General features: G+C 60.1%; 3 protein-coding genes across 8 annotated transcripts; 2 read left to right on the plus strand and 1 right to left on the minus strand.

Annotated features, from left to right (window-relative positions):
* The first annotated feature begins 3,475 nt into the window (after nucleotides 1-3,475).
* Nucleotides 3,476-19,705, plus strand: PPP1R9B (protein phosphatase 1 regulatory subunit 9B). Of its 2 annotated transcripts, XM_045889111.3 has the most exons (10): nucleotides 3,477-5,363; nucleotides 9,276-9,408; nucleotides 10,632-10,752; nucleotides 12,581-12,685; nucleotides 13,736-13,871; nucleotides 14,460-14,612; nucleotides 14,706-14,759; nucleotides 17,228-17,457; nucleotides 17,803-17,899; nucleotides 18,100-19,705. In XM_045889111.3, exons 1-10 carry the CDS (start codon nucleotides 3,987-3,989, stop codon nucleotides 18,151-18,153), a joined length of 2,460 nt encoding a protein of 819 aa, XP_045745067.1. In that variant the 5' UTR covers nucleotides 3,477-3,986; the 3' UTR covers nucleotides 18,154-19,705. The 2 variants fall into 2 exon arrangements, with proteins under 2 accessions (XP_064438489.1, XP_045745067.1); XM_064582419.1 differs by lacking the exon at nucleotides 17,228-17,457 and having other exon boundaries at nucleotides 3,476-5,363.
* Nucleotides 19,706-19,859: 154 nt separating this feature from the next.
* Nucleotides 19,860-39,205, plus strand: SAMD14 (sterile alpha motif domain containing 14). Of its 4 annotated transcripts, XM_064582424.1 has the most exons (11): nucleotides 19,860-23,490; nucleotides 27,019-27,073; nucleotides 32,607-32,773; nucleotides 33,253-33,541; nucleotides 34,331-34,418; nucleotides 34,518-34,592; nucleotides 34,703-34,862; nucleotides 35,904-35,987; nucleotides 36,059-36,178; nucleotides 36,263-36,418; nucleotides 37,297-39,205. In XM_064582424.1, exons 1-11 carry the CDS (start codon nucleotides 23,482-23,484, stop codon nucleotides 37,450-37,452), a joined length of 1,359 nt encoding a protein of 452 aa, XP_064438494.1. In that variant the 5' UTR covers nucleotides 19,860-23,481; the 3' UTR covers nucleotides 37,453-39,205. The 4 variants fall into 4 exon arrangements, with proteins under 4 accessions (XP_064438494.1, XP_064438490.1, XP_064438492.1 ...); XM_064582420.1 differs by lacking the exon at nucleotides 35,904-35,987; XM_064582421.1 differs by lacking the exons at nucleotides 19,860-23,490; nucleotides 35,904-35,987 and adding an exon at nucleotides 24,472-26,089.
* Nucleotides 39,206-39,303: 98 nt separating this feature from the next.
* On the minus strand, nucleotides 39,304-56,209 carry PDK2 (pyruvate dehydrogenase kinase 2). 2 transcript variants are annotated; one of them, XM_045889109.3, is made up of 11 exons: nucleotides 55,942-56,209; nucleotides 53,953-54,094; nucleotides 46,325-46,396; nucleotides 45,744-45,928; nucleotides 45,135-45,224; nucleotides 44,846-44,923; nucleotides 42,153-42,232; nucleotides 41,962-42,060; nucleotides 41,692-41,799; nucleotides 40,976-41,089; nucleotides 39,304-40,385 (listed from the first exon to the last, which is right to left on the minus strand). In XM_045889109.3, the coding sequence occupies exons 1-11, from the start codon at nucleotides 56,057-56,059 to the stop codon at nucleotides 40,245-40,247; spliced, it is 1,227 nt and encodes a 408-aa protein (XP_045745065.1). In that variant the 5' UTR covers nucleotides 56,060-56,209; the 3' UTR covers nucleotides 39,304-40,244. The 2 variants fall into 2 exon arrangements, with proteins under 2 accessions (XP_045745065.1, XP_045745066.1); XM_045889110.3 differs by having other exon boundaries at nucleotides 42,153-42,229; nucleotides 55,942-56,208.
* Between the last annotated feature and the right edge of the window lie 2,939 nt (nucleotides 56,210-59,148).

Here is a 59,148-nt window from a genome sequence, read left to right on the forward strand (position 1 = left end):
GTAACAACACATAAGCCTTTCCAGCATCTTCTTACCTGCCCAAGTCCCTGGCCGAGGAGGACAGATGAAGGGGAGTGATTGGGGCAGGGACCACTGGCTCCCCACAAAGCGGTCGAAGGGCAGGGTCCAGGCCAGCTCTGCTGAGATGACTATGGCCACAGAAACACAATGTTCAGAGGCCAAGTCTCAAGGCCCCAGGGCTGGGAAGAGAAGCCAGCCTGGCGCCCAGCCCAGGCCTGAGCCCAGGGCACTGTGGGCTTGGGACTTATCACAGATCTCCCTTCCTTCATCACCCAATACACCTGGTGTTTAAAACTGGCAAGCCTCAAGGAACAGTGTCAGAGGGCCCTCATCAGATCTGGGGGGTAGGTGGGAAAACAGGGAGGGGCTCTATCAGGAGAAGGGTCGAGGGCCTCTAGCCTTTTTAGCAAGGACTGGGAAAGGCATCTCCTTCCCCACACCCCCTACCTTCTGTGTTCCAGCCACTTTCTTCAGTTTATCCTCTCGGGGCAGAGACACCAAGTGACTTTTCAAGGTCACACAGCTAGCAAGTGGTAGAGCCATGATTTGAACTCTGGCAACCTATCTCCTGGGTCAACTTTGGGAACCTCACCTTCTCTTCCAGGGCCAGGTGAGGAAGGACCACCATTTATTATTTTTTTTAACTTTTTAAAAAGATTTTATTTATTTATTTGTCAGAGAGAGAGAGAGCACAAGCGGGGGAAGAGGTAGGCAGAGCAGGCAGAGGGAGAAGCAGGCTCCCCGCTGAGCGAGGAGCCCGATGTGGGACTCCATCCCAGGATGCTGGGATCATGACCTGAGCCAAAGACAGACGCTTAACCGACTGAGCCACCCAGGCGTCCCAAGGACCACCATTTAAAGACCATCAGGCAACTTGGCCATCAAAGCCTTCTCCACAAAGGGCAACAGAAAGGATGGTTAAGTCACTGTGGGTTGCTGAACAGAAGGAGAGGTGAGGATCACAGCCAGAGGAATGAAAATTAGGCTTAAACCTTTCCAGTTGGATGATGACCCTCCCAACCTGCTCTCCTCACCCTCCTAGCAGGTGGGATTTCTGCTCTAGGCAGGCAGGGAGGGGATGAAGGAGATAATACCCCATTCCCCACCCTAGTCTTGCAGGCCAGCCAGCTTGGTGCCTGACCCCAGGGAAGGAGTGATGGTAAAGCACTTATGGCTCCATAAAAGCTTCTTTGGGAATTCTGGCTGGGGTGTCGCTGAGCTAACCAGGAGCCCATGAAATAATAATCCCACTCATTAGCCTCAGCCATCCAAGCTCAGGCGACTCCACCCTCCCGCATCCCAAAGCACTTAAAAGGGTTTCTCCTTTGGAAGTCTCAGGACAAGGGAGATCCAAGCATCCCAGCAATTCCTGTTCACCCCGAGCTGCTGCTGGAGGTGTCTGGGGTCCCAGGGTCACTGGGCCTGACTGCTGGTTCTCAGCTCCTCCCCCCACCCTTAGGAGCTGGCTTTCCCACCTGGCCAGAAGCGTGGGCCCAGACCCTTGGGCTGCGACCAGTTAAGATGACTCACTAAAGGGTGTGGGAGATTCTGGGCAGAACACCCAGGGGCCTGCGCCCTCCTCCAGTCCACACAAGAACTTCTGGGGACAATGCCCAAACTCCCATCCCTCAACTTAGTGAGGTTTCTGTCTCCCCCAAATTCCACAGTGGGGTTGGGGGGCCTGCGGGGAAGGCAGGTTTCAAGCCCCAGACTTTGAACTTGGAAACCCAAGTCCCAAAGCTTGTTCCTGAAAGATCTTCTAAAAAGGGTTAGGAGGGAGGGGAGGTTGAGGATGGCTTCTTCAGTCTGTCCCATCCCAAAGTATAAAATCAGGAAGGGGGAAGTGTCCTGTGCAGCTGGGCAAAGAGGCAGGTGGCCCAGGGAAAGTCTGAGGTCTGGGTTCATTTCCGGTCTCTGCTCAGAGCCCAAATCTTCCCTCTCTCTTAGCCTCGGGATCCAATCCTGTGGTTCCAGGCCCCTCCCCGTCCCAATATTCAGGATTCCCAGGCAGCTTCCCACACCCCATCCCCCACACTCTTTTGCACGTGCTAACCGGCTTATATCCCGCAAAACCCACAGACACCCCTACAGTGGAGTAGTGGGAGGATTCCCTACAACAGCAATTCTAGGCAAGCTGGGGAGAGAGTGGGAGATTGGGATGAAGAGGAAGAGGATGGAAGAGAAGAGGGCGGGGGAGGAGGCAGAGACCGCAGGAAGGCCGAGATGCAGGAAGCAGCTGGGAGTGGGGGGAGGCTTTGTGCCTGAGTTGTTCTCTGGGTCCTAGGTTCCACACTGTTCATCATTTCCTGGGATCTGTGGAGTGAAGCCGCGCATCTGGACCTGTCACGGTCTAGGGGGTGGACCTTAACTCCCAGCCCTGGCAGCTGGGGACGGGTAGGGGGCAGCCCCAGGTTCCCTGCTGTGTATTATATGGGGGTTGGGGAGAGCATCACAACAGCTTTCTGGGTTGCCAGGACAGGGGATGTGTAGGTCACTACCATCTTTCCCCCTGCCTCCCTAACACACACTTGCACAACAGTGGCCAGGAACCTTTAGATCAGAGACCCAAGCTAGAGCTCTCACTGGTGAAACTTTGGCCCCAGGCCTCCAGAATTCCTCCTCCCAAACTCCTTCTTCCTGTTTAAGAGGCAAGAGTGCCCAGGTAGGGGCTTGAAGACAGGGATTCCACCCCCTCCCTGGGTGCAGGGCAGGCTGGCCACAGGACACCCCCTTTCAAACTGCCAAGGGGCAAAGGCCAGCTTTGGGCTGCCGCCTGGGGGATGAGGATCATTTCCTTTCTCTGTTTTCCTTCCTCCTCCACCACAAGGCCAGAAACCCTGGGCTAAACTTTCACACCTTAGAAGATTGCAAAAGGTTCTCCATGAGAAATCGTTAAAATGCAGATTCCTGGGCCGGCCTCTGAGATTCTGCTTCCCAAAGTTTGGAGGAGGGCCCAGAAATCTGAATTTAAAAAATTTTAAAGTGCCCAGCGACTTTGAGGCTGGTCTTGAACCACAATAGGGAACTCCAAGGGCCTTGAAGGCAACGATCCTTTGCCCCGCCCCACTAATCTCCCTTCCCATTTGGGGAGGAGAGGGGCCCACACTGAGACCACTGGGGCTGGATTGCCTCCCCCAGTGTTTGGTGGGGCTGTGCTTTTGTGGGTTGTGAGAAGCCGCAGTCAGAGGTTGGGATGGAAGGGCTGAAGACGACAGGCCAGGACCGGAGGGGTCAGCGTCAGGCAGTCGAGAGGGACGGGCAGGGGAGGGGATACATTCGGGAGGAGGGGAAGGGGAGGGCTCACAGACTCCGGCCCCGGAAATCCGATCCCTTTAGGACCCAGAGGTGCCAGTCCCCCAGCGGCGGCGGCGAGAAGGGCAGCCGCTCGGTCTCGGGCAGCCGCCGCTCGGGCAGAGCCAGAGAAAGACCGAGGCTCGGGGCGCGGGGGGGAGGGAGGGAGGGAGGGTGGCGCGGCGGTGGAGCGGCCCGGGCCGGCGGAGCAGCCATGGGCGCCGGGGTGCCGGGCCCCCCGAGAGCCGAGGCCCCCGGCCGGGGTGGGGGACGCCCGGGCTGCCAGCCCTGCTGACACCGCCTCGGACGATGTGAGCCGGCGCCTCCGCCGCTGCTTCGCGGGCAGGGCGCGCGGTCCCACCGGCCCCGGCCGCCGCCGCTTTTCTAATTTGGGTGGGGGCGACCGTAGCAGGCCGCTCGGGCTCTGAAAGAGGGGCTGGCTGTCTGTGGCAGCTGGATTGGGGGAGGCGACCCACACAGGGCGCTCGGAGATTCCCCCCCCCCTTTTTTAAGCGGGGTTAACTGTTTTTGGCAGCTTGGTTTGGGGGGAGCCTAAAAAAGGCCTTCCGGGGTTTCTTTTCTCGGGGGGAGGGGGCGGTGGTCCCGACTTGGCCAGCCGCCTGTTGGAGGGGGGGAGCGGGAAGCGAGGGGATGCGCCCCCGTCTCCCCCCACCATGATGAAGACGGAGCCGCGGGGGCCCGGGGGTCCCCTCCGGAGCGCCTCCCCGCACCGCAGCGCCTACGAGGCGGGCATCCAGGCGCTGAAGCCGCCCGACGCGCCCGGGCCCGACGAGGCGCCCAAGGCGGCCCACCACAAGAAATATGGCTCCAACGTCCACCGCATCAAAAGTATGTTCCTGCAGATGGGCACGACGGCGGGGCCGCCGGGCGAGGCGGGCGGAGGCGCGGGCCCCACCGAGGCCCCGCGGGCGCCCGAGCGCGGCGTGCGCCTGTCGCTGCCGCGGGCCAGCAGCCTGAACGAGAACGTGGACCACAGCGCCCTGCTCAAGCTGGGCACCAGCGTGTCGGAGCGCGTGAGCCGCTTCGACTCCAAGCCCGCGCCCTCGGCGCAGCCCGCGCCGCCGCCGCACCCGCCGTCCCGGCTGCAGGAGACGCGGAAGCTGTTCGAACGGAGCGTCCCGGCGGCCGCGGGCGGCGACAAGGAGGCCGCGGCGCGGCGGCTGCTGAGGCAGGAGCGCGCCGGCCTGCAGGACCGGAAGCTGGACGTCGTGGTGCGCTTCAACGGCAGCACCGAGGCGCTGGACAAGCTGGACGCCGACGCCGTGTCGCCGACGGTCAGCCAGCTCAGCGCCGTCTTCGAGAAGGCCGACTCGAGGACCGGCCTCCACCGTGGGCCGGGGCTGCCCAGGGCCGCGGCCGCCGGGGCTCCCCAGGTCAACTCGAAGCTGGTCAGTAAGCGGTCCCGGGTGTTCCAGCCGCCGCCGCCGCCGCCGCCCGCCCCGTCGGGGGATGCGCCGGCCGAGAAGGAACGCGGCCCCGGAGGGCAGCAGCCTCCGCAGCACCGAGTGGCCCCTGCCCGGCCGCCCCCCAAGCCCCGGGAGGTGCGCAAGATCAAGCCGGTGGAGGTGGAGGAGAGCGGGGAGTCTGAGGCCGAGGCGGCGCCCGGGGAGGTGATTCAGGCGGAGGTGACGGTCCACGCGGCCCTGGAGAATGGCAGCACCTTGGCAACCACTGCCAGCCCCGCGCCGGAGGAGCAGAAGGCCCAGGCGGCCCCCGAGGAGGCCACGGCGACCGTGGCGGCGCCTGAAAGAGGGGTAGGCAACGGCCGGGCCCCGGACGTGGCCCCGGAGGAGGCGGATGAGTCCAAGAAGGAGGACTTTTCGGAGGCAGACTTGGTGGACGTGAGCGCCTACAGTGGGCTGGGGGAGGACTCTGGGGGAAGTGCCCTGGAGGAGGACGACGAAGAAGACGAGGAGGATGGGGAGCCCCCCTACGAGCCCGAGTCGGGGTGCGTGGAGATTCCGGGGCTCTCGGAGGAAGAGGACCCGGCCCCGAGCCGGAAGATCCATTTCAGCACGGCGCCCATCCAAGTAAGTGAGCCCCCCTCCCCGCCCCCGCGCCGCCCCTGCCACGTGCACGCCGTCGCCCCCGCCTTGCCAGCCGGGTTTGGCAGGCTGAGTCAGCCCCTGCCACCCAGCCCCCTTCCCAGAAGTTACCACCCTGAGGGGGGCGTGGGGGAGTTCCAGCTGTTTGTCAGAGGGGGACGATTTTCAGGCCCCAGACGAGGGCGGCCTGCCCCGACCTGCCCTCAGGTTCCTGTGCCTGCTGCCTCGCCCTGGCTCCGCCGCACCCGCATCCCGGACACCTGCTTCCCCTTCCTCTCTCCCAGGCTCTCTTCCTCCAGAGGCTGCTTGAGGCTGGGGCTTGGGTGGGGGGAAGGTGTGTGTCTGTGTGTGTGTCCTCAGGAGACCCTCCCCACATTGGTCCTTACTCCACCCCGGGGGGGGGGGGAGTGGGGGAGCTTAGAAACACCCCCTGCGTTCCCCCTGTAGAGGAGGGAGGAGCCAAGAACTTCCTAAAACGAAGGTGTAGGGGACCGTAACCCTCCTCCATCCTGTCTGTAGCCCCCACCCCAAGTTTGCAGAAGTGAAAGAGGGAAGCAGGTCTTTGAGGGTGAGCTGAGCTGGGGCCATGTGACTGGCGGTGGGGGAGAGGCCTGGTGCTGGGGCCCTGTTCCCTGGGGTCTGTGCCGGGCCAGCTGGGGAGGTGGAGGTGTTGGGTTCCGCAGGCAGCAGGCGCCTGGCCTGGCCCATGAGGGGGCTGGGCCTTGGGCAGGGCACAGAACAGAGGGGTGGGGCCGGGAAAGCCCCCAGGATGCCCGGCAGCTACCACATGCCTTTGCTCTTGGCTGCTCAGTAGGGCACACTCCCATGGCCTTGGCAAGCTCCAAGCGCTCTTGCCACATTCTCTGGGTGCCCTGAAAGACGGATGGGAGCTGCCCCCTTGGGGGTCTCTTCCCCCATCCCCACCACCACTCTTGGCGATTGGTCCGTGGCTTGTGCCAGCGCCCTGAGATCCTCAGAACAGTGCCAATGTGGGTGGTGGGGACATTCCCGGGAAGAATTAGGAGCCCTAGGTCACCCCTGCTTCCTGCCACCCTCCAATCTTGGCTGGCGCATCCAGCCTAGATGGCCCTTTCTCAGTGCCCCAGGCTCAGCTGTGCCCAGCACCGGGTCCGCTGCAGGAGGGTGTCCAGGCCCCAGACTCTCCTAGGCCTGGACCCTGCCTTTACCTCTCCCCAGCCAAGCCCTCGTCTGTCTGCTCAAAGTTTCCGTAACTGCTCCTGGACACTGAGGCCGCCCACGATTCCTCCCGGCCCTCCTGGAGTATCAGCGGCTGCCCCTCTCCCCCGCCCCCACCCCAGCCAAGGCCTGAAAGATGCTACTCTGCCAGGCCAGCCCTCCCCCTTCTGGGGCTGCGACCTTATAAGTCCTTCCTCCTCCCTCGCTGTCCTGAGGGCTAGGGGATCCTGGACGGGATCCTGGATGGGATCCTGGACGGAATGGAGGATGAGGGCGTTTCTTGGGACCTGAGGAGTCAGGGCCCCCCCCCCGCCCCTCCAAATCACCAGTTCTCTGAGCAGCCTGATCCAGAGATGGAGTTTGTTGGTCTTTCAGTCCTGGGCCTCTGACTGTCTATATTTGACACCTTACCCTGATTTTTGGGTAAAAAATAGCGCATGATTTAGAGCAGTGCTCCCTGGTCCCTGGTGACTCTTGCTCGCACGAGTGCGGGAGCCAGTGGTCCGTGGTGCCGCCTTGGCGTGTCTGACTTTTGACCTCGCTGGGGATTTCCTCCTCCCCACCCTGGACAGTGGGTTCCAGTTTTTCCCCCTCCCTGCCCCCACCCTGCATTGACACTGATTCCCGGGTCTGGTGCCCTGCGGATGACCCAGTTGTTGCCTTTGTGGAGGCTTCTGCTGAGGACAGAGAGCCCAATTCCATGTTGTCACTTGGGGCAGGGGACAGGGCCCAAGCCGCTGATCGGCTGGGCACGTCATGGTGGGCAATGTGAGGGGCGGTCTGGGGCCTCTGAGCCCGAGGGTTTCCTGCAGGGGGCAGGATTTGATCAGCTGAGAAGAGAGGGGAGGGCAAAGCCCGGGGCAGGCTGGGAGGGTGTTTTGGAGGTCACAGTGTGTTCACTGCCTCGCACACACGCATCGGGGCGGGCACCACAAAGACTGAGGGATGAAGGGACCCTGTCCCTTGGAGCAGAAGGTGAGGGGCAGGGGACTCAGATGCAAAAGTGGGCCAAAGCCGATTTGCCAAGCCCAGGGCATGAGTGCAAGGGGGGGGACAGAGTCACAGGTGACCCACCCACCAGGGCCCAGCTGGGTGCAGTCTCATCCTGCCCTGCCACGGGCTGACCCAGGTGACCTTGGCAGCAGACCTGGCATCTTATGCTGTGTGCAGACTGGATGGCGCATCCCTCCAGGGGCTCGGAGGCCAATGGCCAGATGTCAGGAGGGTAGTCCGGCCACTGCCCAACTGACAACGAGCTCTAAGGGCCCGAGCTTGGTTTCTCTAATGTAGTGAAATCGAGGGCAGTGAGTGAAGTGACCACATAGGCCCCTCCCAGCTGCACTTCTAATCCTGTGAAACCCCACTGTGGGAGCGAGGCTCTGGTGGGGGGGAGTGGAGGATGACACTGAGTGAGCCCAGACAAAGGCTGGGACACAAGTCTGCTGCCTGCCAGGGTGCCCATGGGCCTGCTCCTGGAGGAGAGGGGGCCCTGGCAGGGGCCTCGGGGGACACGGAGCTCCATTCCAGCTGCTCAGGCCTCAGGCCCAACTGTCGGATAGAGCTGCTCCCACCCTTTCTCGCCCCTGCTTGGCTCCAAGTGGTGCCAACCTGTCGCTGCAGGCCATGAAGCATGAACGCATCATGGTACCCCAAATGGTGCTCATTAACCTCCCACTGGGGGTACCCCCGCCTGGACCCAAAATTAGGTACTCCCACAGAGCCCCTGCCCTAGCCTCTCTGTTCTCTGGAGGAGGTTTGGAATTCCCCTTCTCACTGAGAGACACAGGAAGGGGACAGCAGAGGGGTAGAGGGGACAACAAGGTAGGGCTGGCCTTAGGGCCCCCATGCAGACTGGGTTCACTGGGGACAAAGTCAGAGAGGCTGCCACCTCCCTGAGCTCCTTGCTTTCACCAGGGTCCTGGGCCTCTGGCCTGGGCCTTCTAGTGCACTGGGGATAAGGGGCACACCTCAGAGCTGCTTCTCGGGAGGGAAACTGAGGCCTGGTCATGCAGGCAAAGCCACGTGGGCCTGGCATTCTCCCCCATCCACCTTCTGCCACCTGAGGGACACCTCAAGTGGAGGGCTGCCCTTTCTCCGTGGGAAGGTGGAGGTGATCTTTTCTGCTTCCCTCCCCCACCCTGGCTTCAACTTCAGGTTCAGGTCAGCTGGGTCCTGGGTGCCCCCGTCTTCTTCTGTTCCTCTCTCTCTCCTCCTCTCTCCCCTGTCCCTGCGTCTCACACCCGCTCCCCCCTCTCTCCCCATCTGGCATCCTCCAGGATCTTCTCCATTCTTACTCCCCTCCTCCTCTGCCCCTCTACTCCTGCTCAGCCTGTTCTTTCCACTCTCCCGCCGTCTGTCTGGCTCTCTGGCTCCCTGTGTTTCTTTCTGCCCCAGTCTGTTGTTGGTCTGTCTCTGACCTGGAGGTCTGGCTTCCTGAGTCGGCTGGTTTCTCGAGGATTGCCCTTCCTTTCTTTCTACAGCAGCCACGCGCACGCCAGTTGGGGCTGTGGGGGAGAATAATGGTGTGGATGGGGCAACTGCGCCCCTTTCTCCGGGGCCCTGCGGGCTCGAGCAGCAGAAGGGCCTGCCGCCCGAGCTGGGGTCACACTGGGGCTGGGGGAGGCCCGGAGCAGTAGAGGAACGCCGGCGGGCGCCGGGCACCAGCCCTGCCCCTGCCTCTGACGAGTGGCCCCTCCGCAGGTGTTCAGTACCTACTCCAACGAGGACTACGACCGGCGCAATGAGGACGTGGACCCCATGGCTGCCTCGGCTGAGTATGAGCTGGAGAAGCGTGTGGAGAGGCTAGAGCTGTTCCCTGTGGAGCTGGAGAAGGGTGAGAGGCCGGGGGCCGGGGCCAGGCCGCAGGGGCGGCGGGGGCGGTGGTGGTGGTCGCCTCTCTGGCGCCAGCTCTGCCCTGGTCCCCTGTCAGTGCCCCCAGCCAAGCGGACTGCAGCAGCCCCCGCCCCCCCTCCCCCGGGCCTGCCGTACCCTGTGCTCCTTCGGGTGCCGGGTCCCCAGGGCCACGCGCTGAAGGAGCCGTCCCAGCTCACTTACACGCTGCAATAGGGGCGGGGCAGGGAACGGGGGGCGCCGCTAGGACAGTACGTGGACTCAGGTCAGTGGGGTCCCCAAGGAAGTTATGCTGGCATTGAGCTCTGAAGATGGGAATTCAGGGGAGCATGTGGGAAAGAGAGGAGAGGCTTGGCTACATTTTGATCACGAGGGCAAGAAGGGTATGCAGGGCCTAATAGACCATGTGGAGGACACTGTTCTCTAAGATGGACAGGAAACCATGGCAAGGCGTGGGAAAGGTATTCTAGAAGGACCACGTGAGGCTGTGCTGGGGGGAGAAGGGTCATAAGTGGATGGAGAGAGATCACAGTGTGGACAAGATGATGGCCATGTGGGAAGTGCATGTACTTGAGAGATCCTTGGGGGGTAGAATCTGCAGGATCTGGTGGTTATTTGGTTCTGGCTGAGACGGTGAGGGGGAGGGAGGAGTCCAGGCGACTCCCAGGCCCCATGAGGGAGTAGCAGACAGGAAGAGGCTGTTTGTGGGGGAAGATAAGAGTTGGGATGTCAGAGACCCATGAGACAGGAGGGGACAGCTGTGGAGAGAAGAGCAGGAGGTCTTGGGTCATGGAGACCCTAAGTATGGATGAGTCTGTGTAGAAAAGAAGACCACCCCCCCCCACGCCTTTCCATCCCTCTGGATCCCTTATCTGTGTGTACAGTAGACTCTGGCCCCCCCAAGACGCCTGGGCCCCCCTCAGCATGCCCTGCTGCTCATCAGTTCTTGTGAGGGGCAAAGGGCAGGGGGTGACCCAGGAGCTTCCCAGTTGGCTTGGCAAAGAGGGGGTAGACAGAACAGTGTCTCTGCCCCAGTTGTGGACCTCCCCTAAGCATGGGGACTGCTGCCTGAGGTCGGGCCGTGCCCTGGGGTGAGGTTGGGGGTCGGGGGGTGTCTCTCACTCTGTCCCCTGCAAGCCCTGGCTGGGACGCCTCACCTCACCCCCACCTCCCAACACCAGCCTGTCCTGATTTTCTGCTCCACAGACTCCGAGGGCCTGGGCATCAGCATCATCGGCATGGGGGCCGGGGCGGACATGGGCCTGGAGAAGCTGGGCATCTTCGTGAAGACGGTGACCGAGGGTGGTGCGGCCCACCGGGACGGCAGGTACCCCCTCCCCCTCCTCCATCAGCCGTCAGCTGCAGGCCAGGCCACCGAGCCAGGATGGGCCCCTGTCTGTGTGGGGTTCAGGTGTTCGTGGAGCCTTACTGTGCCAGGTGCTGGTCCAGGGGGTACAGCAGTGAACAAACCCACTGGGAACCCTGCCCAAATGGTGCTTACGTTCTTTGCGGGGTGGGGAGGGGGCTGCACGGAGGCATTGTATGTCCTGGTTTTTGGGCGTGTGTGGGCTATGGGAGGGAGAGCACAGCCATGGAGTCTGTGTTCCTGGTGGATACATCTGAGCTTTTTTTTTTTTTTTTTTTTTTTTCCCCACTTAGCAAATATCGCTGGCTCTGTGGCAGGGCTGGAGTCAGGCCCTGGGGAGTCAGTGACGGCTTCCCTTGCCCTCGGGAAGCATGTGGTGTGGTGAGGCAGACAGACATCCAAGTGGACACGCAGCAAATGTGGGAAAAGCACAGGGTGGCATGAAGGCATAAAAAGCAGGACTTGCTCTCTCTGGATAGCAGGGAAGGCTTCCTGGAGAAGTGACGTTGGAGCTAAGGCCTGAGGATGAGCCGGACTTAGTTAGGCTGAGGGAGTAGAATGTGCAAAAGGTTCCAGGAAGGGGACTGAAAGCCCGCAGGTATGGCCGGAGCCTAGAGAACAAGGGGGATGCGGGCGTGTGGTGTACCTGGGAGGAGACTGCTCCTTGTGTGAGCGCACGTGTGAGCGTGTGTACCTGTGTTTGGCCTCTGAGGCTGGAGGGGCCAGAAGGTTCAGGAGGGCCTCCTGGAGCCCTGGGCACCCAGCGACCCCTCCGTGGGCCACTCCACTGTGTATGTATCACAGGGGGGATGTGGGAGGGGCTTTGGGGCATCCCCAGCGTTGTTGTAAGTTGGCAGTTGATATCAGGGGAGGCTTGTGGTGGCACCTCCAAACCCAGACCCCCTCCATATGACAGAGATGAGTGGGTGTCCCTGTAGGGACTGGGTGGCTTTGGGGTCATGTTGCTAGAGCTTCTGCCTGCTGTGGCCCAGGTGGCGTGGGGGGTGGACAAAAGGCCGGTGACAACCCGAGCTCTTTCACTTACCCCCCCCCCCCCAGTTTGGACTTCCAGAGCCGTTCCTGTGGTCCCCTGTTGGCTGTTGGCAGCGTGGGGAGTGTGTGCACGTGGGAGAGAGTGCCCACATGCACCAGGGGGTGAGCCGCTCACAATAGGCCATTTCCTCCACTTCCGCAGAGGAGCCCTGACAGAAGGCCTGGAGCGCGCAGGGGGGTGGCAGTGGAGGAAGGAGGTAGCCAGGGGGCCTGCCATCCCCCTCGGCGGGCCAGGCTGGCCCACCCCCATCTCTGTCCTTCTGGGGTGGGGAACCAGGGCTTCTGCTGCCACACCCAGAACATGGTGGGGGCTGCGCCCATCTCGGGGTGCGGCGAGCACAAGAGTATGCCATGGGGGTCTCAGGCATTTGGGAGAAAATCTTCAGACCCGTAAGAGGACCACGTGTCACCTGTGCTTTGGGTGTGCGTGGTGGCCACGAACTCTGTGGGTGTCACACTACTCCGTCGGGTGTGATGGAGGAGGGGACAAGGGTGTGATTATCACACGAAGTGTGCTTGGTCCAGCCTGTCTGTGTCGGATTTGCTTGCCCAGGTCTCACTGCCCAGTGGTGGGTCTGGCTGATCCCTGACCCTCTGGCCCCATGCATTTTATGCAAGTAGACAAAGTACCAGGACCCAGGGGGGACTGAGCCTCAGGTCCTGATGGAGGGAGACCACCGCCACCTCCGCTCCAGTTCCCCTGTGACGGTCCCCTAACCAGTGTGGCCTCTCCCAGGATCCAAGTGAATGATCTCCTGGTGGAGGTGGATGGCACGAGTCTGGTTGGAGTCACCCAGAGCTTTGCGGCCTCCGTGCTCCGGAACACCAAGGGTCGCGTGCGGTAAGGGCCGGCAGGGCCCGGCTGGGTGGGGAGTGGGAATAGACGGGAGGCCTGGCCCTCATCCCGCCTCTCTGCCCGCCTGCCCACACCCAGATAAGGCTCTGGGTGGCCCACCTTATAGAGGAGCCTCCACGGCCTCCCTGCCGGAAGGAATGGCTGTACCCATAGGCCTGCCCCACGCGCTGCCGGCCACCGGCGCTCAGGTTCCAAGGCCCATGGCCTGCAGCGCCTCCAACCTGGCCTCCTTCCCCTGCCTGTCCGTGACTCAGTCACTGAAGAGCCAAGACGTGCATGGAGAATGCCATCCAAATTGGGGTCCCCCCACCAGGCACTTCATCCTTCCCTCCTCACCAGCTGTGTAATCCCGGGAGGACTCCCCTCCCCGGGCCTGTTAATAGAGGGAATTGGGTTAGAGGCTCCTTCTGTCCCTCTCTGGCATAACATTCAGGGACCACTCCCTGCCCTCTCTAAAAGGGGCACTGCCCCCAGGAAAGGGTGGTGGAGAGAAACAGGATGTGGGTGGCCACGGAGAGGAGGGGCTAGTGCCTGGAAGTTCCACTATTTCCTCTCCATCCTAATCTCCACTCACCATCATCCCGCCCCTTCCTGAAGCCTGGGGGCTTGGAGCTCACGGAGACACCCCTCCACAGCCCCACAGCAGGGCAGTGGGGAAGCAGGCTGCTGGGACGGGTCAGCTTCACCATTCCCCTGCCTCGTTTTCTCCCCTGTGGTGGAGGAAGAGCCCCCTGCCCTGGCAGCCCCTGAGCTCCTGTCCCCTGCAACCCAGCAGGGGGTTTGGCTGACATCACCCCTCCCCAAAAACTGGCTGCGAGGGTTAGTGGGCCTTCTGGCTGTCCAGGGAAGGAAACCCAAGAAGGGCCCCCAGCTCCCCCCATTCATTATTAACACTCCACAGCCTCTGGACTCAGCCCTCTCATTTCACCTCCCTTGGGAGGGTCTGAGTGTGGAGAGGGGAGCACCAGCTGGGAGGATAATGGTATCACCCAGGTGGAAGACAGAGGCAGGGGGATGACGCTCGTGCCCCTGCAGGTTTATGATTGGCCGGGAGCGGCCAGGCGAGCAGAGCGAGGTGGCCCAGCTAATTCAGCAGACCCTAGAACAGGAGCGATGGCAGCGAGAGATGATGGAGCAGAGATACGCCCAGTACGGGGAGGATGACGAGGAGGTAGGGACTCCCGGCCTGGCCGGCAGCACCATCGCCCCCTGGTGGCTGGATGGAGCATCACACCCATCCTCTGCCTCGGCGCCTTTCCCAGGCCTCGTGAAGGAGGCCAGGGCACCTTTCCCTATCCTGGGGGCGTCCCCAGACTGAGGGAGGAGATGCAGACCCTTCCTTCAAAGAACCCTTAGTCTGATGGAGGAGTCACACTCTGTCTTCAGAGAGCCTTCCTGCTCCTACAAGGAAAATGCAGTTCCCTCCGAGTCCCTGCTCTGAGACGAAGGCATGGCCTCTACCTTCAGGGGACCTAATCTAAGGAAGGAGGTGGCTCCAGACCTCAGGGGACCCGCAGTGCGAGGGGAAAAGCACAGGCGGTTTCTTCAGGGGTCCCAGTCTCATGGGGGAACTACCAGGCTGTTGGGGGAAGACCTAGACCATGCCACCGGGGTGGCCCCAGTCCCCTGAGGCGTGACCCACAGCCCTGGGTAGCTCCCGGTCTGACACTGACAGGCTGTTGCCAGTCTAAGCCCTGCTCTTCGGGGCTCAGGGGGGCTGAGGTGGGCAGGGTGCACAGCCTCCCTGCTCCCTTCGCAGACAGGAGAATATGCCACCGATGAGGATGAGGAGCTGAGCCCCACGTTCCCGGGTGGCGAGATGGCCATCGAGGTGTTCGAGCTGGCGGAAAACGAGGATGCCTTGTCCCCTGTGGACATGGAGCCCGAGAAGCTGGTGCACAAGTTCAAGGAGGTGGGAAGAGGGGGCCCCTGGGGTGGCGGAGGGCAGAGGCAGGCCATGACCGACTCCAGCCAGAGCTGAGCACCTGCCTCTCTGCCCCCACAGCTCCAGATCAAGCATGCTGTGACTGAGGCAGAGATCCAGCAGCTGAAAAGGAAGGTAAGAATGTGGCACGGGGAGGGGGGGAATGAGGGCTGGGGGGATGACCCCCCCCACTTCTCACCTGCAGACACTGACACTTGTCACCCGCAGGCAGAATCAGAACAAGCTGCTGCTCTGAGGCAGGGGAGCGTAGTGTTAAAAGCTTGAGCTCGGGACCCCTGTGTGCCACCGTCCACTTGCTGCCCTGTGCCTCAGTCCCCTCCCCTGTAGAATGGGATGATAATAGTGCCCACACTGTACGTTCCGTCGTGAGGATTAAATGAGACAAGGCATATAAAATCCTTAGCACAGCACCTGGCTCGTAAAAGGTGCTGAACAAAAAGTCGAGCTATGAGCTACTAGACCGAGTGACACCAGGTCACTCTAGGTGTCGTCACATTGCTCCTGTCCCCCACCTGTCCTCTACAAACAGGCTCAGCAATCGTTGTAAGCTACCCAGGGATACACGCACTGACACATGCCAGCCTGGACCCGGGCCTCCTCACCGGGCTGTCTGGAGTCACCCGCTCCGTGGTGACACGGAGACAGTGGGCCGGGCTTCACGTGACACGATACCCAGGGCAGCAGCCGGATATGTAGCCTCCCGCTACGTTCGTCTGCGGGAGACACACAGGCACAGCCCTCTCCCCGGAAGTGTCACAGGACATGTGCATTCTCGCGCTCCCCGATGGTGACACTCGCGACATACACAGACGCACACGTACTCTGCACCGACACCCCCTCGAGGCCCGTTGGGTGCCAGCGCGCTCGCAGGCGGCCGACATGCAGACTTCACCTTGCCGGTCTGCACCGGGCCCCTGCTGGGCCTGGACGTTCGGTGTCCCAACTGCCACGGGGCTTCCGGTGTGGCGGGGAGAGGTGGCTTGTGGGGGCCGCGCGGCCACGGGACACCCACCTCACATGGAGAGAGGGGAGGTCACAGCTGAGCCTTGGGGAGCAGGCAGGGTTTAGTGACTGAGGCCGAGGAAGGGCGCCCCCCGGGGGCGAGAGGGTCGAGCCTGGAGGAGGCCCGCCGACTGTGGGTCCATTCCTGTGGGCACGGGGTGGGAGGCTGAGCGGGCCTGCAGGGGTGGGGGTGGCGGCTGCGGCTGGCAGGGTCCCCACTCCCCACGAAGGACTCTGGCCTTGGTCCCGCGGCCACAGGGGGACTAGAAGGGGGAAAGGTCACTGCCTACGCGGTGGAAGGACATGCGGGTGGGCAGGCCTCGGAGGCTGGCAAAGCAGCCGTGCTGGTGGTGTCCTGGGGGGGGGGGGGGATGGTGGCCCGGGTTGCCCGGAGTGCAGGCAGAGGGGAGGAGAGGAAGGGCGGGTTGGAGCTCATTTCTGAGGTTGAGATGACAGGCCATGCTCCCGGGTGGATGCAGAGCAGGAAGGGGCCGGGGGCGGGGGGGTGGGGGGGGCACAAGTCAAAGGTCTGTTCAGGCTTTCAATTTGTAGACGCCGGTCGAGTGCCTTCCGAGCGCCCCGCACGGTTCCAGTGCCTGCAGTGCGCAGAGGCGGATTTACTCCCTGCCCTCGCGCGGCTTAGTGTGCACGCTGGTGTGTGTTCCGTCATCAATGGACACGGGGCTCTGCAGGAGAGCGCGGGCTCGCTGAGCTCCTGGAGCAGGGGGGTGCGGCAGCGGCTGCTGCTGGAGGGAATCCCAGGAGACTTCTCTGGGGACGTGATACCCTGAGCAGAGAGCGGAGGGGTGAGCTAGTGGGAAATAATGCGCCAACGGGGGAGGAGGTGGGGACGCTCTCAGCAGAGGGAACGGGGCAAGTCTGAGGGTCTGCAGGAAGGCCCCTGTGGCCGGGGCACAGACAGCAAGTGGCATCTGCAGCCAACGAGGCTGGAGGGGCAGGCAGGGGTGTGAGGCTGAGCGCTGGTGCGGCAGCGAGATCCTGGAAAGGAGGAATAGGTTTGTGCGGGTGGGGTCAGGCCTGGGGCACGCACGGTGCCCGTGAGGAGCGGGGAGACAAGGCGGGCGAGGAGCCAGGATTGTTGACGCCACGGATACAGGGACCGGGCAGCAGGACCAGAGCTGCAGAGGGGACAGAGGGCCATGGTGAGCCTCCCCTGGCCCGCTCTTTCACATCTACCATCTTACTGGAGCCCCGTGAGCTTGGCAAGGCAGGGGTCGGTCTCGTTTCACAGGTGGGAGGACTGAGGCTTAAGCCGGAAGTTGCCTCGCCCCAGGTCACAGAGCGAGTCACTGACCAACCTGGGCCTCTTGCCGGCTAGGAGCGTGGTGCGGTGTGGGGGCCCTGGCTGGGGGCTCCGCGGCTGAGCCCCCACGTCTTCCCTCTCCAGCTTCCAGTTCTCAGGCTCAGCCAACAGGAGTTGGCAGCTGGGGGGGGGGGCGGGGGGAAGTGAACTCCAAATCTGCAGGAGTCACCCGGAGGCCGGCGCTGGCGCCAGGATTGGGGCGCCCCTCGGCTCCCTGCGGCCCCCACCAGTCCATGGCTGCTCCTTCCCCCCTCAGCTGCAGAGCCTAGAGCAGGAGAAGGGGCGGTGGCGGGTGGAGAAGGCCCAGCTGGAGCAGAGCGTGGAGGAGAACAAGGAGCGCATGGAGAAACTGGAGGGCTACTGGGGCGAGGCCCAGAGCCTGTGCCAGGCTGTGGACGAGCACCTGCGGGAGACCCAGGCCCAGTACCAGGCCCTGGAGCGCAAGTACAGCAAGGCCAAACGCCTCATCAAGGACTACCAGCAGAAGTACGTGGTCAGGGGGCTGGGAGTGGGGCTTCCTGGCCCGGGGAGGGCTGAGAGGCCCTTAGCGGCAGCTCTTCCCCTCCCCCCTGCCCCCAAGCTGAGTAGGGAGGCAAGGAGCACAGAAGGTGGAGGGCCCCATGGTGGGGGTACCTGGGCTCAGAATGACTGGCTACTGGAGCCAGCAGTCAGGCCCCAGAGGTTTTGGGAAGAGCTGGGGCCTCCCGACTTAAGGGAGAGGGACAGAGCTGCCCAGGTGGGCCTAAGGACAGGGCTGAGGATCCTGAGACTCCTTGGATGGAAGTCAGACTACACACCCTTACCCACGGTCTGTCCCCTGCTGATCCCTAGGGAGATCGAGTTCCTGAAAAAGGAGACCGCACAGCGCCGAGTTCTGGAAGAGTCAGAGCTGGCTAGGAAGGAGGAGATGGATAAGCTCCTGGACAAGGTAGGCCCGGGATGCCCTGGGGGCCAGTGCCTATAGAGGGGGCAGCAGGTAAGCTCCCCTTCAGTACCTCCTCTGTGGGTCCTGGAGGGAGAGAGGGAGTCATACTGCTGGCTCAGGGTCCTGTCCCCATTAGGGGGTCAGAAGGGGCAGGGCCCACGCCTGGTGTCCAGGCCTGACCCCCTCTCCCTTTTGTTTGCCAGATCTCAGAACTGGAAGGAAACCTGCAAACACTGAGGAATTCCAATTCTACTTAACAGGAATCATTCCTTGACGGGACAATAATTAATCCCCTCCCATTGTCCTCCCTCCCCTGTCCTCAATAATTCACCCCGCCCCCTACCAGCCTGGGGACAGGTGCCCCGACTTCCCCACCCTCCGCCCCGCCTCCCCCAGCTTCAGGGACCAGAGGGCCTGGGCAGACAGAGGTGGCTGGAAGGACGGCCTCCTTCTTGCCCTATGGGGCTGAGGCACAGAGGCCAAGGGATGCCGATGGTTGGCCTGGGTGGTGGATGGACACAAGGACCTGAGGACCATACTGCCAGACTTTATAACCTCCAGCCTTTGTCTCTGGACTGGAATGGGGCTGGGGGCTCTCCCAGCATCTCACCACCTGGAGGCTGCTCCCTGCCCACGGGGCTCCTAGGCGACCCCTGGGCCTCTTGACTTGAGATTCTACCTTCTTGGCCCTTTCCCTGTCCCCCATCATTGTGCTGTCTCTGTTGCATTCTGACCCTCCTGCTGGGAGGGGCTGCCTCCACACCTCCTCCCATCCTGGTCCCCCCATCCAGGAGGGACAGAGTCTACCCCTAAGCCTGGAGGCTGGGCCTGGCCCTGCACTGACTTCTCATGCATCCTTCGGGAAAAGGGGAGAGTCCAGGACACCTGGTCCCCAGCTCCCCCTTTCCTGGGGCAGCAGCCCTCAATTTTTCCTTGTGCCTCCCCACCCCCAGGTGCCAAATAGCCATAACCTCCTCCTGGAACTGTTCTGTGGCCTCTCTGGGCTCCAGGTTTCCTGGCCAAGCCTGGGAATGCCAGGGAAGAGAGGTCAGCTTAGGGGGCCTGGCTACAGAGCCCCTGGTCTTAGGCGAGGGGAACATTTCCCACTGGAGAGCCAGGCCCTGCCCTGCCCAGGGCCACACCTGGAAGCCTTGTACTAACATGGCAAATTCAGCCTCACTCCGCCCACACCCACAATTTTCCAAGGTTTTGACTGGAGGGCAAAATTTTACTACTACTCATCTTTTTGGAGACCAGGGCTGCCCTGCTGGCAGCCTGCTTTCTAAGTGAAATCCGCTCCGTTTCCCCACTGTAACCCCAAATTGGGGCTTGGACCAAGGGAGGTGAGGCCCGCCCCCCCCCCAGGTTCCCTCCCCTTTCAGGATCCATCTCTCATTTTGCCTCTTCCTCCTGTCCCTGCCCCAGACTGGATTTTTGTTCATTTTTTAAAAACAGACAGCCCCCATCACATCGTTTGGGCTTCTCGTCCCCTGTAAATAGACCACGCCATCGATCAGTATTTCTCGCCCCGGCCCCCCCGCCCCCAGAAGTGCCCCTACCCCCTGAAAAAGCTGGCTGTCTCAGTGCCCGCGCCCACGCGCTTCGCCTCCTCCGCCGCCGCAGATGGGGGGGCGGGGCCAGGTGGGCGGGGCCGCGGGGCGCTTCCGGTTTCTCGGGCCGGCACCGCCCCTGCCCCGCCCCCCCGCAGGACTGCGTCTCTGTATATAATATATATATGTATGTATTGTTCCCGGTTTTGTACGGACCATGCCCTCTGTCAGGTCGTCCCCATAAAAGCAGCCCCCAGAGCCTCGCTGCCTGGTTTCTTGATTCGTGGGGGAGGGACAGGGTTGTTGGCCGGTGCCCCGAGGTCCCCTCCTACCGGTGCGGCCTTCACTGTGAGGATCCTTCTCATGGGGATCCTATTTTCCAGCTTCCAGCAAACTCCCTCTTTGCCACCATTTCCCCCATCAGCACCCATGCTTTTTTATCCATTCCTCTTGGGCAGGGTTGGGGTTTCTAGAGAGTTCCTTAGCCCCATCGCATTTCCTTTTTAGGAGGCCTCTGACAGAGTTCAGAGGATGGGTTAGATAAGTGAGGATAAGGCGAACCGCAGGTCCCTTCCCTGAGAAGTCTAACCTCATGGGGATACTCAGCCTGTACTCTCACAAGGCACCCTACCTGAGGTACCTGAAGGATCAAAGGTCTCCTGGGGGTGGGAGGTGACACGTCGGAGCAGTTTTGTGCCTGGGGTCCTAGAAAATTTGAATAGCCCTAGCCCCTTGCTCTGTGCCAGGATGGTTGGGTGCTAACTCACCAGCTCTGATAGAATGGGTCTGGCAGTCCAGATGCCAGGGTTCTAAAGACAAGATTTGGTGAAGTCCCAGAGAGCGGAGAGAGCAGGGGGCAGTAGGACCAAGGCTCAGGCAGTCCCCGACACCAGCCTTGCCTTGCACTGGGTGCTGGTGTGTGCATGTGTGAGAGAACAGAAGCACAAGGCACTCATGCAGGAGAGTGGCCTGGCCCCCAAGGGGATTGTCACATTCTCCTTTGCCTGAAGGAATGAAGTCCCAACATCAGACTCTTTGTGGTCACTCTGATGGGTCGCTGACAGCACCTGAGATGACTGGCCTCTACCAGAACTCCAGGTGGCAGTCAGCACCTGAGACAGCCACTCCCTTGAGGATGGTTTTGTCACACAAGTCTCATGTGAAGCCAAATTCAGGCTTCCCACCCCTTCCTCTCAAAAATCCTAGTTCTACACCGCAGGGCCATAGAGCACCCATCCAGCCTGCCGCCCACTTGCGGGGCACCTGGAAACCTGGGGATAGTGACCATGCCTCTCAAGGCATCTTCCCTGGGTGGATCAACCTTGGGATGCTTCTGGGAAGAAAGATCCAAGTGGCTGAATCCCAAGATCAGAGACCACCAAACCACAAGGCCGCAGGTCATGGCTCCAGAGACAGAAGTCACTGAGGCCCTGCTTGGGAAACCTAGCCAAGAAATTCCAACAAGTGAAGTGGCCCGACCAACCTGGGTGGTTTGACTGGAGCTGTTTCTAGGGTGAGGTCCTGCTGTGCCCCCCCCCCCATCTGTCCTGTGTATTATGTGAGGGGCCTGTACATCGTATATTCCAAAAGGTCGGCCAGGTGGTTCCCAGTGTCTAAGCCTGAGTATTTTGTACGGCGGGGGGGTGGGGGTGTTATGTGTGGCTTTCCTTTGAATTTCTCAGGCCTAAGATGTGACATGACCATGAACTATGTCCACGTTTGGGGCTATGTCAAGTGGCCAGGGGTAGGCCCATGTGAGGCTTGTCACCTCAGCCCTGCCCTGTCACGGGCTCCGTTCTTAGGAGCTTGAGCAGGTTTACCAGAACCCCAGCACTTGCCATAGGAGAGGGAAACCAAATGAAGGGCATTTTCTCAACTCCCGGAGATCAGGCATCACTAAGAACAGGGGGTCCTCCCAGGTCCTATAGCCTAGAAGACACCCTCCCACAGAACCTGTCCCTGCCCCCCAGCCCTGGTGTTACATACCCATGATCTCCCTATTCCCTACAGGGCCTATATAACCAACCCTCCCCATCAGGTCTCACCAGATGCATGAAAACCATGTCCTCTTTCAAGACCCCAGACTTAGCCCTGTAGGATGTCACCCAGAGTCCCCACCACCTCCCCAGATCACCACAATCTGGCCAGCACATGGCTGCCAGCAGATTCTGAAGACACACAGAGACCCCCAAACTCCCACAGATTTCTTAGGATACCTTCAGCCCTCAAAGCTTATTAATTCAGTCTTCACCCACAGCCCCAAAGACCATCCTGGCTCAACATGCCACCTCTCACAGCCTCTGTGACAACAGAGACTTCAGCCAGCCCTTGGGGAACTCTTTCCCCACAGGCTGCACACCTCCCCGCTGAGCTCTGGACCCCTCCATCCAACCTCACCATTTGCTCTTGAACAAACCACTTTCATTCTTTGAAGTCTCTTGTTTTCCCCTCTTAAAATGGGGGTAATAGAAACGACTAGGCTTATTGTGAGAGTGACATTGACAATCAGGGGAAAGTGCTTACTTAGTACAATGCCTGGACCCTGCGCCCTCACTGTATGGTAGCGCATCGTTGATTAGTACAGTCTCCGGGGGCTGGCCTGCCTCAACCTCCAGCTCACCACTCCAAGTGTGATCTCATCCCCGCCCCCCCCCCCCCCCCAATGCCAGCCTCAAGCCAAGGCCTCCTTCTCCCTCAGTGGCCAGCAGTCCCCAGATCTGGTCAATTTCTTCCATTCTGTATCCTGAATAGTGCTCAGCTTGATCTGTGATCTTCATGCCCACTGCCCTCATCACTCATCAGCCTCACCCCTGCCTCGGGCTGCCCTCGCCAATCCACTCTCCACAGAGGAGCCAAAGAGTTCTCCCTAAAGAGCAACTCTGAGCCCCTCACTCCTCTGTTACTTTCCCCAAGGGCTCCCAGGACAGACTGCAAGCCCTCCCTCCACCCCTGCACCTTCGCAGCCTCACTCCTCTTCCTCTCTCGCCCTCCACCCCCCCAGCCCCACTAACACTTCTACCCAGCCCTGGCCTGCGGGGGTAGCCAACAGAGCACCTCCACCTGGAAGGCTCCCGAGTTACCTCCACCCTCACCCACCCCCAGGCCGCTCCGGCGTCCTCCGGTGCGCTGTCTCGGCGCCGCCTTAGTGTCCTCTGGGAACCGGGGCTCGGGGCACCCGGGCTTGTGAGGGCCTCCCCACCCCCGCCCCCGACAACGCCGCGAGCCCCCGACGCCTCGGCCCGGGCGGTTCTGTTCCCCGCGGTGCCCTCAGGCCTTGGCGCACACGATTGCTCGATGGAAGTCCAAAGACTGGATGACTCGGGAGCCCGCACAGACCTCGTAGAGGAGGCGGAAGCCCAGTGGGTCCAGAGGCGGGGCCGCTCCCACCCCCCGGACTTCCGCGGCCAGACTAGTAGCGGCAAGTCGGAATCCCCTCGCCCGGTCGCCGCGCCGGGCCGCCTCCTCCCTCCCCTCCTGCCGCCTCCGCCCCCTCTCCCTCCCTCCCTCCCTCCCGCTCTTTGTCTCCCGGCGCCGGCCTCCCCGCCACGCGCCCCCCGCACCGCCCCTCCCGGGAGACCCCCGCGGACGCGACGCGACGCGTGTCGGCCTGCCCGGCGGGGGGCCTGCGGCCGGCGGGGCCCGGCGGGCGGCGGGGCGGGCGGGGAGGTGGTTCCCTCCCCCTCTCCCTCCTCCGTCGCTCACACGCACACACACAAACACGCGCACACACACGCGCGCACACACGCGTACACGCGCGCGCGCACGGAGCATCCTCCCGTCAGGGCTCTGGTCCAGCCCCGCCCGCGCCTCCCGCTCCCCGCAAACCCTCTCCTTCTCTCCCGCTCCCCCCCACATCCCCTCCGGCTCCCGGACCCTCGGCGCCCGCGCCCGCCCCTCTCCCGGGATGGAGCGGCTCGAGCCCGCCCGCAGCCCCCCGCGGCCGGGGTGACGGCCCCCCGCCCCTCCCCGCCTGGCCCGCGCCCGAGCACCATGGGCCTGGGGGGCTCCCGCGGCGCCGGACGCTGAAGATGATTGATGCTGGAGGTGAGGACCCCGACGTGGACGGGGAAGCAGAGCCGGGGTCACCCGGGCTCGCGGCGGGACCCTGAGTGGGGTCGGATAGGGCCTTTCTTCCCCATTCCTGGGGGGGCGCGCGGAGCTGGGGTGCTGGGCTGCCGGGGGAGGGGGCGGAGATAGGATTTGTGTCCCTAATCCTCTCCCTCCCGGAGAAATTAATTTTAAAAAACTGGTGTGGGGGGGAGGGGGAGAGGGCTTAACTCCTTCCTGCCCGGCGCGGAGTTGGACGGCTGGACCGGAGAGAAACTAGCCGCCCGGCCCGGACTGGGAGTGCGGTAGGTGCCCCGGCCTCCGCGGCGCTGGGAGCGCGGTCCCACTCGCCCGTCGCCGCATCCCGGGCCTAGGGGAGGGGGCCCCGCTTTCTCCAGCTCCCTGCTGCCCCCCTGCCCCCAGCCTCCCCTCCTGGCCTTTCCTTCCCGGTCTTTCCCAGTTGCACTTCTGTCTTGGTCTCTTTCTCCTCTTCCCCGGCCCCTTTCCTCTTGCCTGCCCCGCCGGGCCCGCCCCTCTCCCTACAGCCGCCCCTTGGCTCTCTCCTCGCAGCCCTCCCTGGGGCCTCACTCCCGGCGGGCCGGCCGGCCCGAGGGAGCTCGGCCTCCACCACCGCTTCCCCCGCCCCACTCAGCTCTTTCCTGCTCTTTCTTCCCTCTCCCTGCAGCTCTGTGGACAGTCTCCAACCTGTCGGTCCCTGTTCCTTCTTCCCACTCCCCTCTGGGGCTTGTGCACCCTTTCTCTTTCTCCTTCCCTGGCTCTCAGGAAGCCTCCCTTACTCCCAGAGAAGAGTCAAAGGTCATAGGTGCTACTCCTCTGGGAACTGGAAGCTTTGGGAGGAAGGAGTGGCCTGGTAGGACCAGTGCCCAGACTGGGTCCAGGACAGGTTCATTTCCACCTTGTGGCAGTTCCTGGTTAAATGTGTGCCCATGAGTGTGGGGGGGGGGGGGGAGGGGGGGTTCCAAAGCTCAGTTTTGGTGAGAGGGGCCTGGTGACCTTTTGGATGGCCTGCGTCCCAGAGTTCCCCATGGAACAGTGTAGGATGGGCCGCCCATACACACCCCAGGGAGTTAGTTGTTGAGGGCGGAACAGAAGCCATTTGTGCTGAATCAGGATGGATTAGGCACAGGTGTGAGCTGGAAGGCCCAGCCTACCTCAGAGGATACCTGGAAGAGGACTCTAACCACAAGATGGTCTTCACCCTGGACTGGGACTTTGAATAAAGAACACATGGGATCTCCGTTCTCAGCTAATCTAAGAGAGGAGGCACCACTTCTGACCTCAGGGAGCCTCCATTCTATTGGGAGAGGCCCTTCTTATCTTCAGGGAGCCCCTAATCTGATGAGGAATACCCTTTCTTTTCCTCAGGGAGCTCCCATCTGATGCAGGGGAGATATGACCCATTTAGGGAATCAGTGAAGTATGAAAAACCCCTATTTCCCAGTGGTTGGGGAAGGGTGAATTTAGAAATTGTGTGGACAAATGGGAGGGAGAAGGGCTGTCTAGGACAAAATTCTGGAGGAGGGGGCAGCCTGGTCTTGGTCAGATGAGGCTTTGTGATTGAATGAGGGAAATTCGCTCATTCGTAGGGGCAGTCTCCCTTCCAAGATGGCCCTTCAGGCAGGAAGAGAGGTTCTAGAATTTCTTTGCTACTAGCACCCAGAGTTCAAGAATGGCAAGAGAGTTCTTGGAGGGCCCACGTCCCCTAGCCCCTTCTCATGCCTCATTTCCTGCTTTCAGCCCCAAGCATCCATGGAACTTGGGGTGGAGATGGTTTAGAAGCTTCTCCCAACCCTAGACAGTAGGGCCAGCCCCCCTTCCTCTACTTTTCTCCCTTCTCCCCACAGGATCCTCTCCTCATGCGTACCCTCCAAAACTGCAGATCATCCCCCAGGATAGCGCTGGAGGGCAGGAGACAGGTGGGGGCTGAATTCCCCCTCTTATCTCCTGCACCTCAGTTTTCCCATCTGTAAAGTGGCGATACTAAGAATCTCAAGCCCATGCGGCTCAACCGTGAGATGATGTGTGTGTAATATCAGGAGAGGAATGTTGGAAAAGACTCCAGCAAGCATGAGGCCTAGCCTTCCCATGCCTGTCAAATGCATGTCTAGGCCAGCGCCCTGCCCTGCTCATGGGCACCTGAGTGTTAGCAGTCATTGGAGATCATGTCCCAGCCGTGCGGTGTGCCCCTGCTGCTGAGCTTCCCCCCCTCCCCCGTCCCCTTGGCCAGTATTCCCCTTCCCCTCTAACCCCAGGCTTTGGCTTAGGGCCACTGCCATCCTGCACCTGCTAGGAAGCCTGCCCGAACTGTTTCAGCTGCGTACGTCCCGCTTCCCCACCTGCCTCCCTTCTTGCTTCCCACCAAAAAGCAAAACCAAACCCCTACCCATCACACTTCCTGCCGGAACGTACTTGCATCACAGAGATTTGGCTGTCCACTGTTGTGCTGTGGGTACTCCTCATACCCTTCTGCATCTGTGAGTCTGTCTGGAACTGTGAGAACTGCGAGTTTGTCAAGAACAGGGGCCTTGCTGATGGTGCCAGCTTCCTGAACAGCTCATGTTCGGGAAGGCAGGTGGTGAGCACACCAGTGATGGGGGGTGGAGGGCAGGCAGGACTGGGTGATGGACGGGAAGACAGGTGGGTGGATAGTATGAACTGATGGATGCAGAGATGGGAGGATGGATGGATGGATGGATGGATGGATGGATGGATGGATGGATGGATGGGCAAGTGGGTGGATGGCTAAATAGGTGGGTAGGTAGATGGATGGATGGATGGATGGATGGATGGATGGATGGATGGATGGATGGATGGATGGGCAAGTGGGTGGATGGCTAAATAGGTGGGTAGGTAGATGGATGGATGGATGGATGGATGGATGGATGGATGGATGGATGGGCAAGTGGGTGGATGGCTAAATAGGTGGGTAGGTAGATGGATGGATGCAAGGATGGATGGATGCAAGGACCTGGATTCTGCTCCTGATTTTGCCATTGGCTTGTTATGTGACCTTAAGCCAGTCATTCTCCCCTCTGTTTCTTTATTTGGAAAATGAGAGGATTGGATTTAATAATCTCTCAAGATTTCTCCCAGGGTTGCTGTTGGACAGTTTATGATGATCATTTTGAGGGAATGCTGATGATGGAAAGGCCCCAGACATTGAAGTGTGTGTGTGTGTGTCGGGGGGGAGTTCAGTGAGCCATGTGAATGCACACAGCAAATCAGCTTGGACCAAAATCCCAGGACTCAGCCTCTGTCTACACCCTGGATTTGCTTCTGCCCCTACTCTTTTACTTCTGCCTCCTGCCCCAACTCCCACCGTCTGGGGTATGGTTCAGACAATTTCTTTTCCAAGGGGCTGGAGGAAGAGTTCTAAGGGAAGGTGAGGGGCCAGAAGGCCAGGAGCAGGCAGCCAGGGGTAGCTACCTTGTTTCCCTCCACCAACCTGAACCTCTTATCCATGGTCTCTCTCTCTCTCTCTCTGCCCTCCTCCGTTCTCCTCAGCTCTCTTGCGTCATGGCTTCTTCAAAGCTACGAGAACCTGCGGATGAGGTTTTTGGTAAGTTCTGTTTGCTCTAACTCTAAAGCCACCGGCACTGGGGGGTTCCCCCAGGACTCCGGTGTGTGTCTTTGTGTGGGTGTGTGGGTGTGTGTGTATTGTGGCCTGGCAGCCTGAGTCTCTGTCATGACACTCTGTGCCAATGACAACCACAACGATCAGGGTCTCCATTTAGGAAGCGCTGTCTCACTAGGCTGACACCCCCATCCCACAATGTCGCTTACGCCCCACAATAAGGCCACGAGGTGTGCCCATTGTACGGACAAGGAGCCCAGGGCGCAGAGTGCTGGAGTGACTCGCTTTAAAGATCACGTGGCAGGTCAGTGGCAGAGCTGGGACTAGAAGTCCGGACTGGGCGGCTGTACCCCTGAATCCCAGCCCAGGTGACAGCCATTGCCTCCACATTGCATGGTAACGGCCCTCAGCCTGCAGGGTGTGCGTGGAAATCAAATGCCCAGAACACAGAGCCTCAGTGCCCCCAGGCCCGCCCCAGCTCCGTACACCCCGGGGTGCATGCACACGCCTGCCTGCACCATCATGTACCCCCTGCGGTCTTTCTGTTGGGCGGTGTGGGGAAAGCCCCCCCTGACAGGGCAGAGTGCCCAGCATGCACCGGGGTGGAAGGCTGGTTCCCAGCTGGATTTGGTGGAGGAGTCAGGAAGCAAGGGATGGGGAGGCTCCTGAGGACCATGGAGGGAGAGGGGAAGACAGCAGCCGTCGCCCGAAGCCCGTGGCATGTGCGCAGCCCTCGGGACTCTCTTGTTGGTGTGCCTAGCCTCAAGGGGCTCCCGGCTTCTCCTTGTCTCTCCCTTCCCTCCCCTCCCCTCCTCCCTCTCCCCAGCTCACCCCCTTCTCCCCTGTGCGGCCATATGCCTCTGCAAAGCCAGGAAGTGCTGCCTCCCGGCTCCTGGGAACGCTGTTTTTTCCCAGCCTCCCTGGGGCCCATGGAATGGAGGGTTTGCCTCCGGGACTCCTCCAGCCTCCACTGCCTCTGGGCCTCAGACTCTAGGGTCTCACCATCTGCACCCAGGCCTGGCCTCACGGAAGTGAGCTCCTCCTCTCCTAGGCTTCTGGGCCTCCATTCCCACTCCCAACCCCAATTCTTCCTGTGTTCCTTCTCCTGGACCTGCTGAGGACCTGCTGAGGTAGCTGGCCGCCTTGCCTGCTTCCTGATGTGAAAGGCAATGAAATATTCATGACTCCCCACTGCCCAGGGCTCTGGAGAGAAAGACAGAGCGACAGACCCGCACAGAGATGGAGGGAGGCCAGGGAGCCAAGTAGAGCAGGGACCAGGGGGAAGGCAGGCCCCACCTTGCCTCGAAAATACCTCAGCCCCCTAGGAGTTCCTTTGCTGCCTAGACCCTCCAAGGTAAGCCGCCCCGAAGTCCTGATGTGGCCCAGAGTCAGGAGAAGGGCCCTTCTCCCTGGCCCCGGGGGGCTGGGCACCCGCCGAGGGCTGGAGGTGGAGAGGGTGTTCCACAGCTCCCGGCCCCACCGCCCAGAACAGCGAGAACACTAGTCTGGGAGCCAGGAGGCCTGGATGCTGTCCTTCACTCCCTCTCCACCCCTGGCCAAACCTTTCCTCTCCGAGCCTCAGTTTCCCCACCTGTAAAATGTGGGGTTGGACTCACGAGTCACCCCCATCTCTGCCTCAGAGGCGGTGTGGCAGGCTTGATGGTTACACACTGAGCCTCAGGAGCCAGACTGCCTATAACCCTGGCCCCTCTCTTCGGTGGGCAGATGCCCTGGGGCGGATTAAGGCTGCCCTGGGGATTCCTGGAGTCTCTTCCTCCTAGGGTTGTGGGGAGTTTAAATGAGCTAGTAATTGTGAAGCACTTAGAACGGGTGCCTAGCACAGTGAGAGCTCAGTAAGCATTAGCAATTATTGTTCTGTGGTTCGGTCCTCAATCCTTGCTGCTTGCAGATAATGCTTGGAGATGCTGTGTCCCGTCGTTGGGGAGCCGGGGACGGAGGAGGGCTCCCTCCCTCAGCTCAGCCGCAGGGCCTGGAAACACCAGAAGCAAAGCAGGGGCAGTGAAGGAGCTAGAGGAGCGGTGTCAGGCTGGGGTCCCAAATAGCGGTCCTTTGACAGGACCTCTCCCCTCGCCAAGGCCCCACCGCTGCCCCAGGACATGTGCAACAGGCTCTGTGGCGGTCCACCCTCCCCTGCCCCCGGGGGCCAGGCCAGTCCCCTCCCCTTGCAGGCTCCACTGGCCCACACCATCCCTTCTCCTTAGAAAGCTCCTTCTTGTTCTTCCTACAGCCTTGGCTCTCTCCTCAGCCCGGCTGCCTCATCTAAAAGAGAGCCCCCAGCCCCTGCCCGTCTCTTTCTTCCCCTCCACAAATACCACGGAGCCCCTTCCGTGTGCCAGGCTCTGTGTGAGGCCCCAGGGAGACAGTCCCTGCCCTTGTGGGGCCTGAGTGCCAGGGCGGGGCAAGCAGGGGACCGACCCTGGGGCACACAGGACCCATGATGAGGAACATGTCCTGGGGAGGAGTGCTCCTCAGAGGGGCGCGCGGTATGGATGTGACAGAGTGTGGGCATTAGCACTGCCCTGTGCCTTGAGTCCATCTCTGCCTGGCTGTGCCCTGGCTTGGGGCAGGGCCTGGTGAAGACCTGAGTAAGGCAGCTCAGTCCGAGGGAGAGGAGAGGCCACATTCCAGGGCTGGGAGGAAGGCAAATCAACAGAACGGTGTGTGCGGTTTTTTTGGTCATTAAAATCATATTTACTAAGTACCTACTATGTGCCAGACACCACCCTGGGTTAGAGCAGTGAACAAAATAGAGGAATGTCTGCCCTCATGGAGCTGACATTCTAACGAGTGGAGAGACAATAAACTAAGTAAGTAAAATATACAGCATGCCAGAGAACGACACGTGACGTAGGGAAAAACCAGGTCAGGGTTCTGGGGGGGGAACTGTACATTGAGTGGTCAGTAAGGTCCTCAGGGGTAGAAAGCGTTTAAGCAAAGGCCTGAAGGAGGCAAAGGACAGAACCCTGCAGAGATCTGTGGCAAGAGCCTTGCAGGAAAAGGGAAGAGGAAGTGCAAAGGCCCTGAGGTACAGTGAGGCTTGTGTGACGAAGAGCCAGGAGGCTAGGATGGCCCGAGAGGAGGGAGGAAGAGGGGGAGAAGTAGAAGCTCAGAGAGGTAAGGGGAGCACAGACTGAGTCTGGAAGGCCCCTGGGAGAACTTGGCACTTACTCTGTGTGAGATGGAAGTCCCTGGAGGGTTCTGAGCAGAGCAGTGACAGGGGCTGACATGTTTCATCAGGATCACTCTGGCTGCTGCGGTGTTGAAAATAGACTGTAAGTGGGAAAGGGAGGAAAAGGGAAGACCAGCCAGGAGGCTTTTGTAATAATTGAGGCAGGAGGTGATAGTGATCTAGACCAGGGAGGCTGTGTGTCCCCCTCTCCTCTCTCCTTCCCTGCCTTCCCCTCCTCTCCCCTCCCCTCCCTTCCTCTCCTCTTCTCCCTTGCTCCTCTGCTCTCTGTTCTCTCCCTCTCCGTGTGTAGGCACGGCTGGGTGCGCGTGCACACACACACACACACACAGAGAAACAGCAATTTTATTGTGGGAAGGAGGAGTACAGGGACGGGCCTAATGCATTCCACCGTGCATTCTGCTACTGTCACTCTGTGGTCATTGGGTCGTGGCCAGCCGTCCATCTCTCCCCACTCCTGTTCCCCGGGATTATTTTGAACCGAATCCAAGACATCGTACCACTTCACCATCAATATCTCAGTATGTCTACATACATTTCGAAGGTAGAGCTAATAGGAATTGTGGCTAGATGAGTGTGGAGGGTGGGAGGGAAAGAGAGTCAAGGGTGACTCCAGCGCTTGGCCTGAGCCGCGGGTGACATGGAGCGGCCAGTCACAGCTGGACACGGACGCCGAAGCTGCCCATGGCACATCCAAGGGGAGGGGACCGGGAGGTGGCCGGACTCTTGAGCCAGCGGCTGGGGCTGGGGCTGGGGCTGGGGGTGAACCATAGCTCGGGGCTGTCTGCATTGGGTGGACAATGGGGCCTTTCATAGAGCCGAGGAGCAAAGGGGAAGCCGGCCTGAAGCAAGGTGGTGGGTTCATCCCAATAGATATTTTGGGGACCTGGGTGCCTTTGAGACGGCAAGTTCCCTGATGGGTGCTGAGGTGCCCGGGCTTGGAATTCAGGGAGGGCTCAGGGCTGAACCAATAGGTGATAGTGAAGCCAGGCCAGCAACTGGGGTGGGTGGCTTAAGGGGTATCTGCCCACAAGAATAAGAGGAACAGGCAAGGCAGGGCCGGCATGAGGGGTGAGATGGCAGAACCCCAAGATCACGGGGCGGGGGGAGTGGGGAACAGAGGTCTTAACCCATTCTGAGGTCTGGGAAGAGCCTCTTCTGTATGGAGACCCCAAGCTTGGGGGACTTCATTCCCCGGGGGGAGCAAGGAGGAAGAGAAACTAGGAGCAGCAGGGTTTGTGCACGATCCATTGGGTTTGCCTACTCTTCTTCCATGTCTCCATCCCACTTCAACCCAGCCCCACACCACTGACCCCAGGAGGGGAGAGGCAGGCCGCGCGGGGACTGGGGTTTTCCTGATGCTGCTGCTATGTTCCCGTCAGCAGGGCTGGGTCTGAGGGCAGCCCTGGGCATGGCACAGCAAGCCAGGGTCCCAGCGCGGCCAGTCTCTGGACACACTAGTCCGGCTCAGAGCCAGCCCGGACCGCCGCTAGCTGGTGGCTGCAGGCAAGAGACTGAACCTCTCTGAGCCTTAGCTGGCGCAGCTATAAAATGCGTAAAATGTGCATAATAGCTGTCCCCAGCTCCCTGGGGTGTTTTGAGTAGATGAGGTGCTGTATGAACATTCTGGCACATAGTAGGCGCTTCTTTTTAAAGATTTTATTTTTTTATTTGACAGAGAGAGAGAGACAGCGAGAGCAGGAACACAAGCAGGGGGAGTAGGAGAGGGAGAAGCAGGCTTCCCGCTGAGCAGGGAGCCCGATGCGGGGCTCAATCCCAGGACCCTGGCATCACGACCTGAGCCAAAGGCAGACGCTTAACGACTGAGCCACCCAGGCGCCCTAGTAGGCGCTTCTTAAATGGTAGCTCTTATTACCACGATCGGTCTGGTCTCATCCCCAGCCCTCCTCTCCACAGACCTACCCTCCAGGTGCCTGGAAGGGCCCCCCTCCCCCGCTGCACCACTCCCCTGCGCTTCCCTACTTCCCAGCATTGCATATAGCAGCTCACCAGCCTCCTCTCTTGTAAACTCCCACCCAGACCTTAGACCAGCTGTGGTGCCTCCTCCCCTGACCCATCCAAACAGGACATCCTGTGCTCCTGTGTGCCTGTCAGAGACCCCACCACACTGCTGTGTTTCCCGCCTCTGAGACTGTGAGGGACCCCGTTCTCCATCTCATCTGTACCCCCAGCGCGGGGCACTCAGAAACGTTTGCCGAATGTCTGGGGTGTGAGTGCGGGAGCCCTGAGGTGCTCACAGGCCTGCTGTCCTCACGTGTCTGGTCTCTGCCCCCTTCACCTGGTTCACAGACCTGGACTTGGCTGTGCCAGAGACCGTCAGACTGGACAGCAGTTTACACAAGGCCCGCGCCCAACTACTGGCCAAGGGCCGGAGACACCGGCCCTCCCGCTCCAGGCTTCGGGACAGCGCCAGCTCTGCAGAGGATGGTGAAGGCTCCGACGGGCCCGGAGGCAAGGTTGGGGCAACCCACCCAATCACGCATACCCTACCCACCCTCTCCGCCCCGGACAATCCCCCCAAACCCTTTTCCTGGGAAACCACACTCCCAGACTTCTGCCATAGTCATGCCAACAAGGATTACCTGCATTCACTCTGGCTTGGGTGAAACTTTTAAGGGAGGCATTATTATTCCCATCTTACACGTGGGGAAACTGAGGCTCCGAGAGGTTCAGTAACAAGGTCACCCAGTTAGGAAGTGAGGGACGTGGGATTCAACCCCAGCCTCCGTGGCTGAAGGCCCCCCAACCCCCACCTCTCACTGCCCAGCCACCCCCAGGGGCCCGAGGACAACCCTTCCTTCCAGGTCCCCCAAGGACCCGAGGCCGGGCTCCTCCCTCCGGGGACTCCCTGGCAGTTTGCAGGGTGAAAGCAACTCCCAGCCGCTCGGGGAAGCGGGGAAGAGGGTTGCCAGTGAGCGGCCGGCCCCTCCCCCAGGTGACCGACGGCTGCGGGAGCCCCCTGCACCGGCTGCGCTCGCCTCTGCACTCGGGCCCCGGGTCCCCGGCGGGGGGCTCTTTCTGCCTGGAGCCTCCGGGGTTGCGGCGCAGCCTGGACGAAGACGAGCCCCCGCCCTCGCCGCTCACACGCTACCGGCCCCTGCACAACGCCGCCTCGCACGAGGGCCTGGCCGCCGCGTCCTGCTCGCCGCCGCGCTCCGCGCCCTCCTCGGACAGCTCGCCCAGCTTCGTGCGCCGCCACCCGCGCGCTGAGCCCCACAGCGAAGGTGAGCGGCCGTCGGCACGGCGCCCCCTGCCGGCGAGCGCCGGGACTGCAGCGGTCCCTGCCAGTCAGCCCGCCCCCGAAGGGGAGGGCTGGACCAAGTGCGGCAGGGCCGCTGGGGACGAGGGGACGAGGGGGCGGGGGGGGGGGGGGGGGGGGGACGACACACTGCGGCTCCCGCCGTCGCTTACTGAGCGCTTACTATGTACCAGACACTGTTGGGCACCGGGACTCACAAGTAAGGAAACAGAGGCAGTCTTTGCCTTCACGAGGCTTGCAGTTTTGGGGAGAAACCATCTAATAATTCCTCATAGTTTAAGGGAGAAGTGATCAAATCATCCCTTAATTAAATGTATCGTTACAAGTCGTAATAAGTGCTCTGTGAGAGACGTGCACGGTTGAGTCAGCGGTGGGGGGATACATAGTGGGGGGTAAAGACCTGGTGGGGAGCCTCCGGTAAGGCTTCTCTGAGGAAGTGACACGTGAGCCAAGATTGGAAGGCTGGTTAGAAGTCAGGATAAAATGAACAGTGAGTAGTAGCAGTTCCTACTTTTTCATGGTTTGCATAAAGCTTTCATAAATATTCCATGAAATAGGCAGGTGCTCGTGTGGGTCAGGTGTTATCCCCATATTTGAGATGAGGAAGCTCAGAGAAGTAGAGTGATTTGTCCAAAGTCACACAGCTAGTGACGGGCACCTGAGCCAACTGGCCTGCTTCTAAGTCGAAAGAGGCAGCGGAAGGAGGCAGGCAAGCCACCACACGGGCTACTTCCTTCCCTCTCTTCCCTGAAAGATGACAGCCGGGATGCCAGCCCGCCTGAGCCTGCCAGCCCCACCATCGGCCTGGATAAGAAGACTCGCCGAAAGTTCCTGGACCTGGGGTGAGTGGAGAAAGGGCCAGAAGCAAAGGCTTGGAGCTTTGGGGTGCAGGGTAGCACAGTGGGCAGCACTGCCCCACTCCCCCCTGCCCTCCCTCACAGGGTCACCTTACGCCGAGCGTCCACTAGCAAGAGCCGGAAGGACAAGGGCAGCAACCGCTTGTCCATGGGCAGCAGGTAAGCCGTCCGCACTGTGCCTCAGCCCCCCACGGCTTCTGCCCGGAGTTCCCCTGGGGCCCCGGCCCTCCCCGTGGTGCCCACGCCCATGCTGGCTGCTCTCTCCACAGGGAGTCAGTGGAGGGGTCCGGCAGGTCAGGGGGCTCCCCGTTCCTGCCCTTTTCCTGGTTCACAGACAGCGGCAAGGGCTCGGCGTCCTCTGGCAGCACCACCTCGCCCGCCTGCTCCCCTAAACACGAGGGCTTCAGCCCTAAGAAGTCAGCTTCTCAGGTGAGCCAATGGTCTCCCTGCCCCTGTACTGGCCCCAGACTCAGGTGACATGAGGGGGTGGCACTTCCCCCTGGCTGGCTCTGGGATCCAGGCACTCCTGGAGTCCATTTGTCTATCCATGGAGCCATTTAGTGATTCATTAGTTCATCCATTCTCTGAGTTCATTCATTCACTTGTTCACTCATTCATATTCTGAGTAGTTCCTCCATTGAGTCATTCACTACATTCAACACACCGAATGCTAGTCCCCCCTGCCCCCCGCCGTTATCCACCCAGCCTGAGGCCTCCTCCGTGCACCCTAACTCTTCTGCCTGGCTCCCCATGTCCTGAATCAGCCCCTGGACTACCTGTGTGGTGGGGTGAGGCTTGGAGGGAACTGGGATGAAGGGCGCACAAACTAGCTAGTGCTCAGGAAGTGGGGAGAAGTGGGGGACAGAAGCGGCCATGAGTGTCTGCCCCCGCTCACGCCGCATCCTATACAAGGCTCCAAGTTCTACTTGTGCTTTCCTCTCACAAAGCGCGGGCACGTTTAGCCCAGTTGTCCAGATGAACGAATGAAGGCCCAGAGAGAAGGGACTTGCCACGTGGGTTTGCTGCCAGGCTCCATGCTGGCTCTGTGGTTGTTCCTTATGTGCTACTGGGGCAGAGGAGATCGGAAAGCTGCGAATTCAGGGGAGAAAGAGTTCCATCTGACTTGGGACTTCCTGATTTCCTCTCTCCCTGCACAGACTCCCTCCGTCTCGTCCTTCCCTCGTGCTGGGCCCTGGGATAGCATGGTGAACAGACAGCCCAGGGCCTCTTAGAGCTTATGATCTCTGCCCAGGCACTTAGAAGCCAGACTACTAGAGGCTATGATGGGAGGCACAAAGGGAGGACCCCTGACCTAGGCTCGGGGAATCCTGGTCAGCTGCCTGCAGGAAGGGACACCTAATCTGAGACCTCCGCCATTCCTGCTAACATTCTGCCTCACTTCTAGCCCCACGACCTCCTAGAAGCCTTCCATCCTGATGCCTCCCATGAGTCACCACGTCCTATGTGCCTGCCCAGCTCCTGGTTCACGCACAGGAGGCACTGAGCAACTCCTGGTGCTCAGTTCCCAACTTCAGCTCCATTCAAATGGGAGCAGTGGGTTGGGGAGACTCCCTTGGGCTTGGGGGTGAGCTCTCTCCTCAGCGGCTCGCACCCCTCCTCTCTAGGAATCCACCCTGAGTGATGACTCCACACCCCCTAGCAGCAGCCCCAAGATCCCAAGTGGGCCCCGGCAGGAGACCAAATGCTCCTACCCCTACCACACACTGTCCCAGTCTTCGGATGAGGTAAGCAAGCCCTGCCCTCTGAGTGTTGGGGGTGCAGGCCACGGGCCATGTCTTCCCCCTCACCGTCCTTGGTCTCCACCCCAGTTCCTGGATGAGCCTCTCCCCACTGTCCACCACTGGACCAGCCAGCAGGTGGGCCAGTGGCTACACAGCCTCAGCCTGGAGCAGTATGCCGCCGAGTTCGCCGCGCGGCAGGTGGATGGGCGCCGGCTCCTGCAGCTGGATGGAAGCAAACTGAAGGTGGGTCAGAGGAGGAGAGCTGTGACCCAGCCAGAGCCCAAGGCAACCTTCCAGGATTGGGATTCCCCCCCCCCCCCGATCTTTCATTGCCTCTAAGACCACCACCCTGACCTCTGACCTCTGGACAAGGTCCCCAGCCTGATCTTTGCACTCTAGCATGGGTCCCCCGTCGGACTCGAAACTCGAGCCCCATCCTTCAGTTTGACCTTCAAGCCCCAGCCCAAGTCTCCAGGTTAACATTGAACTAGGACCATCACATCACCTGGCTCTTGATTCTGAGTCTCCTGCTGTCATAGGAAACCAGGCCTCTCCTTAATCATCTTGCCTAATTCTCAGTCTTAGAGGCTGCTGGTAGTCAGGGGAGGTCAGGGCCGGGGGGGGGCGGTGCGGGGGTGCTCGGATCTTTGTGCTGGGAGGTTTCTGACCTGTTCCCCACCCTGCAGTACATTGTTTAGGCAAGAGGTGCTGAGGAGAGGCTCCCAGGAAGTCTGTGGAGTGGGGAGGGGCCTCGGCCACTGTCTAGCAGTGTAACCTTGGGCAAGTCACTCCCTATCTGTGGGCCTCAGGGGGCTGGGCAGGATCGTGCCAAGGCTGAACTCCTGAGTGGAGGAATGGGAGCCGAGGATTGCCGGGGGTGGGGGCAGGGGGCAAAAGGTCTCGTACCCTCCATCAGCATCTTTCCCAAACGCTCCCATTCAGAATTCTGGCCCTGAGTGTTCTGATCCCCGGGCCAGTCTGGGAGGTGGAGGCCACATTTCTGGGAGGACTGGCCGAGCTCCAGGCAGGGTGCACCTGGGGCACAGAGAACCGGGGGCCGGGGTTGGCCAGGGCCCGAGTGCTTCTGGGGCTCTTTCCCTCACCCTTGAATTCCTCCCCAGAGCCTGGGGCTCAGCAACTCGCATGACCGGACGCTAGTGAAGCGGAAGGTAAAGGAGCTGGCAGCAGCCGCTGAGAAGGAGCGCAAGGCCCAGGAGAAGGCCGCACGGCAGCGTGAGAAGCTCCGGCGCAGGGAGCAGGAGGCCAAGAAGAGCTAGGGGATGGCGGGGGGGCAGGCACCGGCTCCCGGGCGCTGCTGGCCGCCGGGCTCGGTGGGCACAGGCCTCAGCGGGCAGGCGGGGCCTGGGCGCCAAGCTTGGGCTGGCCTGGCCCCACACTCTCGGGGGGTACATGCCCTCTCTCACCCTGTCACTGTCTGGACCCAGATCCCCCAGAAAGGGAGACCCCAGGAGAGGGCCCAGGAATAAATCCAGTTTTAAGGACTTGTTTGGCACAGAATTCCTAGGGGAGCTGGCAGGTTATGGGCAGAGGACAGAGAGGCCAGGGCCGAAGCAAGTCTGGGAACCCTGAGGCACCTGGGTCAGTCTGACCCTCTGCCCTCAGGCCACGGCGGTGCTGGCCGGCAGTGAGCTAGGACACCTGCTGGCCTGCCTGCCTTCTAGAGGCTCTGAGATGGGGCCTGGGTCCTAGGGCTTAGAGAGGTAGGAAGCATCTCGGCAGGAGCGGGTGGACAGAGTTGCTGCTCTCCAGCTCCCCAAGGGGGCTGTGTGCTGGGAGAGCTGGCTTCCGCTCCCAAGGGAGGCTGGTAGGCGCTGCAGCAACCTGCACTCAGGGTAGACTCCCAGTCCGCACTCAACGGGAGAGCAGAGAGAGCCGCATGGTTATCCCAGGCGATCTTTGCCAGGACTTCCGGAGCAGGAAGGAATGGTGAAAACGTCCTTCGCCTTCCCCTTCCCTGCCCTGTGGGTCCCAATGGTGAGATGACATCCATACAGGTCTGCCCCTCCTGGGGCCCACTCAAGGCCTGGTCTTTGACCTGCTAACACAGGGCCCGCTTCCTGTTGCTCCCTCGGAGGACAGCAGAGCCCTCTCTGGGGACAGAGCAGACTTGGGAGCTGGGGTGGGGGGGTGACAGAGGACCCCCCCCCACCAATGCCTAGGTGGCACTGAACAGGTGAATCCTCGCCCCAGCCAGGTGGAGAGGCAAAATCTGGCAGTTCCCCTGGAATCTACTGGAAGGGTTCATCAGCCTTCCCCCATCTGCTCGGGTCCCTGTCGGGGCCTCAGCGGGTTCCAGAACCGGCAGACCGTGCAGGCTCTGGTTCGCTGGGCCCCAAGGAAGGGTGCGCCAGGCCCCTGGGTGGGGGTGGGATCTGTCCCAGTAGCCCAGGGATGACATCGATCCTTGTAAGGAGGGAGCGTTCAGGTGCAGCACGGGCCGGCAGCTTCCGGAGGACTGGCCAGTGACCAGTGCGGGCTGGGGGCCCTCTGATTAGAAGTCCCTCTCCACCTCCAGCTGCCTGGAGTGGCGGACAGGACCCAGTGCGTGCCAGCTCCCCTCGTTCCTGCTCGGGGGTTTTGGCTTCAAGGCCACCCCTGCTCTGGCCGCGGCCCCGTCCCTGGGACTCAGCCCTGCATCCCCCGCTGCTGTCCGTGCAGGGAGAGGAGCTCCGCGGAAACGAGACTTGGGGGCCCCCGGCACCATCGGGGCCTGTCGGAGGGGCTGGTGGGGAGGGTGGAAGGCACCCAGGCCTTTGACACTCTCAGGAGCTATGGGGGCACCCACCTGCATGTGAAGGGGGGTGGTACTCAATTATTTCAATAAACACTTATGATGTGCCAGTGACCTCTGTGTGCCCCCACTGGGAGGCTGGGCCCTGAGTGCGGGGGGGCACGTCTGGCCCCAGCAGCCGCCCTATCAGGTGTTCAGGAAGGGATGGTTCTGCCTGGTGGTGTGCTCGTGGAACACCCTGAGTCACGCCCCGGGCTGGGTGTCCCGAGCGCGTCATACGGTAGTCACAAGGCCTGCACTCTGCGTGGTCTGTGCGTGCACATTCCCCCCCCACCCCCCCGCCCCCTCCACCCCGGGAAAGCAGCCAGGCCACGGGCTCATTCAGTCTCCTCTTTATTGTGGATGTCACGGCCATCGTCCCAGCCACTGGGGGGAGCACACAACTTTAACCCCTGTGTGCTGAGGGGAAGGGTGGGGGCTTTCGGGGCTATAAAACTAGCTATGTACATAGAGCCTTCTAGGGAGAAAGCCACCCCAAGCACGTGCGTGTCCAGGCACAGGGGGAGTGGGGGTCTGGAGCTCAGGCGGGACCGTGTGGGGGTGGGGCGGGCAGGTGGCCGTGTGCATGTGAGGACATGCTGGCGAAGGGCTTGGGAGACGCCTGAGGGGCTCTGAGCAGCTTGGCTGGGCAGCCGATCTCCGGGTCCTCCCAGGTTCCTTCACATTAAGGGTGAGCCCTGGGTGAGAACTGCCCCCTCCTAACCTTGACCTTCCAGCTTAGGGTGGAGGGAGAGGCTGCAGGACCAGGTCCCCAACCAGGGAGGGTGCAACCCCCTTCTCTACACAGGGACACGCAGCCCCTTGCTAACGCTGACCCGGGGCCAGGGCCGGGGTGCCTGCACGGGCCGGGGGATAAGGCAAGCAGGGTGTCCACTTGGAAGGCCAGGGCTGTGGAGGGCAGTGAGGGGGACCCTGGACCCCTGGCAGAAAAGTGGCAGCTCTGGTCTCAGAAGGAGGACTGCCATGGAAACATGGCTCTGGGGACTCCCCCCCCCCCCCGTCACGATAGAGACATCCCCCCATCCTTAGGCATCGCCCACCGAGACTGAACAGCAGGGAGACCACCGAGGGGTCTCCGCGGAGACGGAGATTGGCACTTAGACCACAGACTGGTCACCGTGGTGATTTCCATGGAGACAGAAGCTGGTCGTCAGGGGAGAGCCACCCCCCACCTGGCGGGGATGAGGAGGGCCACCGTGGTGGCCAGTCCCGGAGACAGCAGTCTCTCCTCTCCGGTGCAGGGGAGTCCGGCGGCCCTTAGCTGACACGGTACGTGGACGTGTTCTTCGGCTCCGTGCTGGGCACACACCAGTCGCCAGCCTCGTGGATGGTCTGGTAGTGGCGCCAGGCTGACTTGTTGTAGACGGGCAGGCGCTCCACCGAGTCCGTGGACAGGGCCTGGAGAGCACCGGGGTCAGCCTGTCCCACTTCCCCGTGCCTCACCCACTTCTCGCTCAGGCACCCTTTTCCCAGGGTGGGTTGTGGTGGTGTTGGGCCACGGCCCCCACGTCCCACCCTGTGTCTGAGTCGGCCCAGCTAGGTGCCAGACACTGGCTGAGACAACGAACCCCGGCCCAGAAAGACCCATGAAAGGACCTGTCCCTTCTGTGCCTTGCCCCTGCCCATTCCAGAAGGCTACTCACTCAAAGGGTCAGGGAGGTAGAGGGAAGGTGGGCTGTGACCTTGAAGAAGGTCACAAATTCTGGGCCTCAGTCTGGCCCTGGGCTGAATGACAAGTTCTCTGTGGTACCCCCCTTCCTTCTATGTGTAAGAAGTCAAAGGTCCCCAGAACAGGGGTCTTAATCACGGACCAGGGACTTCCTTAAATTGCCTGCCGAGCTGGGAATGTCTGCAGGTTGCGGAACTGTAGCTTTGCTCTGATTCCCAGTCTGGAATGAGGAAAGGAGTGGAGGGGTGGAGACGAAACCTACCAGCAGGCTGACCGGCCCGCACACCCCGCAAGCTGGGCCCTGCGCCAGGACCCTCACCTTGAGATAGATGACAGCGTCGGTCCCAAAGCCCTCCATGGAGAAGAGCTGCAGGTCTCCCTGGAAGTACTTGGCATAGAGGCGGGAGATGGGGAGCCCGTACCCGAAGCCAGCCTACAAGGGGGCAGGAAGGGAGTGTGACCAGGAGGCTGGTGCTGGGCCTCCTGGAGCAAAGGGACCAATGCACTGAGTTGGGGTCGGGCCAGGAGCTTCCCAGAATCCCCCGGGGGTGAGGGCAGTCAGTCCGGTGGGGCCAGAAAGGCGGAGCAGTCCCAGCTGTGGGTGGTAGTCAGCGGGGCTGGCAGAAGAGCTCAGCCCTAGGAGCCGGCGGGTCTGGACAAGCGGGTGTGGATAGGTCACGGGGCTCCTGGGTCTCAAGTTCCCAAACCCAGCCCCCCTGCTCTGCTGGGCATGACAGAGAGGTGCTGATGAGCGAACTTCGTGGGGCGTGAGAGGGAGAGGGAGAATTGAGGAAAGGGGACAGAGAGACACCCGCAGCTCAGGCGGGAGGGCAGCGGCTGCAGGCTCGGGGGGGGGGGGGGGGGTGAGGAGCAGGGGGGCCGGGACTGGGAGAGGTGACTGACACCGCATACAGCCACACAAGAGCGAAGACCATGGGAGGTGAGGTGAAAGATGGGGAGAGGGACAGTTTGATGAGAAGAGGTGAAAAAGGCATCCTTTAGGAGGTGGGGGGCACAGGAGGGAGACCATCTCACCAGCGGGGTCCCTCCAGTGCCGGGCTGGGGAGTGGGCGCTGTGGAGTACATGTAGCTAAAGAGTCGCTCGATCTTCCTCAGGGGAACTCCCCCACCTCGGTCACTCATCTGGGGGAGACAGACATGGCTTCAGGGCTCATGCCCCCTGCCCCCTGACACCCCTGAGCTCTTGGTCGTCCCCATCCCCAGGGTCTTCTCTGAGCCCATCTCCTGGCAGGAGGGAAGTCCCCACACCACTGCTCTCTGGCCCCCAAATCAAGCGTCACATACTTTGATGGACAGATCTTCCTCACCCAAGGCCACCATGACCTTGATAGGTGGGAGGACAAGGCTGGACTCGTGGCTTTCCACGGTTGCACGCATGGCATTCTGTGGAGGGACAGGCGGAAGAGATGAGTAAGAGTGGCCTAGCCCTAACCACCCCCAACGCCGCAGAGGACCATCACCCCCCACCTCCTTACCTTGAAGAGTTCAAAAAGCATGTGGTAGAGGTGGGAGGGGACATAGACCATGTGAATTGGCTGTTTGGAGTTGGATGCTGCTGGGGAAGTCAAGACCAAGGATCAGGAAATTGTCAAGAGGTCACCATTCAGCATTCATTGACTCAGCACCTAGCACCCAGCACTCAACCACCCATTTATCCTCCAACCATCTGCCAGGCCATTCATCTGGCATTTATTCATCCAGCTATTCATTCATTCGGTGTCCATTCAACCATGTGTCCATACAATATCCATCACTATACACATGTCCATCCATTCACCCGTTCACCCGTCCATCCAACAACCACTATATCAACATCCACTAATTCCTCTATCTACCCATCCAGCCATCCGACTGTCCCTCAACTGCACATCTGTTCAAACATCCATCCTTCTTCCCATCTACCAATTCATTCATAGAGTCCAGATCCAGCCTTCCATTTATCCACTGTTTATCTAGCCCCTTCAACCATTCAGAAAGTATCTATCCGGCCTATATTCAGCCTACTAGCATTTGCCTGGACCCCAGAACCCCTGGAGAGCTTTTTAATCCAGTGGGGAGAGGGAAGGGGTGCTGCGCCATGATTCTGATACCAGCACTCTGCCTCTCAAGGATCGCTCTAGCCTGGAGAGCTTGGCGTGAGGGACTGCCTGTCTTCTCCTGGTGCCTGGCACACAGCTTTGTATGCAGTGGGAGCTCGATAAATGTGCAATGGATTCGTGAATGAAGGAATCTCAGGCCCTGTACTGGGCAGTGGGGCATAAAGATGAACAAAATTTGGCCCTACCCTCTTGGAAATTCAAGTCTAGACAAAGGCACAACGGACTTTTACATTGAATGCTGCACCCAGAGCTACGTGCCAGGCCCTGCGCTTGACCCTAGGGATACTGAAGTAACGTGGCCTGTCTCTGTCCTTCTATCTCTGCCTCCAAGAAATTAATTAACTAATTAATTAATTTATTTATTTATTAAAGATTTTATTTATTTGACACAGAGAGAGAGAGAGCACAAGCAGGGGGAGAGGGAGAAGCAGATCCCCCGCTGAGCAGGGAGCCTGATGCGGGGCTCGATCCCAGGACCCTGGGACCATGACCCAAGCCGAAGACAGGCACCCAACCAGCTGAGCCACCCGGGTGCCCCATACCTCTAAGTCATTCAGTCATTACAGAGGTATGCCCCAGGAAGCTGGGTGCCTAAACATTTTTTCTGGGAAGTCCAGGAAGGCTTTTCGGAGGACCTGGACTTGAACTGGGCCTTTCAGATGTGGGCAGCGTGACTTCCACAGGTTTCTGGCGCACAGGCAGGGGGTGGCTGAGGAGCAGGTGGGGGAGAGGAAGGGTAGAGAAACTTCCAGATCTCTGATCCTCCTTTCCCCTATGCCCCTGGTTCATCAGCAGGGCCTGATCTCTCTACCTCCAAGATATTTATCAAATCTACCCCCTCTTTCCATCTCTGCTGCCTTCCCCTCCCCTGGATTCCTGCAGTGACCTCCTAAGTGGCCTTCCCGAGGTCTCGCCTGCCCCCTCCACCCTCTACATATCTTTAGAATGAACGTCAGAAGCTGGCATCACCATTGCTTCGAACCCTTCAGTGGGCTTCCCTGCTGCACACAACATCCCAGCTCCTGTCTGTGGCCCACGGGCCCTGCATGCCTTGGCCTCTGTCTCCAACCCCTCCCTGCCCATCTCCCAGCCCCCTCACTGGTCCTGCTGGTGCCTGACCACCCGCCCCACCCAAAGTAGGACCCCCGCAGCCATCCTCTTGTGTCCATTCTTCCCCTCCTCTTGTCACAGATATCCCCTCCCCTAAAGTTCTAACAGGCTGCTGGCTGCCCAGCTATATAGACTGAATTCCCGGCCTCCCTGGCAGCTAGACCTGGCAGGTGACTTAGGGGAGTGACTGTCCAACCCCTGGGTCCTGCCTCCTCCATCCTCTTCCCCTTCTCCAGCTGGAACTGAGACATGAGGGTGGGGAGCCGGCTTTGCTGTTCCACCCCAGGGCCTAGAAAGAGGGAAACCCCTCTTTTAATTAAGCCACTGTTATCTGGGTTCTGAAAAGGCAGCCAAGCTGATACCCTAGTAAATACACTGCTCCTCCCCATCACTGCCACGTGACCTCATCTTGTTTCCTCCCTGTCACTTGTCACCATCTGAAACTAGCTTGTTGGGGGCGCCTGGGTGGCTCAGTCGTTAAGTGTCTGCCTTCGGCTCAGGTCATGATCCCAGGGTCCCGGGATCGAGCCCCGCATCGGGCTCCCTCCCCGCTCCTCTCCCACTCCCCCTGCTTGTGTTCCCTCTCTTGCTATCTCTGTCAAATAAATAAATATTTTTTAAAAAATGAAATTAGCTTATTGATTATTTGCTCACTGGCTAACAGCCCCCTTCCCCAGCCTCCCCAGCATGAAGAATGTAACCTCCCTGAGAACAGGCACCTTCCTTGGCATGTTCACTGCTTAATAAATCCTTAGCAAATAAATCAGTAATAATACTGCTAATAAGTAGTCAATAATAGCTCTGCTTCTGTCCCATCCATTTTTTTTCCTTTTTCTTTTTTTTCCGGTTCCTTTCCTGACTCCCGATCTCACCTTCCTCTCCAGAGCCCTTAGACAGACAGACACGCGCACGCACGCGTGCGCACACACACACACACACACACACACTTGCTCACTCACTATTGATCTCCTGGATCTCCAAGTCAGGCGAGGCCATGTAATACTTGTCACAGAGGAGCTTGGCCATATCGTAGGCATCTGAGAGAACAGAGGGGCCGCTCAGGGAACGGGGCGGCCCACCCAGCAGGCACTCCTCTTGCTTGGCACCAGCACGGGGCATCGCCAACATTAAGCCCAAGCAGACGAGGCCCCCCACCCACGGGGGGGGGGGGGGCGGGGTACGACACATCCTCAGGCCAGGCAGCTGGGAGGGGGTCTCTGGGGCTCCTCCATGCTGGGGACGACTTACCCTTCACCACGTCGGAGACATTGCAATGGGGGTCGATGCTGCCGATGTGTTTGGGGTGGGCTGGGTTGGCACTGCCGTCAAAAATCAGGGCTGCGGGCGAGAAGGCAGGGCGCCGTTGGGGGGGCCCCCCTCCTGCTCCCAGGACTCTCCAACTCCACCCCTACATCCACCACCGTCCTCCCATTCCCTGGGCCCCTCCGTCCCCGGCTCGGGCCATGTCTGGCCTGTCTGCAGACCTGAAGTACTCCTCTCCGCGGGCCTAGTCCACCACACAGCCCACAGGACATTTCTTCCTTTCGCTACAGCGTTTAGAAATCGTTTTACTGTCCTGCACCTGAACTCATCTGAGCACGAGGAACTCATTTAATTTTCGACTGGTTATAATTTCTCAACAGTCACAGTGAATACTCCGGGACTAAGGAACGCGAAACAACAAACAATTTCTGAATATAACAGACTTGTGACGAATCCACACTGAACGCTTTTGAAGGAGGCGACGCCATTCTGCCTTGTGTCCGCGTTCACAAGGCACTTGCATGCTGCTGCCTTCTGCCCCCACTGGGGAGCCAGGGAGGCGCTCTCGGGCCTGAGCCCCCCAGCCCCGCTCACTGTGCTGGTTGATGAGCATGCGGATGGAGATGCGGCTGAGGTAGAAGCGGTCCAGAAAGTACTGGATGTTCTGGTTGGAGACCGGGTCGTCGCCGTAGGTGTCCTTGTACTCAAGCACGCCCTGGGCCATGGTGGGCACCACGTCGTTGTGGCGGTTCCGGATGGTGACCAGGGCGTCAGTGAACCTGCAGGGCACGGCGGCTGTTGGCCCTCACCCGGTCCCAACCCTGGGGCACCCTCAGACTCTCCCCTGCTTCTGACCTCTTCTCCACGCGTCTTCACTCACAGGACCCTTCCCAACCTGACAGACCCACAGCGCCCTCCCCACCGCTTCCCAAGCCCACCCTGCATCTTCCACCGCCTGCCCGACAGCCGGGGGCACTCCTCAGGGGCAGGAGCTTGGATCCCCCCAATCAGACTCAAGGACACGGAGACCAGGGGCCAATTCCCCCTGAGACTAGATATCCTTGAGGACAGGGATCATTTCTTCCATCCTCCTGGCCATTTCTGCCTCAGGGCTGTGACCCAGTGCCCCTCACCTGCACCTGCCCTCCTGCCCCCCACTGGGGCCCCTCACTCACTGGCTTAGGGTACGATGGTCCTCGGGGTCCTTGTCCAGGAACTCCATGATGTCCAGGAGACTTTGGACATACCTGTGTGCAGTGGAGGGGGGGACATCACCTCAGCTCCAGGCCAGGCCTGGCCCCCTTCCCAACTGACTCAGCTGCCCCCACACCTGCCCCGCCCCTACCGTGGGCAGTGGCACGCAGAGCTGCCCCCACACCGGCCTCACCCCTACCCACACAGCGCTGCCCTGCTTGACAGGCTACACCACACTTTTTCTCAATTCCTTTCATCTGTATGCGAGTCTCCCTGACAACACAGTAAGTTATGCAAGAACATCTCTCATTTGCTGGTCCCCCTCATAGCACCCTGGCTGTGGAATCTAAGAATAGCAGTCTTTGGAAGGCACTGGGGATCGTCCCATCCCTGGGGTCTTCACCAAGAGAGAAGGCTGGGGCCAGTCGCTTAACCTCCCCGAGCGCCCTCACGGAAACCGGTCCTAACGTCTGTGCTGCCACCAGGGTTAACGTTGCCACCCACGGGGCGCGGCTGGCAGGGTGACTGGCCCAGGGCACGTCACAGAGTAGGGGCTCAGCGGGGATTATAGCCGAACACTCTGCGCCCCTGACCAGGGGCCGTGCGCTCTGCCCAGGGAAGTGGATTCTTTTTTTTTTTTAAAGATTTTATTTATTTATTTGAGAGAGAGAGAATGAGAGAGAGCAAGCACACGAGAGGGGGGAGGGTCAGAGGGAGAAGCAGGCTCCCCGCTGAGCAGGGAGCCCGATGCGGGACTCGATCCCGGGACTCCGGGATCATGACCTGAGCCGAAGGCAGTTGCTTAACCAACTGAGCCACCCAGGCGCCCAGGGAAGTGGATTTTAAATGGTGGGTGGGCAGGACACAGGAGCGGGGCAGGCAGGCCAGCTGTGACCGTGCGTGGGGCCGGAGCCCGCGGAGAGCCAGGACAGCTCACTCCACTCCGAAGGCCCAGCAGGAGTGCGTGGCCCACTGCTGCCCCCCATCTGCAGGCCCGGTTGGGAGGCCGATTTCCCCAGGACCTCGGAGAGCTGGGGAGCCAGGGGAGTGCTGGGAAGCCCCGAACTCGGGGCCGCAGGGGGCCAGCCTGTGCGAGGGAGTCAGGCTCACCTGTGGCAGCAGAGCGTGCCCACCTGGAGCCACTGTCCCCCTGCCCTGCAAGCCACGACCCCCACTGCTTCCTGCTACCACGTCCAGCCCACGGGTTGTTCTCCTGGGGAAGGCCACAGAGCCGAGCCTCTCTCTGGTAGAAACACTCGTAGCGAGCAGGAAGGAGGGGCTGCCAAGAGCCCTGGGACAGAGGGCTCTGCGGCCTAACGGTCTCGCTAGAAAAGGCGCCTCCACAGAAGATGCATTCCTATGGACACAGTGCTTTGACCTTGACAGGTAAGAAGGGCAGGCATTAGCCCCATTTCACAGGCTCCTCAACTGAGGCCCGAAGCAGTCATCAGGCCGGGAGGCAGGGTAGTGAAGACTCAGTCCTCCGCACTCTTGCCACCCGGCAGCGCCGGGTCTGCTCAGAATGCCCACCTCCGCGTCCCTGACGGCTCTCTGCCCAGAATACCCTTCCCCCTTCACCTCCCCCCCACTGCTCTTCCCTCTCTCGCTTCAGAGACTAGAGGAGAGGGTGGGGGCGCTGGCTGGGGCGCTGGCTCTGCTGAGTCCCCATCCTGGCTTTTCCACTCAGGGCTGTGCGGCCTGGGTAAGTCGTGGAGCCTCTCTGGGCCTGAGTTTCCTCATCAGGAAAGTGGAGGGTTTCCTAACGCTATCACTGCCTTTCAGTGAAGGTCAAAGGTCATACTAAGCTCCGTGCCCAGCACGCAGTGAGCACTCCAGATGTGCGCCCTTGCTCCGAACGTGGTTTACACATCAGCCACAGCGGAGTGCATCCTCTGAGCCCCACGCGGCACCGACACCCTCCTGCTGGTCGTACTGGGCGTAGGCTCTGAGTCCCGTTTTAATCATGCTCTGGACAGCCGCCACGCTAGGGCTGGCAGGAATGGGGACTTTCCAGCCCTGGTGCTCCCCGCATGTCCTCCTCACCCAGCAGAAGAGACCAGCCTCCCCCCGTCCCCCCCATGCCTGCAGCCCCAGCAGACAGAGAGGCACTCCAAAGGCCGGGCCTCAAGCTCCCTGGAGAGTAGTAACAGGCGGGCTGACTCTGCTACAGAGTGACGGAGTGACGGGGGCCAGAGCCTGCCTGTTGCCGAGTCTACCCGGGGTCTCCCGTCCCCCAGCAGCCTTGAGGAGCATGCCGTACTTCCCCTTGCTGTAGAAACCAGCCCAGGGAAAGCAGGTGATACGGCCCAGGCCCCACGGTCAGGGGCCGCGCTGGGATTCGAACCCATGTCTGTCTGACTCCCAGTCCACACCACATGGCCAACTGCTCACCATCCACCCTGGTCCCAGCAGTGACATGATGGCTGCCGCCAGCTTCAGACAGGGCTCGGCTCTGTGCTTGCCTGCCCCCCTATTTTCGCCTCCGTGATACCCTGTGAGGTGGGTGCTCCCGCTCCCCCATTCTACAGATGAGGCGGTCACCGTGCTGAGCTGGGCTTCTCTCTCACAGGCTGTGTGCCCCCAAATCCCTGCCCCCCTCCCCCATGCCCAGGATAAAGCTTCATGCTCATGACTCTGGGAGGGGATTTGGGGAGAAAACCTGCAAGTGTGCAAGGCTGGGGTAGGTAGAGAGAGGAAGGGGAGGAAACCAGCTGGAGAGTGGGGCCCAGAACCCCTTCCTAAGATGGGGTGGGGAAGCAAGCAGGGAGGGAGGGGGTGGGAGCTAGGAGGCCCTGCCCGCTGGGCCAGGAGGTGAAGGGGCAGGGACAGCGTCCCAGCGCAGGTGTAGGCCCAGTGCCCTAGCTACTGGCCTCATCCCTCCGAGGCTGCCTGCCGCACCCTAGAGAACAGAAGTGGGGCCTGGTCACATGGCCAGTGAAGTAAAGGGTGCCAGGACGGACAGACAATGGGCAGTCCCCCCACAGCACGGGCGTGCAGAGGGCCGCCAGCCTGAGGCCCCCTGCCCGCCTCCCTTGCGGGGCCACTCCTGCTGGGGAGTGGGTCCGCGTGGGCTCTCGGGAGGGAGAGGACAAGATGGGAAGGATCTTCCCAGAGGACCCTGGGCCTGGCTGAAGCCCGCCGAGGCCTGGTAACCCAGATGGCACCCTCAGGCAAGATCTGGTCCTACAGGGAGAGACACTGAGAAAGGAGTGACCCTGGCTCCTGGGCTGCCCCCGCACTGACCGCCAGAGAAAGGACTGGGCTCGGACCTAGGAGGCCCGAAACAGCGGTGCACTGGCCGATCTGGCATTGACTCCCCCCTCCCAGCAGGCCGTGGGGGCCCAATATAGCTGCCCCAGGGAAGGCCTGGGCCTGCCGACCTCAGCAGCAAATCAGGCACCCAGGACTCCTGCCTTCTGGGGCTTTCTAGCTTGCCCAGAGCCCTGGACTCGGGAAGCAGGGGGTGGAATGTGGAGGGAGGTGGAGGGGGCGTGTGCATGGCGGCGTGTGTGTGTGTGTGCGTGTGTGTGCGTGTGCACCAGGCACTAGTGTCCACAGCCACTGCGGATGAGGAGTGTGAACAAGGCAGTGGCCATTTGAGGAGAGGGAGCTGGCAGACCTGTCCCGCATCTGGAAGCTGCTCTCTGGAGGGGAGCCGAGTGCAGGCCCTGAGCCGGGCAGACTTGGGCCCTGTGGCCGGCTGGGCCCTACAGAGGCCACTGAGCTGCTCCTGTCCCCGGCTCGAAAATGGGGTTCAAGACAGTACCACTCTGACATCCTCAGTCTCAAGCCCGGTTATGGGAGGAGAGGCCGAGGGGTTCGGGGAGGATGGGACTCGAGCCCCGGCTCCATGCCTGGTCCAGCGCGGGCCACGGGAGCCACTGCCACGGTGCTGGTTCTTCTCAAGGGCTGTGGTTCCCGCGGGGTGGGGGTGCAGGTCCCTTGCAGGCGGGGGAGGTTTGACAGAAGGTGCTGGCCCCACTGCCCCCTGCCCCTTTCCCTACAACCTCTGCAAGACCCTTAGTGACAGGAGTGACTCACTGTCATCTGATTCTACTCTGCAACTCTCCCCCTCTTTCTGGAAGCACACTCCTACCAGCTCCACGCCCTCCTCCGGCTGGCTTTCTCTCCGGCTCCGTGCTCCAGCATCTCTAGCCAAGTGCCTTCCGGTAAGGTGGGCCCTACTGTAGTCTCGAGGACTTGCTCAGGGAGTTTGGCGATCTCTGACCCAGGTCACTGCCCCAGAACAGAGCACTCTGCCTGCCCCCTCATGAATGTAGCCACCGGTCACACAGCCTAGGCTGGAGTCCTAGCTCCCCCACCTGCTGCATGAGTGATCTCACACACGAGCCCTAACCTCTCCGAACCTCAGTCTGCTCGTGTATGAAATGGGAGTAATGACAAGGCCTACGGCAGAGGGCTGTCGGGAAGGCTAAGTAAGTGAAGATGTGGACATGCCCAGAAGAGTTCCTGACGCAGGGTAGGCCCTCCAGGTCTATTTGCTTTCATCAGCACCATCACTATGAGGACCACACTGTCTAAGAGAACCCTGGCCAAACTCATATCTGTGGCCTGGAGGTGCAGCTCAGGGACACGGCTTGTGTTGACAGAGTTCTGCACACTTTGGCACCGAACGGTGGCGTTTGTCCTTAGAAACAGAACAAATCCCCATTTTACAGATGAGGAAGCCGAGGCTCGGGGAGCCTGGAGGTTTTGCTAAGGAAGTGTCCAGCAAGCAGTGAAGCCAAGCCTCAGAGTCAAGCATGCTGACACAGACATCAAAGGCCAAGGCTTCCTACTGGCTTCCAAAACAGGCTCCCTCGCACCAGGTCTGTCTGGTTGAGACAATTTACCAGGTTTATTTAAAACCAGGAATGCTCAACATGTCCCCAGTGACTCTGGCCTAGACCCTCTCTGCAGCTGAGTAACAACTCCACTCGCCTTCACCACGTCATATCACCACCACTGCGAACAGCATTCGTACCGGACTTTTCCATTTCCCAAAGGGGAGCGTTTGCTCCTTACTCGTCAGACTCTGAGGGTAGAGGCCCTCTTGCCAGGCTCCGTGGTACGCTGTCCCCCTGCGCTCGTGCAAACCCTGCCCACCTCCACCACCTCTACATCCAGTGGGTTCTCCTGGAGGGAGTCTGCACTCTCTCACAGGCGGCCACCTCGTCCCCATCAGAAAATCCCTCCTCCCCTCAGACCTCAGTCTCTCTTGCTGCGGCCGATGAGGCCCATTCCCTAGGAACAACCTCAGCAGGCTCCAGTCAGTGCATCAGGACATTCCAGAAATCCCATGGCCTGTTCTCCTCTAAGCTGAACCAACCACTGGGAAGTGCTCTCTCTTGTCTAACTTCGCTCTGTCCTGCTGTTGCTGGACATGACTTCCAAGCTTGGAGGGAAGAAAGACCAGGCCAAGCCCACACATGCGTAACTGATTTTCAGAAACGGCCTCCGCGGGCCTGGGGGCCTCACGGGCAGCCCAGCAGCTCCCTGCTCCCCCACACCCCGACACACATCCCCCGGGCCTCCTAGGAACATAGCGTCCAGGGAGGGGCCTGCGAGGGCCTGTCCTGGCGTCAGGGGCCTGCTGGAGTGGAAGCTGGGCCAGCCAGCCGGACAGAACTGGAGGAGAAGCGGGCAAACAGATGGCACCTTCTGCCTCCTCCCCGCCACTTCCCCACCACCCCGCAGTGGGAAATGCTGGTTGGCTCAGAGGTCTTGGACCTCCAAGGGCCAGGGCCCAGCGAGGGGTGACCTGGTTGGGCTGCAGGAATGCCAGACCCTGCCCTCTCCCCCTGGCCCCCTTCGCAGCTTGCACCGAGAGCACTGCAGGTGCAGAGTGAGGTCGCAGAGGCCCTGGCTGGGCCCTTGCCTGCCTCCACGCCCTGGCACAAGCAGTCCCAAGGCTTAGAATGCCCTTCCCTTCTTTCTAGGTCTAAGCTCACTCCCAGCCCCCTGGAAGGCCCAGTGACATGTCACCTCCTCTGTGTGTCCATCTCAACTTCCCCACAACTCTCTGCTTCAACTGACATCCAGCGTGTGCTTACTGGGAGCCTGGCCTTGTGCACAAAACACTTTCCTTACCGTATCTCATTACATCAGAGTAAGTCCTGCCTATTCAGATATCCACACATAGAAACGATGCTAGAAGGGCACCACTAAGACCTTCTGAAACCCTACCAGTGTTCGGTTATGGCGTAGAGGGTAGTGGATGGCATTCTCTTCTATCTATTTTTCTGTGTCTTCCAGAAAATACTTCCACGAGGAGGAGGAAAAGAACCCCAATCCACATTACTTTTTAAATAACATTTTCGTTCTTTAGTAACTCTTCGGCAGCTCGCTGCTCCCACCACGATCTACATAACTCTCAGTTTACCCACTCTCCTGCTCCCCGCGAGCTCCTGGGCTCCCGGCAGGGCGCTGGGCTCACAGCAGGCGTGGAGCCCTGCTCCTGAACCCAACAGCGAACCACAGCCACGCCACACCATAGCCAAACTGGCAAAGCCTTCCAGCGCAGGTGCCACCAAAGATCAACCAGGATTAACCATCTGCACGCCAGTCACACAGCAAACTCTTGTTTGTTCTTCATGTGACCAGCCATTGGCTCATGTCATCCAGTTACTTAACCTGGGACAGAGTTCTAGAGGGACCTTTACTGAGGACTTCCCCCTGCTACTGCTGCAACTTTTGGTCTTTGCTCCTCCAAAGTTCTTGGGGGTTGGTACTGTGCCATCCCTGCATCTGATTGTTTTCCAACATCCAAAACAGTCCAACCTGTCGCTTGGACTAAAACATTTGAAAAGGGGCGCCTGGGTGGCTCAGTTGGTTAAGCGACTGCCTTCGGCTCAGGTCATGATCCTGGAGTCCCGGGATCGAGTCCCGCATCGGGCTCCCTGCTTGGCAGGGAGCCTGCTTCTCCCTCTGACCCTCCCCCCTCTCATGTACTCTCTCTCATTCTCGCTCTCTCAAATAAATAAATAAATCTTAAAAAAAATAAATAAATAAAAATAAAATAAAATAAAACATTTGAAAATTCATTTCTTCCTGTTTCTGTTTCCCTACAGGTGCAAGCTGCGAAGGGGGCCAGGGGGAGAGGGCAGGGTCTGGCATTCCTGCAGCCCAACCAGGTCACCCCTCGCTGGGCCCTGGCCCTTGGAGGTCCAAGACCTCTGAGCCAACCAGCATTTCCCACTGCGGGGTGGTGGGGAAGTGGCGGGGAGGAGGCAGAAGGTGCCCCCAGGTAAATATTACCCGGTAGGTGCTGGGTTTCCAGAACCAGAGCTGGTGGTGAATGCCAGTATTAGCATGGTTTGGGTTTTGCCTGTGAAAATAATTCCCCAGGTGGATCCTGGGTTTCTGGAGAAAGAAAAGTGGTAAGAATAGGGCTGGCCCCACAGGCATGGAGGCTAGGAGCTTTATCTCAGTCCCTGTTCTGGCCTAGCATTCCACTTGACCTTGGGCATCTCTCCAGCCTCTTGGAGCCCTGTGCTTCCTCTCTGTCCCCACCTCCCTCAAGGCTACTGGGAGCACAGAGCCTCTGGGAGCCCAGGGGCATCTGGCAGCGAGGGAGTGGGAGGTACAGGGGCCTGGCCAGGGGTCTCACCAGCTCTGGACCAGCTGCACCGAGGGTGTGCTCAGCACTCGGTCTGGAAGCAGGTTGATCTCTTTCATGATGTTGGCCAGGCGCACGGGCAGCTCCTGCCTGAGGAAGGTGAATGACGTTTTCTCACAGGCATTGCTGGACCCTGGAGGGAGGGAGAGAGAAGTGAGCCCACAGAGCTGCAAACACCTGGAGCCAGAGGTCATCTCAGGGGTCAGGTCGATTAAACCCTTCATTTCCTGAAGGTTCAGAGAAGTGACCAGGGGCACAGAGCAAAGCACCTCTCCTAATCCCCTGCAGGGCTCCCACCTCCATGCCACCCTGCCTAACCCTCTCCAAGCTTGCGTCCCCTCACCCCCAGCCTGCTTGCCTTCAACCACAGGGGACAGGGCCACTCCCAGGCCCACTTGGAGCTGCCTCTGGCCTCGGTTACCTTACTTCTTCACTTTCTGTCCCTCCTAGTAGACACTCGCTTTGAGGGGTGGAAGGGGTAGGGTGGGGTGGATCGGGTGGGCAGAGGAGCCTGGGAAAACCACCCCTTCCCGGGTCTGGGCCTGGCTGAGGGGCGCTATGCCTGGACCATGGCAGCTGCGGGGTCCCAGCGTCATTTCTGGCCCAGTCTGTCTTCACCCAGGCTGGTCTTGATGACAACTGTAGAGTTGACCCTGCGTTAATGCCCACGTGGGAGGCACACAGGGCCCAAGGATGGGAGCCCAAGTATCTTGGTCCTTGGTCTGGCTTCAAGATGAAGACGGAGTGGTAGACTGAGGCCATGGCCTAGAGTCAGAAGAGCCAGATGCTAGTCTAAGTTCCGCTTCCAAGTCTGCCACCTAGGCCATGTGACTACCCTTCTGAAGATCTGTTTTCCCCACTGCACTACAAGTGGACCAAACTTGACTGTGAGCCCCACCCGGTCCATTTCTATAACTGGGGTCCAGTTTGGACCAGACAGCTACTGGTGGCTGGGAATGGGCCCAGGGGACTTTCTTACATAGGACAGCTCAAAAAGGGCAGGGGGACAGGCAGACAAGTCCTGGGTAACAGGGGCCCTGTGTCCTAGATGCCACCTCCCCACCCCCTCCCATCAGTGACGCAGCTGTAACTTGAGCCAGGCACTGTCTCTTCAACTCCTGAGAGACCTGGGCACCCCCTCCTAATCCCTAGCTGGCACCATGGAAATACCGCGTAGACAGACAGGGCCCACACAATGCCTGTTCCAGTGGCCACAGCGGCACAGTCTTGCTTCTGCTCCCAATGCGCCAACCAGCGTTGCTGGTGGGTGATCCTGGCCCAGGAACCTAGGGGCAGCCAAGGCTGCAAGCCTCCTGACTCCGCCTCACGGTGCTCCAAGCCTCAGCCTGGGAGGGGACAGGGAGCCAGGCCCAAACAGATTTGCTCTTCAAGTGTCCTTGCCTACTGGGCCGGCTGGGGGGCAGCTTCTTCAGTGGGTGGAGGTATACTGACCAGGAACTTCCCTCCTGTTGACATTTTTCTGAAAGAGCCCAGTCCCCACCTGACCCCTGGGTGCCCAGCCCAGCCCAGGTCTCTTTCCAGATGTTTGCACCTCCACCCTGTTACTCCCCACCAGCATCCCTGCCCCATTTCCTCTCCATCTCCTACTCATTGAGTCACTAGGACAACCACCATTAACCCTTTCTGTCTGGATATACCCTACTCCCCTCCTGCCCTAACATCACCTCCTCGCTCTTCCTTACTCTGTAAGACCTCGCACAAAGCCCAGCAAAGTATTTAGACCCCTTCTTCTCAGTGCCCCCACTTCCCATTGACAGCCCAGTATACAGCTCTTCCCCAGGATACCTTAACCCACTCGGGACCAGTCCCTGCCCCTCCCTCCCCCGCCTTAACCCATTCCTGCCTATACCCCAGCAACCCCTCCCTGTCACGCAGGGCCTCTCCTCTCCTCCGCGTTAATCCTTCGTGGCCAGGGCTCCCTCACTCACTGCCCGCCGCGCCCCACCCCCCACTCCGTACCAAAGTCCAGAAACTGCTTTATGGACAGCGGGGACGGGGAGAACTTGCTGAAGTGTTCGATGTACTTGGGCGCCCCTGCCAGCGACGCATTCTTCAGCAGCGCGCGGACCCAGCGCATGGCGGCGGTGGCGGTGGCGGCCGCAGCTCGGGCTCGGGCTCCGGTCCCCCAGCGGGCAGCACTGGCGCTCAGCTCGGCCCAGCTCGGCCCAGCTCGGCCCAGCCCGGCCCAGCGACCGGGACGGGCCGCCTCCTCCCCGCCCCGGCCCTGGCAGTCCTCCAAGCCCCGGCCAATCGGCTCGTTGCGGCGCCCCGACGTCGCCAATGGCCGCTCACAAACAACGCCGGCAGAGCCAATCGCCTCTCGCCCCGGCACGTGGCTCCCCCCCCGGGCCCACCCCCTTAACCCCGTCCTGGCCCGGGGCGGCTTGTTGTTTTCGGGAGGCCGCGCCGTGAGCCCGCCTCCCGAGCGTTCGCTCCGCCCTTTCCTCCTCCGGGGCCAAGCCCGGCTTAACCCCTGCCTCCCCAGAGGTCCGTCATTCCTCCTCCCTTTTCATTTCTTCCTCTCCCGCGCCCTCCCAAATCTCTTTGGCTCGCCTTCCCTGAAACTGTCCAGGTAGCTCTCAACGAATCCTTTCCCTCTCAAAGGGCCCTGTTTCACCCGGCCTGATCCCCACTTGCGCTCCCTGAGGGGGACGATCTGGTGGGTTCCCAGTCCGGATGACAGTGACTCGGACTGGGAAAGTTTGCAAACTTCGGGATCAGGATGCAAGCCCATGTTAACCCCTCATACAGACGTGCCCCCCACCCACTTCCACAAAGATCCAAGTGGCTCAGGAAAAGACCGCACCCAGAGTCAAAACCCTAACTAACGACTGGCGGCGGCGGAGGCAGCCCTTAACATCAGCGCTATGCGCGCAGTTCTCAAAACACTTTAATTATTCTCTACTCATTTGACCTGAGAAAGCGACCCTCTTCGTACTGGGCTGCCTTAGAGAAAGGTCCTGCCAGGTGATCTGCGCTGGAGGCCGGGGAGCCCGCCCCTCCCCAGCCGCCCTGCGCTTTCATAGGAACAGAGCGCGCGCTCTTGTGGTGGAATGCGGTACGTCCTGACACCCCCCCCCACCCCTCCCCCTCCCCCCAGTCTTGTCCCTTTGATGTTTTCGCTCTTTCACTGTTCAGATCCTGGGCCCCACTGACCAAGTGCTCAATATGTGCTGAATTGTGCTGGGAACAGGAAACACAGAAAGGATAAGGAGGTAGTCTTTTCATTTCTTAGTTTGGGAGGTAGCTGCCCAAGTAAATAAGTAATTACTGTGTAACAGAATGTGATTACAGTCAACACGGAGCTATGCGCAAGGCTTCGCAATGGAAAAGGGACTCTTAGCTGGATAAATAATAACCTATGTGCCAGGCACTGTTTGCATGCATTATCTCCTTTAATTCTCCAGACGGCTCTCTGGTGCTATTATTATCCCCATTATATAGATGAGGAAACAGGCTCAGGGATCATTCTCAAAAGCAAATCTGAACTTGTTACTTCCCTTGCTCACAGACTTTCAGTGGCTCGCTGCTTCTTACTGGCACCCTTCCAGCTCTTGCGCAATCTGCTTTGGCTTAACTCTCCAGCCTCCTTTCTCCTCATTCCCCAGCTCAACTCCCAGCCATACTTATCTACTGCCTTGAACCAGCCTCCAGTCTCCAAGCCATTACAAATGCTGTCTCTTCTGTCAGGATCATTCTTTCTTCTCACCACTTATCCATTCTTCAAGTCTCTGACCCTATCAGGCCGGGTTGTGGGCTCCCTCTAAGGGCTCCTTAGACCTCCCCAATCTTAGCACCACTTGGCTCCTATCACACTGAGTGGAAATCATCTGCCGACTCATCTGGCTCCTCCACTAAACTTGAAGCTCCAGGAAGGCAGGGCTGTCTGTGTCTGTATAATTCACTGCTCTATCTCCAGGACCAGGCACAGCACCTGGTCCATAGAAGGGAAAAGAGTGTGAAAAAAGAATTGGGACCACCAGGGAGACATGGCACAGAGTCATCAGGGAGGACCACCAAACATCCTTCCAGCTAGCAATTAAATCATTGATGATGTTGGTGAGTGCAGTCTTCAAGTTGCCCAGAAGAGCATACAGGATACTTTGTAAAACGCCCGGCCCTATGCCTGGCACATAGTAAATAATCAATCAATAGCAGCTATTACTATTGTCAAATTTAAGTAAGAGGTCAGGTGGCTCAGTCAGTTGAGCATCGGACTCTCAGGGTTGTGAGATCGAGCCCCATGCCGGGCTCAGTGGGGAATGTGCTTGAAGATTCTCTCCCTCTCCCTCTGCCCCCTCCCTGCTCTCTCGCTCTCTCTCTCTCAATTAATTAAATAAGTCTTTAAAAAATTTTAAGTAATGAGGAAAAGACTGTAAACTCTGAGGCTAGGTGTAGTAGAGATTGCCCGTGATCCTCTCCATACTGCTGGACTTCTATATTGTGGCCTCTGTGCTTGGATCAAAATTCCTCCTGCAGAGATTGCTGCAGGGTGATAATGGGAGTGGCATGGTGTGGTCAAGCTAAGTTAGAGATGCTGAGGTTAAACTCCTCCCCACCCCACCATGCCCAGATTTCCCACTACATGTACAAGGCAGGTTGGTGGTGGGAGGGGGACTCTCAGGGACTCAGACTGACAGACATTTTATCTCAAGGCAGGCTTCTACAGCAGCTGAATCAGGAAAGCAGAACTGTGGGGACTCTCACCCAACATTTAATGGTCTCAGCCCAGAATTGAGCCACGTCCCTCCTGCTCACAACTGATTGGCCAGAATTAGTCACATGACCTCATACAACCAGGAGGGCCCAGGAAGTGCAATCCGGCCTTGTGTCCAGAGGGGGAGAATCATCTTATGGGTCCTTTTAGGGACTCAAAAGCGAAGGCCCTCTTTGGGAACAGTCTGGAGGTGCTACAGTTCCAAGGAGCTCCAGAAGCTTGACATTATTGAGGACCTTTTTATATAAAGTGGGCACTGCTGCATCTCTGCCATATTTCTTTCTTTCTTTTTTTAATAAAATCTTTCAAGATTTTTAAAAATTTATTTATTTGACAGAGAGCAGGAGAGAACACAAGCAAGGGAAGGAGCAGAGGGAGAGGGAGAAGCAGACTCCCCACTCAGCAGAGAGCCCCTTGGGAGACTGGATCCCAGGACCCCGTGATCGTAA

This window comes from Mirounga angustirostris, unplaced genomic scaffold, assembly GCF_029215605.1.
Source record: "Mirounga angustirostris isolate CCGP_5_RB_7025 unplaced genomic scaffold, mMirAng1.0.hap1 SCAF_17, whole genome shotgun sequence".
NCBI lineage: Eukaryota > Metazoa > Chordata > Mammalia > Carnivora > Phocidae > Mirounga > Mirounga angustirostris.

What these genes read in the sequence shown, in the direction of transcription:
- PPP1R9B (XM_045889111.3), top strand. Translation starts at nt 3,987, where the DNA reads ATGATGAAGACGGAGCCGCGGGGGCCCGGGGGTCCCCTCCGGAGCGCC. An exon ending in ACGGGGAGGATGACGAGGAG is followed by an intron (nt 13,872 to 14,459) that starts GTAGGGACTCCC and finishes CTCCCTTCGCAG; the next exon opens with ACAGGAGAATATGCCACCGA. An exon ending in TGGATAAGCTCCTGGACAAG is followed by an intron (nt 17,900 to 18,099) that starts GTAGGCCCGGGA and finishes TTTGTTTGCCAG; the next exon opens with ATCTCAGAACTGGAAGGAAA.
- PDK2 (XM_045889109.3), bottom strand. Translation starts at nt 56,059, where the DNA reads ATGCGCTGGGTCCGCGCGCTGCTGAAGAATGCGTCGCTGGCAGGGGCG. An exon ending in AAAGCAGTTTCTGGACTTTG is followed by an intron (nt 54,095 to 55,941) that starts GTACGGAGTGGG and finishes CCCTCCCTCCAG; the next exon opens with GGTCCAGCAATGCCTGTGAG. An exon ending in ACGCTGTCATCTATCTCAAG is followed by an intron (nt 40,386 to 40,975) that starts GTGAGGGTCCTG and finishes GGTGCTCTCCAG; the next exon opens with GCCCTGTCCACGGACTCGGT.
- SAMD14 (XM_064582424.1), top strand. An exon ending in CGCTGAGCCCCACAGCGAAG is followed by an intron (nt 33,542 to 34,330) that starts GTGAGCGGCCGT and finishes CTTCCCTGAAAG; the next exon opens with ATGACAGCCGGGATGCCAGC. An exon ending in TGGATGGAAGCAAACTGAAG is followed by an intron (nt 36,419 to 37,296) that starts GTGGGTCAGAGG and finishes ATTCCTCCCCAG; the next exon opens with AGCCTGGGGCTCAGCAACTC.